At 46.1% G+C, this 72,089-nt stretch overlaps 1 protein-coding gene across 1 annotated transcript; it reads right to left on the bottom strand.

Annotated features, from left to right (window-relative positions):
• Positions 1-3,369: 3,369 nt before the first annotated feature.
• Positions 3,370-46,937, bottom strand: LOC144140011 (glucoside xylosyltransferase 1-like). Its single transcript, XM_077672225.1, has 5 exons — positions 46,792-46,937; positions 36,602-36,724; positions 34,638-34,830; positions 16,908-17,221; positions 3,370-3,558 (listed from the first exon to the last, which is right to left on the bottom strand). The coding sequence occupies exons 1-5, from the start codon at positions 46,930-46,932 to the stop codon at positions 3,370-3,372; spliced, it is 960 nt and encodes a 319-aa protein (XP_077528351.1). The 5' UTR covers positions 46,933-46,937.
• Between the last annotated feature and the right edge of the window lie 25,152 nt (positions 46,938-72,089).

Consider the following 72,089-nt stretch of genomic DNA (forward strand, 5'->3'; position numbering starts at 1 on the left):
ACTACGATGCCGGTGTTTGCTTGCGCTATCTCCACTGCGTCTTTTTGGTTGTTTCCATCGCTAGCGCAGTCTGGACGGCGTCGTCAAAAGTAAAATTTGCTTTTTTCAGCAGCCTTGTTTGTATCTCCGCATTATTGACGCTGCACACAGTACGGTCGTGGAGCATCTTTTCGAGTTCAGCACCGCAGTCGCAGTGCTTGAATAGGCTTTTTAGAGACGCGATGAAATTGCATACAGATTTTCCTTCCGCGAAACGCGATAATTGAAACGGAAACGCTGCGCGATCGCACACGTCTTCGGACAGAGCTGGTTTCAAGTAAATTGAAGAATTTCCCCGAGCAGCTCGTCATTCGGCTTTGTGGGCTTGGCAAAGTTGCGCAGCAGCGCATACATTTCTTGGCCGAGCAGCTAAAGATTACGGCTGTTCCCTTGTCTGGGGCGACATCATTCGCCAAGAAGAGTGCTTCGAGCCGGTTCACGTAACAGGGCCAGTCCTATTCGCCCCCCTCAAAGGGCTCCAGATTGCCGAAATTTGACGTGCTAGACAAAATTTTGTCGGAACCGCTCACTTGGCTCACTTGAAAACCTCTTTCACCTCATCGCCAGTTCTTATAAATCTTGATGGTCGGCCGGTAATATCAGGATGATTGAGCAGAATCAGGACGGTCGATCAAACTGAGGATGGCTGACCGGAGATCACCGAGTACAAAAGACAAATAGACCTACGAAGAAGGCCAGCAGGCCGACGACGGAAGAAGGAGGGAACACATACTTTCCGAGCCTAATATGGCATCTCTCGAGATTTACGGGCTTCATCTAACACTCTTCTTTATTAGCGAGCGCTGTCAAAACAGTGACTAAGCCAGGAGTTTCAATGTTTAAAGAGGGGATCCTTGAATCTGCTGTTTCCTAAAGCTTTATTTCCACGTTACGTTGCGTGAGCACAAGCGGCACACTGTACCATCCTAAAAACCGGCATCCGTTTGTGAAACCATCCCTGGTGTCTGATTGTATCCGGGGGCATTTTATTTTACGCACGGAGAAACGAAGTGTTCCTATTGATGAAAATACCACCAGGATGGCTTGGTGGGCTAGTTGGTGTAGCATCATAAAGGGTTAACAGCGCACAAAGAAGGCGACACACAAGGAAGCGAAGACAGGACAAGCGCTTATCCTGTCTTCACTTCCTTGTGTGTCGTCGTATTTGCGCTCTGTTAACCCTTTATTAAAATACCACCGCAACGTTTAAAACCTTTCGCTTGCATTGCGAAAGTTTGGTGGAATCCGGCAGAACCAGTTAAAGGCAGCCTAAAAATATTTTTGTGGTAGTGGGGTGGGGGGGGGTGTAAACTCTGGTAGAAACAAATCTGCAGAAATGCAGAGAATTGTGTAGTAATGCGTAGTATTCTTGTGCTGCTTTGTATATTTTATATAGTGCGCGTTCTTTGAAGCCTGGTATGACTGAGTAGCGAAAGAGGTTGGGGTATTTTATTCTTTATCAGTTTCCTTTTGTTTTGGTTTTCCCAAATTATATAAATAATGCAATTATAGCGACGAAGTCCCTTTACTTCGTTAATAATGTTTTCTTTTTCCGAAGAGGCAAAGTCTACAGTCAAACCCGGTTATGGTAAACTGGAATATGCACCGCAATTAGTTCGATATATCCAATAGTTAGATATAGCCGAACCCGTCTATACCGAAATTTTTTGTTCCGAGTTGGCAATACGCGGGACCTCCCTGCCATTCCCACGTAGAGAAACATACGCATAAATATTGTCATTAACTTTCACAAAACAATCAATTTATTGCATGCACTAAAGCTACTTTCCGCCTTAACTGCCTATTGAACAACAGGGCGGTGATTTTTGTTTCCCCTTTCGTGTTTGCGGTGACGACTTTTGCGCCAGTTCAAGTCCGTGTCTTTCAATATCGAAACAATATTGGCAGAGCACATCGACTGGCAAAAGCGCTTTATTAACCATCATAAAGCACGGAAGAGACTGAGGATCAGCCTTGTAACATTTACAGTCTCTTCGGTGCTTTGAGCTGCACCAGCTGCCATGAAATGATGCTGTCTCTGCCTGAGGAGCTCACAGTGACGGCAAAGTCATCGTTGACATGCAGGACATCTTCATTGGACACTCCTTTAAGAAGCATCTGGAACGTTGGCGAGCTCTTCGCGCCATTCACCGACGATGCCGTCTCAATCCGGACTGGCTGACTGGATGAGCTCCGTCGTGAATCCCGTGCGTCGGAAACAGTTACAGAAGGTGTCAAGCGTCACGTCGCTCCATGCGAGGCTTAACGTCTCAATTGTGGCCAATCAACATTTCAATCACCGCTCCGAGATCATGCAATTCGGTGGCAATTGTAGGCACGCCGAGTTCAATATATCCGATGTGAACTTCGTTATAGGGAATATGTTTCTCATGCATTTTCGTAACAATTTTGCTTTTGTTCTATAGATAGCATAATTCAGTCTATCCGGTTTTTTTATAGTCGGGTTTGACTGTAGTACAAGGTTGGACCGTTTTTGTTTGTTTTATCCGTATTTTCAACGTTCTTCTGCGGAATGTTTTTGTTTATTTTGTTTATCACGACTGCTATTCTGCAATGATTTCTGCTTTTAGAAAAAGAGACTTCGATGCAGTTATTTTGATACACTGAAACAATGTAGCGTTCAAAAATATCGCGTTGCATTAGAACTTATGCGCGTTCAGGAAACAGTAACGAAGCAAACACAGCAGGCTTTATGTCAATATGGTGCTTACCTCTTCTTTTAAAACGTTACACAGCATGACACTTGGCGAACGACGACACAGAAGATCAGTGTGGTGTGGTCCCTAACAGGGAACCTATTTTCATCATCAAATGCACAGAAGATACACGAGAATTAAAAATAAACCAAAAAGATCGAAAACGCCAAAACAATTCGTTAGAACGACGTAATATCACAGACACACAAATTCATAAATTTTTATGAGAATAAATACATCTCTGTAGATACAGTGCGAGGACGATTGAAAAGTTCGTTTGTTTTAGATGAGTTGTGATCTACACGCTATACAAAAACATTTTGGTATAGTTTTGCAGGAGTGTAACGTAACGATATTCGCTATTGTCAATAAAACTGGGTTAACGAACTTCGACACCAACGTAAAAGCATCGGTTGCTTCCCGCCAACCAGGCAGAAGACCATAAACAGTGAAAGCTCGCAAGATGCCGTGTCGTTTGTGTATCGGCAAAATACAAAATTTTCCTCCTAAGATAGTTTCTCGAGACAATAGATTAGCAAGTACTTGACACTCAAAAACAAAAAAATTGGTGTTTTGATAACCTGTATATGTCAAGAATTCCTGTACAGTCACTTCAAAGTGAGGGCTTGTGGTGAACGAGGTATATAATTCTCTTCGAGTTGGCATCCACATGGCTGGCCGTTCGGCGCCACAGATCCAGCTGCTGCGTAAACTCTTTGACGCATCCCGTTTGTGTTGACTTCGCTAAACGGGCGTTCAATGGACTGATGAAGTTGTGTACCAGGCTTTCGCTGAAGTTGTACTGAAACGGACGCAATTTGGCTATAAGATAGCAGAAGTTCTCAAATAATGGTATCCTGCAAAAGTTTACCAGTTTTCACAAAACATGTTGAACTGCTTCATTGTACCTTCAAAATAAATGGCATATTTCTGGTACACCTGATTCTCACCGATTCTAGAAAGTCCATAGGAAATTATTGTTCTATTTATAGTTACAACATTGGTTATAAGAGCCGTCGATAACCAAACAGGTTTCAAGGCATAAAATACTCTACCACGATTAAAACATTACACGCAATAAACCAAACCTCCATTATACACTAAGATGTGCACGCACATGGAGCCACTCTCCTGTCAATAGAAAGCTATGTTTCAAAAATCAAAAAAGTTTATCTTGCAATTATATTTCTAAACAACGCAGCAGGCCGGCTTATTTGAAACAACGTTGTACCTTCCTGAGTTAACTGAAAATATATAAACTAGCTCACACATGCAGCGGGTAACCATGATGTCACATAACCGGATAATTTGACAGGTTTTAAATTACGAGCTGGTAATTTCAGAGCAAACATGCTAAAACAAAATTATTTTGGCAAATCCAATGTAGCGGTACCCCGTCCAAAGAATTAAGAACAGGGGCTTAGAATTAACCGAATTCGTCGCCTACGAAAGCCCTGCGTATCGATCTATGAGCGCAGAGGATTTTTAATCAAATTTAAGAATTTGTTTTAATTTTTTAGTTCAGCTGGTAACCAAATATATAAAACATCCGGTTATATTCTTCAGCGTTTCGTACAAAATGTTTCATGACATACGTACATATAGACACTCGCTGCCCTAGTACCTTGCAAAAACTTTTAATGCCGTCTAAAATGCGTTATTCGTCGAGCATTTTTTCGTATCATATGAAAGTACTCCGCACCACATTTGTGAGGAAGTTTTTTCCAACTAGACAAAGACCTTTGTTCGTTTATTTTCGTAATTCAGCAATAAAGCACACATGGCGATTATCTCCTAAATTTAAAATGGAATTTGCTGTTAACGCAATAGAAATCTATTTGACTCATTGCGAGGGTTGTACACCTGTACAAACAAGCGAATAATAAAATTGCACACGCAAGGTACCACCGAGCCACCGCTCAAAGCTGTTGTGTGAAGCGTACAAATAAAATTGAGGATAATGATGATTATGAAGGTTTTGTACCTCTACACTGCCTGAGTGATGCGGATTCGTGAATTTCTGCACTCATGGCATCATTTCCACTTCAATGTGTGATTTCGCTTTTGAATTCAAACTTAGATACGGTTGCGGATAAAATATTTGTTCCAGAAATTGGCTCTTGGTTGTTAGTGCTTGTAATTACCAATTTAACAATTACGAAGTATACCTCAAGAATTTCCAACTTCGCCAAATATTGTTACCAAATTACTAAATTTACAAAATTCACCATATTTACTCTACCAAATTACCATATTTACCAAGTACTCGTAATTACCAAGTACTTAGTAATTATCAGCTAGCCCAGCCTGAAGCTTTACGATGTTTACGAAAACTATGTTTTCCCAGCTGTCATTTTGGTCGGTTAAGGTTTTTGTACTTTCATGTAACATAAAATGCTGCAGTAATTAATGGGGTTTTCTGAATCACGTAGAGCTATTACGAAAGGAAGGTTTAAAAAATATTGTTACGTGGCAAAAACACGTATATTTGAAGCTATTCATAAGTGATAATAAGCTGGGAAGCGCTGGATTAAGCAGCAGCGTAAGTCTGGGGCCAAGCGTCGTCGTTCTCGTCGTCTTCCATCAGCGGCGCAGCGCCCACCGCATTTTTGGCTCGAACAGGGATTGCTCCGTCACATGGCCCCCGGGTGGTAGAGGCACCATCTCGGTGCTGTCTAAAGAGAACCGGTTGGAGCCTGATGTGGCTTGAGGCGGGCGACGTGGACAATACTGGTAGGCGGAACAGTAGAGGACGAGGCCCCAGTAGAGATGGTAGAAGGCTGTCGGCGTCTTTATGCAAGCGACCTAACTTAAAGGCGAAGGAAAACGTATATCCCTGCAGACGTAATGCCCAGCGACCAAGCCGTCCGATTGGGTCTTTCAAGTTGGTAAGCCAGTACAGTGCATGGTGGTCTGTGATGACTGTAAAATGTCTCCCGTAAAACTAGGGGCGACATTTTGCGAGGGCCCAGACAAGAGCAAGGCATTCACGCTCTGTAATTGAATAATTGCTCTCGGTCTTTGAGAGCAAAGGGCTGGCGTACGAATCACGCTGTTTTGACCGCCTTGCGATTGGGCCAATACAGCACCGATACCATGGCCGCTTGTGTCGGTACGCACTTCGGTGGGAGCGGAAGCGTCGAAGTGACCCAAAATTGGCGATGAAATCAGGAGGGAAGACAGAGTTCTGAATGCTTGGGCTTGATCGGGACCCCACTGTCTGGTTCGGTGGGACAATAATAATTACAAGAGAAGAACTTTGGAAACGAGACTAGGTTTTATAATACCCGGAACTCACATAAGGACACACATAACAAACAGAGACCACTAAAGAATAAGAGGGAACAAACCAAAGCTAGAGAACAAGGTAGAAATTAGCGAGAATGCGGCATAGCAAACGGGAAAGAGTTCAAGAAGCGCGAAACAGTCAAGGTCCGGGAATGCAGGGCGAGCGCACAGTAATGTTTCGCTGCGGGGACGGGGTTCTCCTACCTCACGTCCCAGTAGTGGTGTTGCGGTTTTGAAACGTCCAGGTGATGTCGTGGCGGCGGTAGTAAAGCGCACTCCCAGCTCCCGTCACCGTTGTGGCGAACGCAGCAGTCTTGGGTCGCTGTCTCCCACCGACGCACGGGGAGACACCTTCCTGGCGGAGAAGAAGTCTTGGTGGCTGCAGTGGTGGACGACCTCCTGGGGCACGGCACGGGTCCGGTCGCCCGACCGCCGCGCATCCCTGTCACGCCGCACTCCCGGTGTTCCTCTTCGGCCGCTTCTCCCCCCAGCTGCTGTCGTTGGCCGCTTCCGATTGGCTGGCCCGTGAAAGCGGGATAGCTGTCCCCGGAAGACGATGATGATGGCGCCGTCGGGATGTTTGGAACGTACCCCGTATAGCACATCGTCGTTATCGTCATCATTTTGCAGTTCACTTCGTGACACCCACCTAAAGGTGGCACCGTTCTTCAAAAGGTCCTTGAGAGGACGAGCTACGTGGGCAAACTTTTCTATCAAACAGAAAAAATAGGAGCAAAGTCCGACAAAACTGTGGACATCGTGAGTGGAGCGTGGCACGGGGAACTCAGTGACGGCTCGAACTTTTTTGGGGTCGGGATGAACTCCAGAGGCGTCGACAAGGTGCCTAAGAATTGTTATCTGGCGGTGGCCAAAGTGACACTTCTTTGAATTTAGTTGGAGGCCAGCGCGCCGAAACATTTTAAGGATATCCGACCGGTGCTCCACGTGTGTATCAACTGTGGGTGAGAAGACGATGACGTCGGCTAGATAACAAAAGCGTGTGCTCCACTTAAAACCGCGCAAAAGAACGTACATCATTCTCTCAAATGTGGCTGGAGCATTTAAGAGGCGAAACGGCATACCCATGATTTGGGAAAGGGCATCAGTGGTCACGAATGCAGTCTTTTCGCGGTCTTTCTCATCAACGGCTATCTGCCAGTAACCAGATCTGATGTCAATCGACTACAAGCATCTTGCACCATGCAGGCAGTCGAGAGCGCCGTAAGTGCGCAGAAAGGGAGAGACATCTTTTCTTGTGATCTTGTTTAAATGACAATAATCATTGTAAAAACCCCACGTACCATCTTTCTCTTGACGAAAACAACAGGAGATGCCCACGGTGTAGAAGGCGGTTAAATGATTTCCTTGCTGATCATTTTCTCGACCTCTTGTTTGATTGCGAGGCGTTCAGCATGAGATACGCGATATGGCCATCTGAGTACAGGTGCTGCATCACCAGTGATTACGCAGTATGTCAGAGCGTGTTGTACTCAGTGGACGGTTGCCTTTAAAAAAGATGTCTTTATAGGATGTCCAGAGATAGCGAAGAGCGTCGGCGTCCACTTGCGGAAGATCGGGTGTGGTCATCGCTGCGACTTCATTCGCTGGGAGTGATGACTGCACGGTGGAACACAAACAAGGAGTCACGGCCTCCAATGGGGTAGTTTCCAAAGTGCACAGCGTTGAAAGTGCCATTCCTTTTGTAAAACTTCAGAGAAGGAACCGAAGTTAAGGAGCGGGAGACAGGTCTTGTTGTCAACAATAGTTCCTATATTATGAGGCATAGTGACATTCCGTTTCAAAAGTACATCCAGAATAGGTGAAACGACGTAGTCGCCGTTCGCAACCGGGGAGAACGGGGATAAGGAGATGTAGCTAACCGCTTTTGGTGGCAAACGAACGTGTTCGGTGTTGCAACAGCGCAGCTGGGGTGCGTGGGAAGAAGGACAAAAAGGAAATTGGAGGCGGAGGAGTCCAGTAGAACAGTCGATGAGAGCGGCATGCTCAGACAGAAAATCATAGCCCAGAATGAGATCATGAGGACAGTGTTCGAGTACGGTAAACATAACAACTGTTTCTTGGCCAGCGATCCGTATGCGAGCTGTGCACATTCCGACGACCGGAGGCGTGCTGTCGTCGGCGACTCGAACTACACGTAACGCGGGCGGCGTAAGGACTTTGTGGAGACGGCGGCGAAGGCTCAAACTTATGAAGGAAATCTGGGCACCGGTGTCAATAATTGCGCTTACTACAACTCCATCTACAAAGACTTCAAGTAAATTGTCCATAGTCGGCAAAGTCAGTAGACGATTTCCGGGCCGGGTCGTTGATGCAGCGTCACCTCGTTGAGCTGCATGACCGAAGAGGGTCGAGAGTATTCGGCCATGGGGGTACGGCGGCGAGGCTGCGATCGGTACTGGTGGCGTTGCGGCGAGGGCGATCGGCTGAATCTGGTGCTGGGACTGTTAAAGTTGGGTTGGTTTAGGTCCGTGCTGGAAGAGACGCAGTTCTGCAGGTCATTGGAGTAGCCAGATGGTGGTCGGGCACTGCAGTTGGCGTAGCCGTTGCGGAAGGACGGGATAGTGTGGTTGCTACAGTACCGGTCAATGTGGCCGGCTCCAGAGCAACTGCAACAAATCGGTTTGTCGTCCGGGGTACGCCACTCAGCAGGGTTCCGGCGGGGGTAGCGTGGAGGAGGATAGTCGATGTGGGGACCTGGAGACCTAAGATGTTGTCGGAACGTAGAGCCAATCACGCACACAGGGTGAAGCCCCAGGTGTGCAATTTCGTCGCGTAAAATGGCTTTCATGACGGAAACGGTGTGGAGCTCGTTCCGATCTAGCACGTATGGCACCGCTGGAGTAGGGGCCATAGCCTCGAGTTCCCGGCGCACAATTTTCGTTATATCAGCTGACGGCGGAACGGGATCTTGTAGGCGGGAAAGACGGGCTGATGGACTTCCATTTTCACGAGGAAGATGTGGCTGCTATGTGCGGAAGTCTTGTGAAGTTGTGGGCGATAAGTCGTGATTTTGCCTCTTCAAATCGGCAACATTCCTTAATGATGAACTGCACAGTGGCACAGTCTTCGCACATAAAAAGGTGGAATGAGTAATCCACAATATCCTTCAGTATGTGGCCTACTTTATCCGACTCCGCCATGGTGCTGTCAGCCTTCAAGCAAAGTGCCAAGACATCCTGGGTTTAGGCGACGTAAGATTCGGTCGACGTCTGGGCGCGCTATGCGAGCTCCTTTCGGGCAGCAAGCTGATGGCCAAGCGGCTTTCCCAATACCTCTCGCAGCTTCGTTTTGAACACCGCCAAACTGGTCATTTCCGCCTCGTGCGTCTCAAACCACTTGCGTGCGGGACTTTCCTCTTTCAAAGTATAAGATCGCATTCCCCAGCATGATGTTGTGAGCGCTGACATGCTCAAACAGACTGAGCCAGTCGTCAACATCAACGTCGTCTGTCCCGGTAAACAGGCCAGGCTCCCGGGGATGACACGATGAAGAGGGGTGTCGTCGGCGCGGTCGCCCCATCGGTAGGCATGGTTACACAACACAAAGAACGGAGCGTCTACTACGAAGCTCCGTGGTGGATGGAGCCCGCCCGGGCGAAGGTGCGGGATGAGGTGTTGACTCAACTCCGCAACCTCTACCAAGGGTGTTACGTGGCAAAAACACGTATATTTGCAGCTATTTACAAGTGAGAATAGGATTTGAAGTGCTAGATTAAGCAAAAGCGTGAGCCCTTGCCAAGTGTCGTCGTTCTCGTCGTCTTCCATCAGCGGCGCAGCGCACACCACATGGTTTGTCTCCAACAAGGATTGCACCGTCACAATATATTTTCGCACTCTGCGAACGCAACCAACGGCGTTGCTTATGAGCTTCTTCTGGCACTTGTGGCATCACTGCTAACTTGTATGGTGTGAGCAACACATTAACATCAATTTTGCTATCCCGCTAGGTCAACTGAACCCGCTGGCCCACAAAAGACTTCCTTTGGCTAAAATTTGAACCTGAGGAACTGAGCAAATCGTACGCAGGAATGCTCGTCGAGTTTTCATGGGTGAAGTTGTTAAAGGCTCTCGTAGCGAGATGGACAGAGGGAGTTTTTTTTTAACCAACATCGGTTCAGACTAACGAACTACAGATCGTCTCTCCTATATGATATACTCTGATGTAGTGTATTTTTAATGTGTCCTCGAAAGAGGAGGTAAAAGTCAGCAGGTTTGGTGAATGGGAAATACCAGCTGCATGGATGTCCGTAAGTCAGGTACTCTGGGTATATTCTAAGGACATATCATTAGGACATGTTGCTGGATGGGATATCCACCACAGTGTGTCCACGTTGATGGTTCACGGTTTTTTCTATTCAGAGGAGATGCGGTCTAAATGGGGTGCGTGTAGTGTGAGACAGCGGGTAAAGAGGCAATGAATAAAGCCGTACGCTTTGTCAAGCTACCTCAGGCAATGAAAGTCTGCAATAAATACGTCGTCAACTCCGTTCTGGTTTTCCGATTTATTAGGTTTTTTACACTTCTAAGTGTTGAAAGCTGTTATTATTCTCGCTGTATCCTTCACGCCACTTTGCTGACCTCGGTCATGACAATTTTTTTGCGGTCCGACCTGCCTAAATTAGTATATGGCTAACAGGATAACATTGCAGATTGAAAGAACCCTTCAAAGAGCTTGCGAAACAGGGTGACGTAAATACGATAGTGGCTGTCGTCGCTGCAAACAACGTAATAAAGGCAAAAATCTAATCCACACACAACCGACAAGACGAGCTAGTCTTGTCGGCTAAACGTACAGCCAAGTACCTTCCTAGAAGACTTCTGATTTCATTCAGCTGGGTAAGGAACACAATTCCTTGTTTATGTTTAGTGAAATTCTAGAATTTTGAGCCATCTGCAAAAAACAGCACAAAATAAATCAAAGGCTCCAGTCGGTGCCTCCACACCAACTACAGTAAAGACCTGACAAGTGCACAATGTATTTTATCCTGGGTCAGCGTTCGAAATCACAATCCTAACCCATTCCTCAAACGTAATCTTCTGTTTATTCCCGCACCGTCTTTACATCGTAAACACACTAGCCGTTCACTAAGTTTAGCATTCCGGAACTGGCAGTGAGGCGGGATAGTCGCCATCAGTTAATAGGTTGCGAAGATGGTAAGGGAGAAACGACCCCTTTAAAGGGACACTAAAGTGATTTGTGAACATTGCGGGATTACTAGCGCACATTGTAGGCCGGAGTCCATAGGCCGTGTCTCGACCACTCTGGGTGCGTTTACGCGAATTTATTTAGTAGAAAAAGTCATTCGAAAATGCTGTCCTCCTCTCTGCGTCCTCGTTCATTTTCTGTGGCATTTTCGTGTGACGTCAGGAGGAGATGACTTGGCTTGACTGCGCTACTGCACGGCTCGCCTGCCTTCCGACAGAGTCGGTTGACCCAGCGTTTAGTCCGCCGGCCGCCGACGAGTCATTCCAATTTGTTCGCTCAGTTGAAACTAAGCCACGATATGTTTGTGAATGCAAGAATGTGCCTCTGTTTACTTTGTTAGTTTGTACACTGTATCAGGCTCCAAGTAAAGGCCGCTCCACACAAGCGCTGCAAAAGTGCACACGCGACGTTTCGTTTGACTGGTAGGCTAGTAGAAAATCTAAGGCCACTTGAAGGCAGGAGAATAGTCAGCGAGGTGAATATAAGTACTACGGAAATAAAATAACTGAAACTTTTACCGTACAGCTCAAAATCAGGCAGTAGGAAGCAATTTCTTGCGCTGGGTGAACAAGCACAGTGGTCAGCAGCACGACCACATATCTCCGAACGCTTTACCACATAATAAATGCAATTGCTAGACGTTAGATATTGCGGAACCTCGGGGGTAGCTTATTGCACGAGCGCTATACAACAAATAGTCCCCCAAGCTGCTTGAAATGCTATAACTAAATAAAAGTGTAAACTGGTTTTACATTATATACCTTATATTTCCAGTGCTGGCAGCGCTGGCTCGTGGCCGAGTGGTCTGGACCGCTGGGTACGTTATTTTGCAAGTCCAAGGTTCGAATACCCGAGGGCACATGCTTTTTTTTGTAAGTTGACTTTTTCGTTTCCGGCCGATGTTTTCTATGCTGAGTTCACCGTTTTTGGGCCGTAACGTTCACTGCTCCACGAACTAGTTCACAGAAAGCGCGCAGGCTGACACTGACGCGCTAGCGAGTTCTCGTTGGCGCGCTGTTGCCATAAGCACCGACTGCTTGCGGGCAGTGGGCACAGGCCAGGATCAACAGACCCTTGGCATGGTGCGAACACGCTTTTTACAATACAGGCATGAGTGAGGCAAGCTCCCAATATGCGGGAAAAGCGGATGGCATTGAGCGTCTACAGTGACGCGGAGGGCGTTCACCCACTGAGTAGGCTTCTCCTAGTGATTGATACGATTCCAAGCCGTTCTGGAAGGCTTATCTTAGCCTTTTACAGCCGACAACATGACAAAAGCGTGGTATGGCGATTATTGAGATATCAAGAATGCCCATCCAACCATAACGTCGCATGTCAAGCATCTTGTTTTACAGAACCAAAACCGAAACTTGTTTAAATGCTCATATTGGACATGGTCAAATCACGGTGCATCTCCTCCCGTCTTCACAGCCTTTAGTTGGTGCGGCCGCCGCAGAACGCGCAAGGTAGTTTTTCTTCTTCCGCGCTTTATAAAATAATTTCGGACTTATGAACCGGATGAACGATGAAAAGTGTGTTATTTGTGCCAGTCAACGCAGTGCAAGCAAAAACGGGAGCTTAACAAATTCACTTCAGTGTCCCTTTAAAAGGCCTGTAGATGACAACAAATGATCTAGAACGTTGACTACGCATCAGCTAATTCGGTTAGATAATTAGTGTTTTGAACACGCTGAAGTGTCCTGCTAAGCACGTTCTTCTGATGCAAGAAAAAGCAGCCCCATAGCACCAAAACACTGTAAGCACCAAGGGAAGAGTCCCAGCATCGGTTCTGTCTCCTTTCTTGACCATGTTCCTAGTTCGCGCTTCAGTTTCCGTGATGCGTGGAACTTGAGTGGAACTGCTCTATTTTTTGAATAGCAGAAATATCTGTACTAAGAAAACGTTCACGGAACATCTAAATAATCTCCGACAATCGCCAAAACAGAGCAGTCCACGAAACTTTTCAGCGTAGCAGTCAGCAAACGCCACAGTTCATCTGCTTCCCGCAGTATTGATGGCAGACTTTTTACGCTCTTCGAGGCAGGTATATCTTAATCTTAATGTTAGCAAGTAAAATTAGCCAACTGTTTACGATGACACCTGTGAATCGGGCAAGTTAAATTACGCAAAGTTAAGGATTTGCATAGTCGAAAAGATTCTTTCAAAATAATGAAGGTTAGCCGCATATATTTTATTAGAAAAGTCTTTTTGTTTATTATAAATATGCGCTGATGGGGTTAAAACTACGAAATGTTGCAATGCGTGGCAATTATTTATTCATTTATTTCAATTATTTCAATTCAATTATTTATATTATATCTAAGACGTAGGCTCCCTGGTTTGCAGGACGGTTGTGGTTTTCGTTCTCTCCAGGAGCACGGTATGCGAGTTGTTCAAGTACTTTTTGGTCTGATGCCTCTTTCCCTTCCATTCAATGGTAGGGGGTTTCCATGTCATGTAGTGAACTTTGTTCACTGTGGGAGTTGCAATTGTTTCCAATGCGTGTAGGTATTCTGTCTGCAACCAGCAGTTCACTGGCCTATTGAGTGTCTGTGATCATGTTTATGTTTTTATTTGACAGACCGGCTAAACAAATTCCAAAAAATGGCTCTAATTCACACTCTTTTCATTCATGTGTGCGGCAGGCTCATGCAGTCAAAGAAATGCCTGTGTAGCTGAGAGCGACATTTGTTCCTTTTGTACTTTTATACATGTGTGCGTCCGTGCACACGGTGTTTTCATGGTATGCACACTCTCTCCGAAGAAGTTGATCCTGGCTTTTCGCCTCAGCAGGCTGATGCAGTCACATAACTGCCCGTGTAGCTCAGAGCGACAGTGGGTCCTTTTGTACTTTTGTACACTTCTGCGTCGGTGCACACTGTGGTTTCATGATTTGGAAACTCTCATCTGAAGAAGTTGATCCTGGCTTTTCCCCTGTGTTTTTGTAGGTTTGAATGCATGTCAGTTGGTTGGAGAGAGACCTTACGGGGCGTCACTGGATCGGCGATATGTAAACCATGGCGTCCAGTCGTTTCTATTCCCGGGAGCTGCCTATCTTACCTACGATGGCCCGTGCTATTTGTTTCTTCCAGCCGCCTCCTTCGCGCGAGGAGAGTGGCTTCTCTGGTTTCTTCAACCGCGTTATAAACAGTACATTTGAGAATCATTTAGGTGACCGTGTAAATTGGGATCATAAAGATTGCCTTATGCGCTGCCCTGATTGCGGTGTTTAGTTAGTTTGTTTCAGCATGGGTAAGTTTTTTGGTGCGGCTGGATGTACGATATCCAGGTCATAATCAGTGCTTGCATCAGCCTTATCATTTCTTCTTTCATTCTATTTTATTGGTTAGTTTTACCAATGTAAGCCAATTATATAAAGCATTTCTGTTTTTTGGCGGTTGCGAAATCGGCTGTGCCGCTTCTCAGTAGGGCCATGCCAAAGCATTGTCACGTGACGGTTCTCTAGGATGAATTCCTTACATATCTGCGGGTGATGTTTTACTTCACCATGTGGGACCATCCATCATTTGTAGAAGGAGCTTGCGGTAAAACAGAGCCATTGGAAACACGAGAAGAAAATTGAATATCATTGTAGATAAAGCGCTATATAGTCTTTCTTTTGTTTATTAGGACACAACTTAGATCCTTTCTGCTCGCACTCTAGGCCTTCATTGGTGTTGCAGAGACTGACGTTAATCTTTCACACTTCTTGGGTTACTTGACACCATGTGGGTGCCGGCACCGTGCCTACAATGGCCAGCGTCAGTACCAGGCACGGCTGGCAACCCTGTCTGGCAATCATGGCACCACCGACCGGATTTATATCCAACTCTATTCCACAGACGCGGCGCTTGCTTAAATCACGTATCCCACCTTTCGCATCCACCGTATTATCATTGTGCCTTTTGTAGTCTCCAAGTGCCGCTGCGCAATATTCCAGATTCAGGCATGCCCTGGTATCCGGCTTCCTGAGTTATAGCTTAGGTTGGCAGCCATGACGTATTTCCGAGGGCGCTTGATGAGCAAGGCCCATAAAAGTCGGCTGGCACCCACGGAAAAATCGAAAATCAGCCTAATACCGTGATCGGGTAAATGTCCTACGCCATTCTACTCGGGCATCTCGTAGGTGATGAGACATAATATACCAGTTGCTGCCACACAGAACACCGTGATAAGATACCGCGCTGACACAGTGACAAAGAGCATGGGCAGCCAAGTCAATCCAACCAAAGCGGCGAGGTGTCCTATTCCACTGCTGTGCAGCACTGCGGAAGCCATTTAAAAAAAAAGTACTAGGAATTTGAAAAACTTGCATAAAAATTTTTACTTGACTACAAGCGATAAGTATTTGCAGACACTCATTTATCAACCCAGTATACCTCATCGCCGTTTACTACACTTCAAAATATCTCATAAATAACTTGAGCTTCGAAAATCTAAGAATTGGCTAAATTTACTGCGCCACCTAATACGCAATGTTTACCGCAACTGCGAATGCTTAGTGAGTAGAAAAAATGCCCAGTTCAGTGATTTAGGGGCAAAATAGAAGACCACCTGGAATTTGCCGATTTCTTTATTGGGCGAAATGTTTGATAAATGATTTTTTCGTCAACATCCGAAGTGCCCGCCGCTAGTTCAGCCAGGACTCCCCATGACCACGTATGCGGCTGTCATCACAGCTTGCCGGGTTTTCATGAGCTGTCGACAATTCGCAGTTTCCTTTCAGTGTTATAATTTACTAAATATGCAAAGAAGCTCTAACAGCGCACTGAAATGATGTATCCAGGGTACTCTTTGTGGTTAAATGGTGCATTTCGACCCTTGCGATGCGATGAGATTAGTTAGCGGAAGTCTCAAGAGAGTTTTTTTCGTAACAGGCCGCAGAACCGTAAACGCTTGCGCACGTCAAGTTGCCGCTTCACAATATGTTTATATTTTTTAAGGGACATATCGATTGATCATTGTTAACGCACAAGTTGTACCAGTTAAACTTTCTAGGAAAAAAAGCGCGCAACTTAACCCACTCGACATCAAAGTGTGCCTTCACTCGCGACATCAGAACAAAAGCCTGCAAGCTGCTGGGAACAAAACTGGAATTTTCAAGGCAATTTTTTCCGTAATATGACAGGTACACCTGCGCGAAGGATAACACTATGGACCTCGCATGCTCTACTTTAGTATGGCATGGTCACTAGCATTTGCAACTGCGTTTAATTTCACCAAAACTTTATTTCGAATTCTCCCTTTCTTGTCTCTTTAGAACAATGTAGCTAAACATACTACATAATTCATATCCAGTTTTCGTTTTAGCAAATCCTGGCATTTGTTATTTCCAACCAATAGTATGAGGTACTGGGGGTCGTCGCAAACGATTACGACATGCCTTGCTGTCAACACGAACAGGAACTCGCACTACTGAACGAGAACTCAAAACTTATGAAACATGCCCGACGTAGACCGATCATTACAGTTCGTTAAGTGTCATTTTTGTCGAAATACTAAAAACGAACTAAGAAACGACGAGGTATTGGTTATGCCAGAAGTCCTATGTTGAAAAACTGTACTGAGAAGTTCCAATAGACAGCTGCCAGACAATATCGGCCCTGTAAAACTTCTGCATCGGTTTTATGTCCTCACCTTTCTCATGGCTGCGTGTAACGCAGAAAATGCTGGCTCCAAATGTTTGATGAACATTCTGCGTGTGCCATGCACAGCAGCCACGGGTCCATCAGTGCACAGAGCAGTGCCGTTGCAGTGCTCGGCACGGTAATTCCATCGGCAGGTGAAGGTGAATATTCCTTCCGGATGGCGGGTGAAGAGGATGTTGAGCAGGTCCTGGTCAGCCAAAGGTATTTGTCCCTCGAACTCTCTCTTCAGCTTCACCAGGCGCCGCTCGATGCCGAAGGCGCGCATGCGTGTCAGATTCATCATCAGAAGGCCAGCGTTCAATCCTGCGAGGATGAGATTATAAATTCAGTTCCTTGAGACCTTCACTCTATTTCGTCTTCTGAAGGTAAAAAACTTCTAGGGAGTCAGAATACACGATGACTAAAAAGAAAACGCTGGGGGAAAGGAAGTTGTCTGAAAGATGTCGAGCGCGCAACGCTAATTGACGTTTTCGTTTCAACAGCGGAGCTGTTTAGACTTGGGCTATTTCCCTGCTGATTGTTACAGAGAACTATAATCATCAGAGAAGTGGAGAAGAAGAAAATGTTAGGCTAAGAAGTGTGAGGCAAAGTGGCGAGGAGGTGAGGAGCACACAAGCAGGTGCTGGAAATGCGCGCCTCAAAAAAATGTGGTTAGGGAGGTCCCCGGAGTCGAACCCGGGGGCTCTACGTCCTGAAACTGGCCACCAAACTACTCCGCCACCCCAAGGGCATCGGGATGGTGCAGTGGGTGGCGCTACGGCGGGGAACAATATGGAAAAAGAAAAGTTGCGTTGTCACGCAGTGCGCTACACCTACAAGAAAAAAACGCGTGATAGAAATTTGCAGAAATATTACAGCCAAATATGTTTATTTTGAAGCACAAAAAATAAATAAACCTAACAACAAATTAGGCGCACATAGCGTTCAAAAGTCGTTCCATCTCGCTTTCCCAGGTTGCCTCATTATAAGACGGGAAGGCAAATGCACACACGGTTTGCGAAATTTGGACAGAAATAATAAAAGAACCGATAAAGCGATATCGTAACACCCCCACATAAGCATAACAGAAAACAATTAAAATACTGCCGCCACAAGAAATAAAAGATAAAAGATTCGGCCACTTCCGCTATAGGGATGCGAAGCAGCGGAGCAGGTGTTTGTGTGGTGGTGGTGGTGCACGTGACTTTTTTTCGGTCTCCCCTTAAGAAAAAGATGGATAAAAAGCTAGGATTTTCGAATGCAAACTAAGTTAAATCAAAGTCCACAGTCCACCCTCTTCAGTCCCAAGTAGAAACTGCCAAAGTCTAAATCCAAAGCTCGAAGCCAACGCCTGTGCTACGAACCCCAAAAAAATGCTGCGCTCCCCTAATTTGATGATAGCGCAATAGGATAGACGCTGGTTTTATTACTTCAACTCAGCCGAACCAAACCCAACGCTCGCGCTGCGAACCCGAAGAAAATGCTTTGCGGCACGACTGCAAAGATAGCTAGCGCAATCGTATAATTTGCGGCTTCATAATGCGTGAGACGCAGGTTTGATTCCTGCCACTGGAAGTGTTTTCTTGGGGCGCCACCCCCCCACACCTGCTTGGGGACTTCTTTCCTTCTCGCCGCTTCTCTCCCGCTTCTTGACTTACCGTGTCCCCCTCTCCACAAACCCGATGATGATAGTTTTCTGTTAAAGATCGCGACGGGCAGAGCTAGAGCTGAAACAGCTCCGCTGCTAAAACTAGAGAGAAAAACGCTTCCTGTGGCCGGTATAGATCCTGGGTCCCTCGCCTTATGAAGCCAGTGTCTGTCCCATTGCGCTATCGTTGCATTCAAATTCGAGACGCACATCATTTTCTTGTGGGTTCGTAGCACAGGGGCTGGCTTCGAAATTTGGCAGTTTGAATTTTGTTCAATTTTGGACATTAGGACAGTGGATTGCTGACTGTGATTTGAGTCAGTTTTGCTGAAGAAGGTTTCGCGTTTTAGCCACGTTTCTCTTAAGAAAGGGGCGGAACTAAGAAAATCCAAGCGAAAGGTAGTGAATACCACCAGCTCCGCTGTTGCCTCAGTATTTGCATCTCAATTACGAATGTGCCCGAATTCTTTTTAAGGCTTATCATCATGAAACATATCAACTCATCAAAAAATGTAGCACTCAGTCCTGTTAGTGTAAAAGAAACTTTCACGGGAAATATTTCAAGAAAGCTTAGCTGAAATTCACTTAAACTGTGTGGGCATGGGTGCAAAGCTCCTGGCTTCTGATCTCAACGACAGCCACCGAACACTTTACGGCAGCGAGTATGGTTATATTTATATTTACTGTACTAAAGATTCAGTAAAAAAGAGCAAGTTTTCATCCATCCCAACATCATCACTCCGGAGTTCTGAACGACCGACACCGGATAACTGATTAGCTCAATGTTGCTCCACCAAAGCCCTACATTTTCACTCACGCAAGGGAATTTTGGTTGGCGCTAAAAACCGGGCAATTTCACTTGGGTACAGCGACATTTTAGAGATCGCTTCTATTACTAAAATTGAGTCACCAAACCTACTATGCTAAAGGAACATTTCATGGTCCTATGATAACTTGCGTTTTTTTAGAGAACTACAGTAACAGCAGCCAAGAGCATGCATAAATGTACTGATTTCTTTGAGTCATTGACATTCACACATTTACATATTCCACGTATAACTTGCTGTAAGGTGTCACCTGAAGCACGAATGATGTAGGTGTTAGAATGGCGCTCAAATTTTATTCTAACTGATAAATGGACTTCAGTTCAATCTCGAGGCCGAGCTCGAGAAAACGCTGTATTGCTTGCACAGAAGTACAGTGATGTTGTTTTGATGTTTTCTCATCCAAACGTGTACAAATGTTTCTATGTATTAACAACTCGGCTACAACCCCTTTCATTGGGGTTAGCAGTATTACTAAATAAAAAAAATAAATATTTATTATATCTGAAAGTGGTGAAAGTAAAAGAAAACTTTTTTATGTGGCGCACAAGCATTTCACCATACAAACCAATTTTCGACCTTTTGCTTGCTGGTTAAAGTTGCCTAAACCACATAAAAAATTCTCGTATCTTTCATTGATCATTTGCACTAAACTCGGAAGAGTACCATAGGCAGTGAAGTCGTCCCAAAGTGCGCATACAGACAATTGTAGCATACGCCTACGGTGGCAAACGGAAGAGTCGATGGCTCAGGTAACATATTGCCGCGAACCATACATTGGGTTTGTTTATTTGTGTTTTGCTTTTACCGCCCGGCTGCGCCGGTCTGTGTTATCTCTGCGCCAAGGGAAGCGCGTGTTCCATTCTTTCTTTCTGTGCCGCATGTGTTATCTGTTGTGATAGGGAGAACATTCCGATCTAACGTGAACAGCCCAGAATAATCTTCTTGGATCTACTATGTTCTCGATGCGAATCGACGTTTCGAGAACCACGCGCGCCGAAAGATAAAAAGCCTGCAGTACGGACGCCGGGGCATTCGATTCTGCGACGCTCGCTGACGCAAGTCACTTTGTTGACCGCTGCTTCGCCGCCTCTGTATTCTTTTGAGTTGTTAGGGGAGCACAAGTTCGCTCCAATAAACTTGTTTCTCCTGCAAGACAACTGCGTCGTCCTTGGCTTCGTGACATCTGGTGGAGGTGCTGGGTACGCACCCTTCATGCCCACTACAACCTCGAGAAGCCGCCAAGCCAGTCCAACAAGAGCCAGCCCCCGCCTGCAAGATTTACCACCCGAGTTCGGTTTGATGCCAGAAGGACCCAAGAGAAGGAACGCTGCAACCAACACCATGGTACAAGAAACAACGTCGCCAATCATGCTGCAGCAGCCCCGGGAACCGCCATCGTTCCGGGGAGCCCCCGCTGAAGACCCAGAGGAATGGTTGGAGAAGCTGGAGCGCGTGCGGATCTTCAACAGGTGGGACGATGAAGAAACCTTCCGGCATGTTTTCTTTTACTTGGAGGATGCAGCTCGAACTTGGTTTGAAAACCACGAGAGCGCCTTGACCGACTGGACGCAATTCAAAAGCGAGTTCCTTAAGACCTTCACGACCGTGGTGAGAAAAGAACGAGCTGCGATTTTACTGGAAACTCGAACGCAACACCCGAACGAAGGAGTCGTAATCTTCGTCGAGGAAATGAAGCGACTTTTTCGCCGTGCGGACCCAGGAATGACGGAGGAAAAGAAACTACGGTTTCTGATGCGAGGTGTGAAGCAAGAGCTCTTCGCGTGCCTTGTTCGCAACCCCCCCAAGACCGTGTCCGAATTCGCGTCTGAGGCCGCCGCGATGGAGAAGACGCTCGAAATCCGAACGAGGCAATACGACCGCCCAATCAATGCGCTGGTTTCGGAGACGATTGGTGCCAGCGCTATTAACTCCGGCTCACTACGCGACACTATCCGCGCAGTGGTAAGGGAGGAGCTGCGGAAACTTTTCCCGATGACGACACCAGAACCTCAAGTCACTTCACTGACCGACGTGATCCGGGAAGAAGTACAGCAGGCTTTGGAAACTTCTGTGCCGTCCGAAGCACCCCGCGAGCCCGAGGCTATGACCTACTCTGCGGCTGTTCGTCGACCCCGCCCTGCCCTAACACGCCGTCAAGAGGCCCCGCCGTACCGCCGCCCACTGTCACCCGCCCGACCCCCGGTAGCCCGAAACCAGACGCCGAGGAAGACGGACGTATGGCGAACTCCCGATAATCGTCCTCTGTGCTACCACTGCGGAGAGGCCGACCACATCTACCGTCGCTGCCCATACAAGAGACTCAGACTGCGTGGTTTCTCCGTCGACGCACCTCGCCCTCTCCCTGGCCAACGACCACGTGAGATCGACGAGTATCTATCTGAAACCAGCCGTGGCCCATCCCGTTTCAACCGCTCGCCATCGCCCTACCCGTACCAATCGCCGAACCACCGTAGCAATGCTGACTTCTCACGTGGATGGTCCCCCAGCCCACGCGGGGGAAACTAAAAGCAGCAACTTCGGGAGGTAAAGTTGCACAACGGCGGAAAAATGAAAACCCTCCAACGACGCAGCGACTCGCTGAAGACCATCATTCACGACATGCCCTCATCCCGACGACCCGACCCAGCCCTAACGAGACTCCTGAACACGACGACAGCTACACGGCGCGACGCGTACCCGACCTGACCGAGACGTCCGTTGAGAAGACGACGACAACGACGATGCACACTGCCCGACCGTCAACACGTACAAGCAGAGATACGACGCCCCGACGAACCCGAAACTCGAGGAAGACTGCTTCTGACGTCAAGGTGTCCATCGACGGCTTTGACGTAGTCGCCCTCGTAGACACGGGAGCTGACTATTCGGTAATGAGCGGACCATTTGCGTCTAAACTGACGAAAGTTATGACCAGATGGGACGGTCCGCACATACGCACAGCAGGAGGCCACCTCGTGACGCCAAGCGGAACGTGCACATCGCGCGTCACCATAGACGGCACAACGTACCCTGCGGCGTTCGTCATTCTGCCTAACTGCTCCCGCGACGTAATTCTTGGGATGGACTTTTTGATGGACAACGGTGCAATAATCGATCTGCAGACCAAGTCAATAACTTTTTCCCCCAATCACTCCATGACGCCGGAACCGAACCCCGAACGACGTGCTGCTGTAAGGATTGCCGATGATCATGTCACCCTGCCACCCCGCGCAAGCTTGATGGTCGCAGTCTACTGTGAAGATGCTGCTCCTGACGTCGACGCTATCGTAGACACTGATCAAAGGGTGCTTCTCGACCGTGGTGTGTCGGTCGCAAGAGGCATTGCGCGCTTCAAGGAACACCAATCCCACATTCTGGTTACTAATTTCACCGAGGAGTACCAGCATTTAAACAAGGGCGCGGCAATTGCATTCCTCGAAGAAGCGCAAGAAGCAAGTGACGTGATCGCGGTCGCCGACTTTGAACGCACACCCGTAGAAACCTTCAAGCTCCCGCAGCCCTTGCACGTGAATCCGGCGCTACCGCAAGAACAACGGAACAAATTATTGGCTTTGCTGCGCCGCTATAGCGAATGTTTTTCGTCGAGCGCAAAACTACGTCAGACCCCTCTAGCGAAGCACCGAATAATAACCGAAGATGGAGCCCGACCTACCCGACAGTCACCGTACCGCGTCTCTTCACACGAACGGGAAGCCATCCGGACTCAAGTCGACGACATGCTCAGCGACGACATTATACAGCCATCGAAAAGCCCCTGGGCTGCGCCCGTCGTACTCGTAAAGAAAAAAGACGGCACATTAAGGTTTTGTGTTGACTACCGGCGACTGAACAAAATCACGAAAAAGGACGTGTACCCCCTCCCCCGAATCGACGACGCCCTCGACCACCTCTGCCACGCGAAGTACTTCTCATCGATGGACCTGAAGACCGGCTACTGGCAAATTGAAGTGGACGAGAGAGACCGAGAGAAGACTGCATTTATAACCCCAGACGGCCTATACGAGTTCAAGGTGATGCCGTTTGGGCTGTGCACAGCACCAGCGACGTTTCAAAGAGTCATGGACACTGTGCTAGCTGGCCTTAAGTGGCACACCTGCCTCGTATACCTCGACGACGTAGTGGTATTCGCCCGGACTTTCGACGAACACCTTGCAAGGTTGGAGTCTGTACTCGAGGCAATTCGTACGTCGGGGTTGACGCTGAAGCCTGAAAAGTGCCGTTTCGCATACGAGGAACTCAAGTTCTTGGGCCACGTCGTCAACGCCGCGGGAGTCCTACCTGACCCGGCAAAAACTTCAGCTATCGCGAACTTCCCTAGGCCGAAAGACAAGAAGGGCGTGCGAAGATTTCTCGGGCTGTGCGCATACTACCGGCGCTTCGTCGCAAACTTCGCACGCATTGCAGAGCCACTCACGCGCTTGACGAAAGACAGCACCCCTTTCAGCTGGGAAAACGACCAAGAAAAAGCATTCTGCGATCTGCAAAAACACCTGCAAAGCCCGCCCGTGCTCGCTCATTTCGACGAAAATGCCGAAACGGAAATGCACACGGACGCCAGTGATATAGGCTTGGGTGCCGTCCTTGTCCAAAAGCAAAGCGGCTGCGAAAGGGTAATCGCCTATGCCAGCCGTGGTCTGTCGAAGGAGGAGAAAAACTATTCTGCCTCTGAGAAAGAGTGCCTGGCTATTATATGGGCGATTTCAAAATTTCGCCCATACGTGTATGGAAGGCCATTCAAGGTTGTAACAGACCACCATGCGCTGTGTTGGCTCGCCAATTTGAAGGACCCCTCTGGCCGTCTTGGGCGGTGGAGCTTGCGCCTGCAGGAGTTCGACGTTACAGTCGTTTATAAATCCGGCAGGAAACACTCCGACGCCGACTGCCTGTCCCGCGCCCCCGTCGACCCACCACCACAAGACTCTGATGAAGACAGCGCGTTCTTCGGGATCGTGACGGAGAGCGACCTAGCCGCCCAGCAGCGTGCCGACCCCGACTTACGCGTCATAATCGAGTACCTCGAGGGATGCAACGTTGCCGTTCCTAGAACCTTCAAACGCAGCTTACCAGCATTCAGCCTGAGAAACTCCGTCCTCGTGAAGAAGAATTTCAGCCCCGGAACAAGAGCGAATTACCTTCTCGTCATCCCCGCGGACCTTCGTGACGAAATTTTGGAAGCGTGCCACGACGACCCGTCTTCCGGACATCTCGGCACAGCCCGCACTATTGGAAAAATCAAGGCGAGGTACTACTGGCCCGGCCTTACCTCTGACGTCACCCACTACGTCCGGAGCTGCCGTGACTGCCAGCGACGAAAAACGCCGCCGACAAGACCCGCCGGACTTCTACAACCGATCGCCGTCCCATCGAGACCATTTCAACAGATTGGAATGGACCTTTTAGGCCCGTTCCCTACGTCACGATCACAGAACAGGTGGATTGTCGTAGCGACAGACTACATGACGCGCTACGCCGAGACCGCCGCTCTTCCGAGGGGGACTGCACAAGAAGTGGCAAAGTTCTTTATAAGCCAAGTGGTGCTGCGACATGGAGCCCCGGAAGTACTAATCACAGACCGCGGAACGGCATTTACTGCGGAGCTGATGCAAGGAGTATTACGCTACAGCAACACGGATCACCGAAGAACGACGGCGTACCACCCCCAAACGAACGGACTAACAGAACGTCTGAACAAGACAATCGCAGATATGCTGTCAATGTACGTTGCCGTTGAACACAAGACTTGGGACGAAGTGCTCCCGTATGTCACGTTTGCGTACAACACGGCTATCCAGGAGACGACGCAGCTGACGCCGTTCGAGCTTGTCTACGGTAGAAGGCCGACTACGATGCTCGACGCCATGCTTCCGCAAGTAGAAGACGACGACCTCAACGCCGACGTCCACGGATATCTTCAACGTGCGGAAGAGGCCCGCCAGCTCGCTCGAGTTCGTATAACGGACCAGCAGCTGTTGGATGCGGGCCGCTACAACCTCCGACGCCGAGACGCCGAGTACCAACCAGGGGATCGTGTGTGGGTTTGGACTCCCATCCGACGACGCGGACTCAGTGAGAAGCTCCTGCGACGCTATTTCGGACCCTACCAGATTCTACGACGTGTTGGCCAACTTACCTACGAAGTGATCCCTGATGGTGACTCCGGCACATCACGACAACGCAGGCGGCCTGAAGTCGTCCACGTGGTTCCCCTAAAACCTTTTTACGGATGATGACGAACTTTTATTTTCATTTGTTCGGACTGTCGCTTATGTTAGCATCGGGTCGATGCACTCTTAGAGGGGGGGTAATGCCGCGAACCATACATTGGGTTTGTTTATTTGTGTTTTGCTTTTACCGCCCGGCTGCGCCGGTCTGTGTTATCTCTGCGCCAAGGGAAGCGCGTGTTCCATTCTTTCTTTCTGTGCCGCATGTGTTATCTTTTGTGATAGGGAGAACATTCCGATCTAACGTGAACAGCCCAGAATAATCTTCTTGGATCTACTATGTTCTCGATGCGAATCGACGTTTCGAGAACCACGCGCGCCGAAAGATAAAAAGCCTGCAGTGCGGACGCCGGGGCATTCGATTCTGCGACGCTCGCTGACGCAAGTCACTTTGTTGACCGCTGCTTCGCCGCCTCTGTATTCTTTTGAGTTGTTAGGGGAGCACAAGTTCGCTCCAATAAACTTGTTTCTCCTGCAAGACAACTGCGTCGTCCTTGGCTTCGTGACAATATTTCTTACCGGAACCCTTAACGTCCACTAAACGTGCATGGAATTAAACATCCTTTTCGCGGTAAACTGAGAATGAGTACAAACGTGTTAAAGCTTCACTTCTTGTTTAATTTATCATAACTTACTCAAATGTAAAAAAATTCACGCACGTCCACGGAGTGAATCATGACGAGTGGGAGAAGCACAGGGGATCGTTCTTGCTTTAAATCACCCGTGAGAGTGCTTACTGCTGCTAAAACGATTTCCAATACAATCCAATCAAATACAATTTAATTTATTTGAATCCAATCCAATATATTTCATTCCAATCCAAATCCAAATCCAAATTCAATCCAATCAAGCCAATCCAATGCTCCAAGCGCATGCGCAGCAGGGCTCTCCAGGAGCACTCTCTCTCCCTCTCTCTCTCTCTCTCTCTAATCTTTTGTGAACGTTTTATGTTGTTCTTTTAATCTTTTGCAAATCTTTTTGTTCACAGGTGTTTCGATTTACACCGTGCTGTGCGTCTCTCTCTCTCTCTCTCTCTCTCTCTCTCTCTCTCTCTCTCTGTAACCTTCTGTGAACCTTTTATTTTATTCTAGTTAGCCTTTTGGGAACTTTTTTTTCACAAATGTTTCGATTTCACGTTACTGTGCCATGAGCACGGTCGTCGGACGCCGGACAAGCCTCGGCATTAAGGTGCTTCGCCCCTAAAAGACAAACGAATTGTTCATCAGCAACTTGAGATAAGAGCCTAATCGTTCTGTAACTATGCTGAACCAGTCCGACTGAAGAGCAAAACTTTACTAAAATTTGTATTTTTGTGCGAGCATGTAAGCAAATTGGGAAGGAATTGCAACAATCATAAACACCCTGCGTTCACATGCATCAGAAAATAGGGAGAACATAGAAACATTTTAAGGAGACAGGATATTTCATAACACTCCGGTTCTTGATAGACTCAAAGTCTTGCCACCGCATCCTAACCTGTGGAGTTTTGCACACAACGACGCTAACGCTGTTCGTGTCAGAAATCCCTTACAATTGGCAGAAACAACGGCGATACAATACTGGCGCAAACAGAGGCGACGTGCTTATTTGAAAACAATGATAGCATGAAGCGGTCAGAGCTTTGCGAGAGTTTCCTATCTCAAATTTCCGGGTGGCCAACAAAAAGAAAAAAAACTTCACAGTTGGTGTTAGTGTCATTGAGCTTGAACACCGTATCTAAAAGTCCCCTAAATAGGCTTAAGGAAAGCATTGCTGGCCCAACTCATCAGCAGCATACCAGGATCGCCACAAATTTATGGAATTTATTTTTAATGACATTGATTTTAATTCCGATACCCAAACTCGAAAATTCTCCGTCTATGTGTATGTTTGTCTGTCAGTGTGAAAAGAAAAATTTGTTATGAAACAACCCTGGTATCAATAATAAAAAGTGACCAACAGAAACAATGAAACAAGTGCAGTGCCTTTTGTGACACAACAGAGCCGAAGGCTAGCAGTTCCAGACGCTTACAGAAACGGACAAATTAAAATTGGTTAAAAGAAAAGATTAACACAGAGAGCAGTTAGAGGAAGTTACCAACTGAAGGGTTAATACCACCGTAATGAGGGTACAAAAGCATTCGAGAGAGAGAGAGAGAACGTTTTAAAACCATTCACTAGAAGATTTCAACAATATATGATACAAGCGTGCTGTACATGCTACTACAAAAACTGTGGCTCATTATTAACCAATAATAACAGCAAATTAACCAAGTGTAACGACACCTATCTTTAAGGACAGAAGTCGGGAAAACTAGCATGTATAATAACCTTTTTGTCCCTCGATTCAGCCGCCGGACCAGATGTTAAAACTAATTCCTGAGTAAGACGTCAATAAGAAAAATATTTTCAATCTCATCAATCCACAAAGATGCCCAATATTTGTCAAAACTGACAAAAAAGTTATTAGGCCTACTTGCGAAAAGATGTCAATGCATAACAGCTGTTTGCACTTTTACATTAATTAAAAATAAACGTGGGCTTGATTTTTGCGAGAGCGAATTTGAAAAAACGCATTGGAAAAAATATTTCAACTATGAAATTCAATTAGGGCTGCCGCGCTCATCTCGCGCTGTGGCTCGAACACTGAGTCCCAGCATTCCCAACCGACGTCACAGCACTGCAAACGCGGCAGAACTGAACTAAGCAAGCCTCTAATGCGTGGAGCCGGGCAGGAGAGGAGAGCAGCGTGAGACGTAGGCGGATGAGGCACCAAAGGGCGTTACAAGCAAAGGCAGGCAGTTACGATATTTGCAGCGACGCGAGCAGATGCGCAGCCATTTTTTTTCAGCATGAATGACCATGCTGATGGCAGTATATTGGTACGAGCCGAGGATGCCGTAGAAAAATGTATTTGCAAATGTATTTGCAATATTCAAGACGCAAGAGGCTGGGTGCCGCTAGTACACACTGACGGATGCGCAACCATCACACTTCATCCTCTTCTTCCACGAAACCTCGTCACACAATCCCTGTTCGTTTAACCTGTGGCCAATCCCCCCATAACCACATAGTTTGTTATTCGCCTGTCGGTGCCTTGTGTCATTACTCGCCGGCGGAACGAGCGCCCTCGCGGCGCCATGGGGTTACAGCGTCCGGTGGAAAATATGGCTTCAATCGTGCAACATGTACAATGTCTGTAGAAGTAGCGTGACTCGACGGTGTCGACGCCACAGGGCAGATGTCGTACGTCACGTCGTAAACTTGGCCCAAGACGCGAAATGGACCATGGTAGCGGGGCAGACGTTTTTTAGAAAGGCCGATACGGCGGGTAGCTTTCCAGAGGAGGAAAAGGGATCCCGGAGCGAAGTGCGCCACCCGATGTCTTCAGTCATAAATCGTTTTCTGATCAGCTTGGGAGGAACGAAGCCGGTTTCGGGCTATCTGCCTAGCATGGTCAGCGCGAGCAATTGCGTCCCAGGCGTGCTCCGATCGCACTGAGGGTTGGTCCGTCGACCGAAGCATGAGAGTGTACAGCGGTAGGTTGAGCTCACGGCCATAAAAAAGGTAGAATGGTGAATATCTAGCCGTATCATGCCGTGACGAATTATAGGCAAATATCACATAAGGCAGCAAGGCAACCCAGTCGCGGTGATCCGCGGAAACGTAGCAGGAAAGCTTATCGGTCAGGGTAAGATTAAAGCGTTCGGTAAGTCTTGATAGTCTGGGGATGGTACGCTGTAGTTATCTTATGTTTAGTAGTACAGGATTGGAGGATGTCGTCAACGACTTGTGAGAGAAAGCAACGGCCATGGTCGGTGAGCAACTGACGTGGAGCCCCATGCTCGAAAATGACATCGCGAAGAAGGAAATCTGCACGTCAGTAACACAGCTAGTCGGCAAATCACGCGTGATGGCGGAGTGTCTGGCGTAATCCTTGGCGACACCGATTCACTTGTATCCCGATGTCGACTGGGGAAAAGGACCAAGCAAGTCCAGGCCAACCCGGAAAAAAGGTTATACCGTGATGTCGAGTGGCTGTTGTTTCCCCGCAGGAAGCGATGTTGGTGTCTTGCGGCACTGACACTGATCACAAGAACTGACGTAGCGGCGAACAAAATGGTACAGGCCGGGCTGGAAAAAACGCTGGCCTACGCGTTCATACGTGCGAGAAATGCCGAGGTGACATGCAGTAGGCATGTCATGAAGCTGCTGCAAGACATTGGAGCACATGTGCGCTGGGAGTGCGAGCAAAAGTTCAGGACCGTCAGGACGGGTATTGTAATGTAATGTTTATTTTCATGTTTTGAAATATACAAATCAACATCGGGTCAGCCCAAGCCATGCAAGGCTTGTCGGGCCGTACCCGGCAGTCAGCCCAGGCAATAAATTGTATTAGTTAGAGGTAGACAAAACAGAAAAATTTTTGCTCAGATACGTTCTTAGGCCACGCAGAGAACAAATAGAAAATATCTCATCGGGTTTAAAATGTTTGAGACATAGTGAGGTCTAACAAAGGATCCAAAACGTGTGTAGCAACGTGGTATAACAAATCGAGGACTATGTTTGAACGCTCGCACCGGCACATGAGGGGACAAAAAAGGGCTGCACCCGACGTTTTTTAAAATATTCGTTTGAAAAAACAGGGCATCAAATATAGGCAGACTGAAATAAGTGAAGCAATCAACTTTAACGGGGATATCTACATTGTAGGCAACGCTGAGGACAATGTTTTTAATATACAGTTTACTTTGGAACGCCAAGTGAAAATGCAGTGATAAAATAAACATATCCCATATCTGAGAATGATGTGAGCGAGCGAGTGCGCAATAAGTTTGCGCGTTCGGACTGGCAAGAAGGAACGAATATTATATAAAACACAAGATACTCCCCGAAGCTTGTTACAAACGTAGTTCATCTGGGTGTTCAACGTCATGTCGCTATCAAAATATACACTTTGGTACTTCACGCTTGTCGATAAGGGAAGAGGAATACAATGGCAATCTTTACACCTTGAGTTATGGAGTAGAATCGGCGTACAGTCAATTTTTTTGTGAAGATTACGGAAACACACACATCTTGTTTCTGTGTTAATACAAATACCGTTGTAGGAATATCAATCCATAACCGCAATTGCATCTGTTTGAAGAGAGTGAATCGCTGAACTGTAAAGAGAGTGAGTAGACGGAAGAACAGTGTCGTCTGCATACTGATACAGGCGACTCTTTGTTGTGACAGAACCCAAATCATTAACGTGCACGTTAAACAACAATGCCGATAAAATAGACCCGTGTGGCACTCCTAATTGCAAAAAAAAGTTTGGAACTCGAGAAACCGTTTATCCGCACAATTTGAGCCCGGTTGTGGAAGTAGTTTGTTAAATGTTTAAGAAAAGGACCCCGAAAACCTACAAGTTCAAGCTTTTGAAGCAATAATGAATGAGAAACAGTGTCAAATGCTTTGGTGGCATCCAGAAAAAGAGCACAGGAGACCTCATTATTATCGAAGACGGAATAAATATGATCACAGAACTCTCCTAAAATCGTTGTAGTACTCTTCCCTGCCCTAAATCCAAACTGAGAATCTGAAAGAAGGTTATTATTTTCGAGAAAAAGGCTCATTGTACGAAAAAGATGCTTTTCTACGATTTGTGCGATACAAGGTAGGATAGATAGCGGTCTGTAATTCTCAATCGTTTGAAAGCTTCCTCCTTTATGGAGCGGCTTGACCAGGGCGATCTTAAGCTCATCAGGGAGAAAACCATGTTCCATAAAATAATTGAGCATAAAGATTAATACATCGCATAATACGCTCAAGTTTCGCTGAAGTTCAATCATGCAAACACCGTCTATTCCTGGTGATTTTTTACACTTGAAACTAAATATTATGTCATGCAAGTCAGCGCGAGTTACGGGAGGCAAGTATGCCGAAGTGACGTTGCTATTGAAGGAACTCAGCGCATCACCGGGGAAACCTGTGACCGATTTGAAGGTTTCGAAAAGTGGTTATTAAAGTCATGCACGGAGTGACCAAGATTACGGAAGTGTTTTGAAATTGTTAATTCGATCGACAGTTGTGTTTTTTGACCCAGTAACTGGTTAATGGTTGTCCAAGTTTTCCTGGGGCAGAATCGATTCTCATAGAAGGATTTGTTAAAGTACGAACGTTTCGCCGATCTCAACAAAGCTGTAACTTTATTTCGCATAGATCTAAACAACATCCTCAGCTCGGGATTAGAAGAGCGCTTACAGCGCGTCCAAAGCGCGTCCTTTTCTTTTATAGCTTGCAAAATCTCTTTTGTTATCCAAGGGCTTTTCACACTGCGTTTCTTTATTAGCACGGTTTTTGGTGCCTTTTGTTTAAGTTGTTTCCATATTTCTAAGAATTCCTGTTACACGTCTTGAAAAGTAACCCTCTGTAAAAAATCTTCCCAATCAAAATCAGCTACGGATTTATCAAATTACACTATGTCAAGGATAACCAGCTTCTGCGCAGTAAGTTGTGTCCTGTTCGACTCCAGAAAGAAAAGATTCCCATTTTGCCAAAGTATTAAGATAATCGCGCACAATCGGCCTCGAGGGCGACAAAGTGTCGAGATTGAAATCTCCGACTAAACAAAGAATAGAATTCACAGAAACTGGTTGGATAAAGCTTTCAAGTTCAGATAAAGAACCTTGGCATTTTGTGCCGGAGGTCTGTACACTGCTAAAAGCGTAATGTCGAGCGCAGCCGAAGCAATGTTTAAGCCAATGCATTCCGCTGCGCTAAACACGGGCTGCAGAAAGACCACCGGCCTGTCTTTGCGTACATAAACGAGTACCCCTCCGCCCCTAGCTAGTGGACGTGTAACAGAATCTGAAGAATAATTATTCATTTCGAAGAGTGAAAGAATCTCTGAGTGTATATTTATTTCTGTTGGCACTATTACATCTAGGACACAGCGTGAATTTTCCACAATCGTCAAAAATTCGTCCCAGTGCTGCCTGATACCACGAATGTTGTTTACATGCAAAACAAAAAATGGGTATCCACCGGTTTTAGTTGACAAACTGCAAAACTCTCAACGTTAGTGCACTGAAAGAAAGAGCTATTCATATTTAAATAAGGCGGTCTAGATCGAGGCTACTGTAGATACGAAAGGCGGCGAAGGTTTCGGATTTCTTCACGAAAATTTTTCCTTGCTTCACCCAGACATACTTGTAGTTTTTTTTCCTTTTCTCTTTGCCGAGCTTCCCAAAAAAGCTTCTTGTTCCGGCTGGTCAAGTTGTCGTTTAGAAAACTCAAGGGAATAACCTCTTGTTCGGCAAGTGATCGGGTTTTTTTGCGGCAAGACATACATTTTTCCTTAAGCGCTAACGATGCGAAACGAACAAGAACAGTCGGAATGACGTCACGCTTCGCCGGAAGCCGGTGGATAGATTCGACATCATCGTCACTGTGTTTAATTCCCGATACAAAATGTTACAAAATGTTACAATGGCGATACAAAATGTTATCGCGAAGCACAAATATTACCCTCGACGCGTCAGGTGAGGCATAGCTGATTTTGTCAATGATCGATCGTAATGCTGGGTCACAATGCTGTTCTTGCTGAATGGGAGGGAGTACAGATATAGATTACAGAGAGACTGCGTCGTCATCGTCACCAATACTTTATTTTGTAACATCAGTCTACTGAAAATGGACATTCCAAACTGCGAAGCTGCACACTGCCAATGCGATGCATCCTTGCAAATGGATAATTCTACCAAACGGTGTTCCAAACCAGACCACGCTTACAGGCATTTGTGGTAGGCCTAATGATATTGCCGCGAGACATGCATTGGGTTTGTTTATTTGTGTTTTGCTTTTACCGCCCGGCTGCGCCGGTCTGTATTTTTTTTTTTGTGCCAAGGGAAGCGCGTGTTTCATTCTTTCTTTCTGTGCCGCATGTGTTATCTCTTCGGATAGGGAGAGCATTCCGATCTAACATGAACAGCCCAGAATAATCTGTATGGATCTACACTGTTCTAGATGTGAATTCATGGATCGAGAACCACGCGCGCCGAAAGATAAAAAGCCTGCAGAGCAGACGCCGGGGTATTCGCGGAGGTGCTGGGTATAACCCCCCCCCCCCCCTCTAAGAGTGCATGAACCCGATGATAACAGAAGCGACAATCCGAACAAATAAAAATAAAAGTTTGTCATCGTCCGTAGAAAGGTTTTAAGCGAACCACGTGGACGACTTCGGGCCGCGTGTGTCGTAGTGATCACTTCGTAGGTAAGTTAGATGTCATGGAGCCAAAGATGAGGCAGTCGTCTGGAAGGAAAAGAACGTTTATTGGAGCGAACTTGTGCTCCCCTAACAACTCAAAGAATACACAAGCGGTGAAGCGGCAGTCAACAAAGTGTCCTGTGTAGGCGAGCGTAATCGAGTCGAATACCCCGGCGTCTGCTGTGCAGGCTTTTTATCTTTCGGCGCGCGTGGTTCTCGAACCGTCGATTCACATCTAGAACATTGTAGATCCAATAAGATTATTCTGGGCCGTTCACGTTAGATGGGAATGCTCCCCCTATCAAAATATATAACACTTGCGGCACAAAAAAAAGAATAGAACACGCGCTTGCCTAGGCACAGAGATAACACAGACCGGCGCAGCCCGGCGGTAAAAGCAAAACACAAATAAACAAACCCAAATGCATTGTTCGCGGCATTATTGCTGTGCAGCTTGTGTGATGTATCTTGTTACACCAGGCCAAACGACGCGCTCGAAAGTTAATGCTTTTCTGCATAAAGCATATCTCGTACCTCAACAACATACTTTTCAAGAAAGAGGCTCCCCGAAATGCTTCCACTGCCTAATTTTACAAATTGTGTAGCATATATGGGCAATTCATTGCTTAGTTTTGCGGTAGACAATAGGCGTGCTTTCGTATTTTAGGTGTTTTCGGTTCCCTTACATATTTTAATCAAGTGACTGACACACTGCTAGACTTATGATTGCCGGATTAACTGGTTGCTTGATTGAAAGTGATCAATTTCTGGCTGTTTGTGGAACACTTACCGAAAGGAGGAAGAAAGGGGTGGGTTGCCTCAGTGAGATACCAATTTGTAGCGTAGCTCTCCGTCTCAGGGGCCATAGCTGCCATTTGCCGACCATTCATTGCAGCGAACAGCCTCCAAAGGTCCTCCACGGGATGTAGAAACACAACGTCTGTGTCCACGTATATCACAGCGTCCTCACTGGGGAGCATGCTCTGCAAAAATTTACTGATTATGCTCGGCTGGAAAAAATTTGTTTTTTTCACAACATTAAACAGCGAGCAGCGAAACTAATTAAAATTCGTCTCAAGTGTACAGACGAAGTACCTAAATTTATGTTGTGTAACATTCGTTCCTACAGAAAATTGTAATCAACATCAATGTCCTAATTTGCATTGTTGACCTAATGCAACCAACTCCACAGAAGTGATTGCTTCAGTTTAGAAGCCGGACAACAAACAACTACAAATACGAACACAGCATTCCACCGCCGAGTAAAGAGCTTTACGGCATACTGTGAAATATGCGGACAAAGAATTAAAGAGCATAATCTCTAAAAAAGAATTGCACAGAAGTGATTGCTTGAATTTCGAAGCTGGGTAACGAACAACCACAAATTCGGACAACACAGCATTCCACACCCAGTAAAGAGTTTTACTGACTTACTGCGAAATACGCGGATAAAAAATGAATAAGAACAATCTCTGGAAAAGAATTATTGCATAGTTTGAAAAATGCTGCGTACCTGGGCATTTGAATAAATGGAGGGACAGACTCCAATTGAAAAAGTCGCTATGTAAATATAGTGCAGGAACTTCAGGCATCACGAAGGGAAATCTTTACCGTTATTTCCAATGGCAGTGTGTGGCTTTGGGAGGCTAGAGCAGCTTGTTTGCGAACCAAGAGCTTTGTAGGAAATCATAAAGCATGCGCAAAGTGTTTTGGTGTGGAAGACGACCACCAAGAGGAATGTCGCCTAGGACGCTAGAACCTGTAATGGGCCAAATGTAATTTAGGCACGCCGTTATTGCGAGTGCTAAAATTAAACACAGATGAACTCTGCGGTGAGGTTGCAAACGTCATCAATGCTCTACGAAGGCGATACTACTAACAATCAATCAACCAATGCGCAAAGTTTACCGCAATTTCTTTCACAAAATACATTTAAAAGGCATTTTTATTTTATCATTCTTTATGTCACCTTAATTTAATAATGAATTTTTGTTTTGCTAGACGGGAAAATTTCATCCAGTAGTACAGAAATTAGTGCATTTTCCCGTTGTGGTGGGCATCACTACTATGAAAGATGTGGAAAGTAAAACACATTGGCCGGATTTTAAGTTCGGAATCTAACCCTGACCTGGAAAGTTCCAAAGCGAAGCCTACGGTTTTTCAAGCAAGGGTACCTGGTATGATATATCATCAAGAAAAGGAGCAAAAACGTCGTCATCAGTTGCAGAGTGACACGAAATAACATCTCGTTGCTGCAGAAAGCGAATATTGGCCCAATGTCCCCGGTGCGCGTTTGCAAGCCAAGCATACTAATTTAGGAAGATTGTCCAAGATTGGCAAAGAACCTCCGGCGTTCGTAGTAATCGTGGCAACACTTGCTCGGAACGATAAATACTTCGAAGTTCGCCGCAATTGTAGCAACACTTGCTCAGAACGAGAAAGGCACGCCATAGCGTACGCCCCTCCAACGTTATTTCCAATGAATATGAGTTCCACAAAAATGAAGGATGCTCACACTTCAAATAACAATGATGGAGTGAAATTCGTTCAGGTCTTCAAGTCTTACGCGTTAGCATGAGCTTGCTTCATTTTTTTATTACTTGCTCAATATATTGTTGTAAAGTTGTCCAATCATATCTGAGCGAGTATGCTTTCAGTCTACTCTTCCTCTAGAAAAACAAGCGAAGTCAAGTTCATGTGCCAGCCACATCTGCCCTAACCAAAGTGCGAATAAACGGCTCTGATTCTACTTACCGGAAGGAATAGTCTTTGCGTGGCACAGGGCTCGAACATTCTCCACCATTCGTTGCTTGGAAACCAAGTTGGCTGGACGCCAACTTGAACCCGCTGTTTTATGCTCTCGGGCCACGAGGCGACCTTAGAAAGGAAGACAATCATGTGAACGCCAAGTGAACGCCAAATACAAAGGGTGAACGCCATGAAAGGCATTATAGTGACACATCATTTTCTTTAAGGTTCATTCACCCGTCTACTCCCGTTTTGGCTCGTGCCGACTATGCAGGTAAAATTAAACCAATATTTTCGCGCACCAAGAAGCACCAGTTCTCAAGACTTTCTTTGAGTATAAATTTGTGGAATGTTCCACCCGCAAACATCGCTGCCCACGCCGATTTGTCATGTTCCCAATCTGCTTTGCATTCTTATTTAGAATCCGCTGAATATTTTAGCCAATCCTGCTAGTCAAATGTGTTATGTGCATTGAATATGTGTGGTTTCCTCTCTTCAAGTGTGCTACATGTCGCTGACTGAATACTTTGTGAGTGGTATTCTTCCATTACCGAAGTACTGCTGGCACTAAAGTAGCAGTGTTATGTATCCCCCTTATGCTATTCCCCCTGGGCTCCTAAGGTATATAAAACCTAAATAAATAAAATGAAGAGAACGTTTGATGGCGTAAACGAAGAAAAGAAAGAAGATTACAATCCCCCTCTGAGGGTCGCGGCAATACTCTCAGAATTGAAAAAGAAAAAAGAAAACGAATGAGACTGAGAAACCGGCGCAAATAGAACCACATCATGGCGATGGTAATCAACGCACTCTATCACACTATCGGAGACGAACACGAGCAATTTGAGCACGGCAATTACACAACGAGAATCAGCCATGCCCGTTTCAACTAACGGTGTATATAGGGTGACTAAGTAAGGTGACTGGCCGAGCAAATCAGTCCCAGAAACAACAAAAAAAAACGCGACGCAGTCAGGATTTCAATCCCCATTTCTCCATGCGCGTACGCTCCACACAGTTCAAAGTTATTGTAATGGTAATGAGAAGATCAATCGCAATGAATTTGGGGCACGCAAAAAGAGATCTGCATAATCGTATTGAAGCTTATCTCTCTGGTACAGGTCGCTTGAATTGCTAGAGAATACGTAATTACTGGGCAATCATAATCATAGCGAACTTAAATTTTATGAAAGTTTTCCTGGAAACAAAGGAAAATTTTGAAATCCTACAAATTTACGATCAGTGATTAATTCTGACTAATCCCCCCTCAAGGGTACATTCCACAAACATTGACAAAATCATCATCATCATTTATCCACACTTTCCTATTGGGGTCCGGTGTTTTATTACCGCAATAGACTCTACCCATCTACCTTAGCGGTAGCAGTGACGCGTGGCCGCCCGCGGAAATCTGCCTCTAAAAGAAATGCGGGGCAACCCATTCATGCTGCACGACCATCAAGGAGGCAGTTTGAAAACAAAAATGCTTTCGCTTTCCTACACTGCAGTGGTGTTATGTATGTCTGAATTTTTTAGCCCTCGGTGTTTTGAAGGGACACTAAAGTGAAAATACACATTACTGCAGATCGATCAATCAGCTCACCGAGAACACAAATATACCACAATTCTGCTTGGCTTTTTTTAGACAAAGTAGAGAATATGGAAAGCGTGAAGACAGATGCCGCCGCCACTGGCTATACCACGCAACGGTTAAAATGTCTGGCGTGAGCAGTGTCTTCCCTGGCTGCCCCTGGATGGCGCTACTCATCTATACTTGGTAGAGTTCCTGTATATAGCTCCCTATAGGGGAGCAGAGTTGCGCTTCCATCCGCCATCTTGAGTTCCAGTCGTGCGGGAAAGCCACCCGTCTAGCATGTAGGAGCTGCCGCCGATCCGCCGCGCCAGCGTCACTGGCGAATAGGAGTGGCAAGGAGCGGCGCGCACAAAAACTGGCGCACGATAGCCGGCTGGTCGGCTGCTTATCAGCGGCCGCCACCTCCTCGCAACAACCGATGCTCAATTGAGCCGAACTGACTGAATACGGGGTCTTGTGCGCAGCACTGAAAGAGGGCTTTCCTGTCGAACTGTAACGAGCCGCATGTGGCAATCAGACGCGCAACTCTTGCGCTACGCGATATACAGGAACTCTAATACTTGGGCAGCGGCACTGTTTTTCGGGGAAGCGTGCGCGCTTCGCACGAGCGGTTGGTTCGAGGCCAACGTTTGCAGGGTTTCAAAATGACAACGTGTTTTTATTACACAACGCGTCCATACTGATCACGAGCCCCATGAAGGAATATTTTTCTTAGTGGTTCGGAACTGCAAAGAGCGTTGGAGTTCAGGAAAGTACGGCTGATTTGACCGAAAGTGACCACACCCATCCGTACATGGTAACGTTATATTCGGTTGGTTCAGTGCCGCTGTACATCACCATTGTGTCGCCTCCTTCCGGTTTATGGTGACGCAAACAGTGGCGGCAGTCGCTGGTATAGTCACGTTTATTCAGCGTTTCGCTAGCGATTTCTTAGCAATTAGGGCATCTTTCGGCACCCAATCAAGGCTAAACCAACTTGCTGGTAGCCTTCAGTGTTTCTATAAAAGTGAATCTTTATGCGGCCAGGCGAAACAAAACTCCAATGGCCCTGTGTGCCAAGAAAGCTCCCCTGGAGGAAGCCCATGTGCATGCCTAAGAAACAGGTTAGAAAGGTGAGGGTATGGCTAGGTTTATAGATGATGTAGATAGACTCTCGCATCAACCCACGCCGGTAATTGGGAACGGCGCATCGAGGGAAGCGAAAACGAGTCGCTCTCGCAGTAGAGCGAGAACAGCGACAACAACGGGCAAGCGAGAACAACGGGCAAGGGCGGTGGGGGCTGGCGGAGCAGCGCAACGTGGTGTTGCAAACATGGGCTGCACGCTACAGCTTTGGTAGTTTACGATCTGTACGCAGTACATGGGCGTATTCTTCAAATGTAAGTAGATACCAGTGTTGCGGAATTTGCGTCACCATTCCATTCCAATTCCATTCCGGGGAATTACAAGTTGCCTAAATTCCATTCCTTTCAATTCCTCGGAATGCCGGAACATGGCCCATTCCCACTCCGGGAATTGCCGGGAAGTTCAATTCTATTCCTCTAATTCCTCGATGTTTTATCGGGTGATTATCAAGTTACCAATGAACCCACCATTAAGCTGATGTTATTACACGCGTTAAGAACTGCTAAAATACGCAAAACACGTAACCAAGGTCGAGGGATAATGGCTTTGTGGCATATCTCGTTCAGTGCAATCACCCTACTAATTCCCACAGGGGCAGTTCTCCATGTAGTATTATAGTATTTGCATGGTCAGCACGTCTTTACGAGTTGTGATACTTTAATATTGTTTAAGTGTGAATGTGTTAATGCTAACGTGACGACATGTTCTATTTTTATGCTGACAAAAGTATGGTTGAAGAAGACATTATATTCATTAAAGCAGTTGACACGCGTATGGAGCGGTCGTGAGCATGGTTTCATTTCATTTCATTTATTAGTTCCTTAAGGGCCCGAAGGCATTACATAAGGGGGGGGGGCAAATACATATAGGTAAGACAACAAAAAAGAAAGAAAAAAATAGTGACTGACATACATCAGTCAGCACAACTAACAACAACAACAAAAAAAAAGCAGATCACAGAAAACTAATACCAAATTACCAAATACACATGTTCAGTTATAAGACATAAAAGCACAGAAAAAGAAAAGACAAGCAAGAGAAATTGTGCAGGTTCCAAGTAGTAAGGATCAATGTTATGAATCAGCATTGATGTTCGGAGTGGTGATAATGGTCGTCCAATTTTTTTCGAAAAGATGCGTGGTCAGTGCATGATACTATATTGTCGGGTAGCGAATTCCAAAGGGAGTTTGCATTGGGAAAGAATGAACTTGTGCATGCCGATGTTCGACCGGGTAAGTGTGCTATTGGTTGTGTGTGATTTAGGCGCGCTGACGTGCGGTGGGCTGGTTTTAACAATTCATGCCTGGATTTTAGATGATAGTAGGCCCCATGAAGTAGGCATAAACGTGCGATATGACGGCGCGATACAAGTGACGGAAGGGAAATGGACTGTTTTAAAGATGTGACGCTGGTACCGGAGGAGTATTGGGAGGTGATAAAGCGAGCTGCGCGATTTTGTATGGATTCTAGGTTAGTGGTCAGATATGCTTGGGATGGATGCCAGATTGATGACGCGTATTCAAGTTTTGGTCTCACGAATGTTAGATAAGCAAGTTTTTTTATTTCTATGGCCGCGGATTTTAGATTCCGTTGGAGGTAACCAAGAGTCCTTGATGCTTCGGAACAGATTGTGTCGATGTGTAATTCCCATGATAATAATGGTGACATGTGAACGCCTAAGTATTTATACGATGTTACAGAGCATAAGCGAACAGCATTAATATTGTAACTGTGGTGGGTGATGGAGCGTTTACGAGAGAATGAGATTAGTTTGCATTTCGATAAGTTAAGGGGCATGAGCCAATTATTGCACCATAATGCGATAGTGTTAAGGTCATCTTGCAGGGTGCTGTTATCGTCGGGGCTTTTAATTGCAGAGTAGAGGACACAATCGTCGGCAAAAAGTCTTAGTTTACTTTTTATGTTAGTTGGCAGATTATTTATATAAATTAGAAATAAAAGTGGGGACAGACTGGCGCCCTGTGGTACCCCCGATGTAACAGCTGTAAGCGGTGATTGGTTGTTATTGGCGAACGTGAATTGCATGCGGCCTGTAAAGAAGTCCTGAATCCAATTTATTATGTTTGTAGGTAAACCGAGGCAAGTTAATTTTGAGAGTAGTTGGATATGTGGGACGCGATCAAATGCCTTTGCAAAGTCTAAGAAAATGGCGTCCGTTTGAAGGTTGTTATCCATGTTAACTAGAATGTCGTGCGCAAACTCAGCGAGATGTGTTTCGCACGAGTAAAATTTCCGAAATCCATGTTGGTATGGGAAAAAGAAATTCATGCTTTCCAGATGACTCATGACATGAGATGCTATTATGTGTTCGAGAAGCTTGGACGATATGCACGTAAGAGAAATAGGGCGGTAATTAGCTGGTGAAGAGCGATTGCCTGATTTAAAGACGGGGGTTATTTTTGCTTTTTTCCAGTCGTCTGGGACTTGGCCTCTGCGTACGGATTGATCAAATATTAGACATAGGATTTCACTTGAGACGAGGATAGTATTTTTTAGTAACTTACTGGTAATCTCGTCGCAACCGGCAGATGATGTTAGCTTCAGTGTACTGATTAATTCGGCTATACCTTTAGGACTAAATTGAATGTCGGGATGTGCACTGGATGGTGTGTATGTTCGAGCTGTGATGGATGCGTTGTTAACAGGAGTGAACACAGATGTGAAGTAGTCGTTGAGAAATGTAGCACATTTGTCACTGTCTATAAGTTGACCATCCGTGTTTGTGAGTTCAAGTTGATTAGTCTTCGACTTCGGGGACAGTAAGCGCCAGAACTTATTGGGATTAGTTTTCAGTATGGATAGTAGGTCCGTTGAAAAGAATTTATTTTTTGCATCTGCTACTTCTTTTACGTATTGAGTCGCACATGACTGGTAACGGTCCCACGCTAGTGGTTCATTTTTTGCTTTGGCTGTTCGGTAGAGGCGTTTTTTTCTATTACGAAGGCGTTTTAGGCAGTTATTAAACCATGGGCTATTGGAATCAGATTTCACAAGTAGGCAAGGAATAAATTTATTTTTTAAGTTTATTAGTTCATTTTTGTACAATTCCCAGTTAGCATTAGGAGTGCGTGTTTCGTAGGTTTTACAGAAGGAAGAATAAAATCGCATAGGTTCATTGTTAATGGCGTCGTAATTACCACGCTTGTAGTCTGTAATCAATTTGGTGCTAGGGGATCTTCTTGCACACGGAAGGGCAATGGTGATGTCGAGCAGACTGTGGTCACTAATGCCGGGCCAAACGTTTACACTTTTAATGTCATCAGGGCAGGTGGTTAGTAACAGATCGAGTGTGTTGTTGCCCCGTGTTGGGCATGATATAACTTGTTGAAGGTTAAAGTCTAAAGCAAGATTAAAAAATTGGTTGGCTTCATTAGTAGTGGTTCTATAACTATAATTTTGTTAACGAGGAACAGAACCTCCCGATCTGGTGGTATCAGTTGGAAGAATTACCGCTCGAGCACCTTGTCCTGCCTTTGCACCAAATACGGATCACGGGCCGCACAGGTCGTCAGCACTAACGCATGTCAAGTGCGCGTTGAAAGCACGGATAGGTTCAGAACCTTCTGTGTTTGCGTGTGCGCAGGTATGCAATGTCGCCCTTGCCGAAAAGCTTAGTTACTTGCGTCAGGTATCATCTACTGCGCACGAGCGAAAGTTCAGGCTGTGCTTAGAGTATGCGCGACCTTTGTATGGGTGTTTCGATGAGAACCAATACGCAGAGAGAATTCTTTTTTCTCTCGTTAGTGTATACTAAGATAGTGCATTGGTTCGTATACTAATCTGCGTCTTGTTTTTTCTTTCTTTTAGAAATTGGAAGATTGTTCATACTTTAGCACCATGCAACCTTTGGCTCTAGCTAACTGAAGAAGGACTTAGAGAACTGAAGAGGACTTAGAGAGAAAGTGAGTCCAAGCCCTGCGTAACTAATTGTATAACTGAGGCCTGTATAACTAATTTGAGGAGTTGCATGCAGTGGAGTAGCAATGAAGGTTTCCCCAAGTGTCCTCTGGTCTGGGCGATCAACCGAAACAAAAGATGTAAAGAAAAATGATAACGATAATAATAGAAGGACACGTTCGGCAACCGGTCTATCTAGTGTTGTGGAAATCCCTACGCCAGAAAAAAGTGCGTATGTGTCCTCGTTGATATATTGTAGGGTTTAACGCGCCGACGCAACGCAGGCAATGAGGCGCGCCATAGTGGAGGGCTCCGGAATTATTTTGACCCCCTTTTGCCGAAATCTCGTACACACGGGCATTTTTGCTTTTCGCCTCCATCAGGAAAGCGGCCGCCGCGGCCGGGAATCGAACCGCGACCTCGTGCTCAGCAGCCCAATTAGGTGTCCTCGTAAATTTTATATGCTGCAATAAAGCTCTCAAGCTGCCGTGAAAGGTTGAAAAAAAGTTTATTTTGGTTTTATTTATCAAAATACCCAAAACAAAATTGTGTGAGCCAAATTGGCTCTTCGCTGTTCAGTTCTGAAAACATGAAGTTTAAATGACGGCTGCTTCAACGAACAGTTCTAAAAACAAAAAAAGTAAACTTATACAGTTGCCTTCTGCCTGTGTGTTGCGCTTGACGAACGAGCTGCTTAAAAGAGGTGTTTGAGAGCCGGTTTCGCTTCGCTGTCTGTTATTAAAAGAGATGCCGTGGAAAACACGCGTTCCACGTCAGCTGACGTCACATTTACAACGGAAACTGCTCTTGCGAGTCAGGAAAGCAAGGGAAAGTGGCTAGCGTTCGCTTTCCGTTAGGTCGGAACCGTTTAGGAACAAAGCTTGCCGCGTGCAGCTTGCAGGCGCAGGCGTGACCGCAGTTCCTATCACATGGGCTCTCCTGTTTCGGGTGAATTCTCGAACCAATATTTTAGGCCTCCGTAGACGCTGCTTCGGGCAAAGGCGTCCGAGTGTCTAGACATGAGGGCCAGTATTGCTAAACGTCCTGGGGGAGGAGCGGGAGCGCGAAGGGAGATGGGGCGTAAGCTGATATGCGAAATTTCGCAGTGAACACAAGCACCGCGCCAGCGTCCCGATGAGGGCGAGGTGGGATGCAATCACGACGGTTCCGGACGCAAAAAACAAAAGTGAAGCGTGGGGAGACAGCTCACAGCCGGGGCGAAGGCGTCGCCTAGGTAAAAAGTCACAAGGCGTAGTTCGTGGGAGAGATAGGGGGGGGGGGGTGCCACTGCGGTAGTTCCCCACGACGGATACCAACGGCTTACAGCCACGGTTATTAGGCGGAGAATCGCGATGAACTTCGTAGCAGAGCTGTATTTAATGACATAATCGTAGTAAAATCGCAGCTTATAAATATACCGTGCTTGTAATCAGCCAATCGATTTTAACAGTACTGAGTTATTGTTAAATTCAAGGTTCCGGGTTGCTAATGTTTGAACTTGGGCTGGTTGGATCTTTTACGTATTTTTGCATATTTTGACAAATAACAGCGCGTAGAAGGAAAAGTGGGCTTTATTTTGGGAAAAATGCATGTAATTCCATTCCCATTCCATTCCGTGCAAAAGGCGCTTAATTCCATTCCCATTCCATTCCTTCAAGTATTGTCGCCATTCCATTCCCATTCCATTCCGGGGTCGCGAAAATGTGGAATGATTCCGGATTCTTTCCTATTCCGGACTGGTAACTCCGCAACACTGGTAGCTACCAAGGGCAGCTGAGGCCAGGATGACAACAGCTCGACCATAATTGCGGTACGTTTTTGTGTGTCAACAAGCTACCCACTGGGTTATGTACACGGTGGCACATCGATAAATGGACCTTTTTAAAAAAATTGTCAATGAACCTCTACTCAGTTCACGCTCAAGCTTTACAGGAATTTCGCATTTTGTGGCCTATTTTTTTTTAAAACCGAGGGCAATAACGGTGCTTCCCTGCCTTTTCAGAAAACAAATAAAAATGTTTTGATTTTCGCCTATCCAAAACCTGGGTGCCATCGTGGCAATTTTTATCGCACTTCTAGTATGCCGCTGCCTCGCGTACTCAGCACGAAACACCCGATGCCATTTCTCGGCAGGTTCACGGAGCATCTGGTGTTTTCGGCTGAATACACCAGGTGGCCCACAGTACAAGTGCGGTGAAAATTTCCAAAATTGCGTCCAGGTTATTCATAGGCGAAGTTCGACTTTATTTGTTTTTTTTAATAAGTAGTAAGCTCCCTTCTTGTTCTTAGTGTTAAAGAAAATATACAAAAAATTACGACCTTCGTGTAAAGATTCAACGGCAACGCAGTAGCGGTTCGTTCAATACATCCATTTATTGCCGTACCAACAAATATCTGTTTTATTATATTCTATTTTAATATATCTCTGCTCCCACTGCAGACCGAACAAACCCTGTTAGCTTTCATTTTGTAGGTTTAACTGGGCTACCTGCCCTTCCTGATACAATATTCTGTGGACAGTCGAATTACTTCAGAAGGACAGCAACTGTCGTGAATCTGCACTTAAGACAACTACCGCAAACGTCTGCACCGTGTAGGCCATGCAGAGACGGTACTGTGAACCAATGGAAAGTACGTCCAGGAAACTTTTATCACTCACCCACGAGGAATTTCCGAAGGCGATTCCCTGAGTAGCAGCGAAAGACGCTCTGTGGCCCTGCCCTTACCACCCTGGCCCAGAGACTGATTTGCCCGGTGCCTAGCAGCCCCTCAGGCTCCCCAGCACAAGCCTTGAGGCCCTCGTGTTCCCCTACGCCCCCTTCTTCAGCCAACCGGGAGGCCGTCCGCCATTCTTGTCTTCGCAGACGAAAGAAAACTGATCCAGGTCTGTAGTGGGATATACTAAAGGCTGTGGAGCGGAGTACTGTGTAATGTCCAACACCCGTGTTGTAACTATGTGGGCTGTGCAGTCTAGGACTCAGGTGTTCGGTGCTTTGGCGTGTGAGACGCTCTTTCCCGTCTGCAAGTGACGACTCCCGCTACAGTGGCAATACAGACTTCCTATCACCCCTCGATACTCTTCCCTACTTTATCCTATCCTCTCCCTCTCAATTTCTTTTCCCCGCACTGTGTTGCATGCAGGTGTACCATGTGACTCGGTACAATAAAATCCGCAGCGTCCTTCCATTCCCTTTTTTCAAATCATCAACACTCAAGCGGTTGGAATGCTCCGGACAAACAAGTTGATAACAACACTAATAATACCAAGCGCCACCTAAGCAGGTGTGGAAAAGTGGTGAGTAATTCTATTCGAAACGGCATGCGCAACTGTACCGCTTTACATTACTGTAAACCACACCATTCTATGAAAGCCGGAATAATTTGCCACATGTGAAGACCAAATAAAAGAACAGGAAAACACAGTTTGGAAAGAACAGAGGTCTAGGAGCTTTGTCAAGAGGAGCCTGTGACGAGCAGTTCTACGAATGACCATATTTTGCCTTTTTCTACGGAAGCTCGATACGTAAACCAAAACAGAAAAATAAAATTCTCACCTCACCTCTTTTGTAACGTTGACAATGTTTGCTTTGTCTGCGATGATGATGATGTGCAGTGGAGATGTAGAGTACGCGACTGCAGACTTGATCGCAAACATACCAAGGTCGAAGTGGCTCTCGCATATTACGTAGACCAGTGTCATGCCGCTACGGGAATAAACGACGTGCCAAAAAGCTGAAAACTGTATTTTATGAACATGAATATAGAGAACTATTTGGACAGAAAACTCGACCTATTCAACAAATTGTCCTTTTCGTGACATTTCAACTGGTAACATAACCAGATAATTTTACAGATACATATTTTACGTGATGACAACATTATTTCAAGGGCTGATATCAGTGGTGAAGAAGAATGGCTCAATAGTCGAGGAAAATTGAAAATGAAAACAAAATTATTCACTGGGCACAGACTTCAGATAAACTGTGCATATTTATCCCCCGTTTCCTGGCTCAGCCTTGAATGAAGCCATGCAAGTTGTAAAAGGAAGCGCACAAGCGCCAGAATGTTATTTTACAGCTGGAAAGAATTAATATATCTTGCGAACGTTGTCGCTACTCTCTTGTAAGCAACTGAATTTGGAAATCTCGAGTCGTTCTTGGCTCTACCTCTAGTTGGACAAGACCTCTAAAGTACATTTAATAGGATCCGTGTTTTCAATAATTTTTGCCCAGGGTAGCATCAACAGCCCTGTAATAACAACTGCCCTGAACACGATTGCATTCGGTACTGTCCTATAGCGAAGTTTACTCAAACCCGCACATCTATGTTTCACCAAGTTGGGGGGATGCCCTAGAATCCTAGATAATTCATATTTTTATTGCGTGAATAGGAAATACGAAACGCCCAGTATGGAAAAGCATTTGTCTTTTGAACACAGGCGGGTGTATACGCATCTTCCCAACGACTTCAAAAAAATATTTGCCCCTCGGCATACCTTTCTAAATTATAAGTTGGTGCGCCACCTACACGGCCAGCTGTGCTCCAGACTTGGCTAGATCTTTCCTTCACTTGTGCAGACGAGGTTATATCTACCGTGAAACAACTTAGCTTGTTTATTAGCAGACATCCAAACGCTGCCCATGAGCACACACAAAGTAGGCACAGCATCAGCCTTGCATTCGCCATCGCGTACGGCCCTGTGTAGTGCCTGAAAAAATACACAAAATATACGAGGCACTTTTTTTCGAAATGAGCCAAATCCAGAAACCGAAACTGAGTCGAATAAAACTGCAGTTACAAGAAAAACTCGGCAACTTTTCCCTAAAACAGGAGTGGCTAGAAAATAGTTTATATAACACCCTGAAAACCTGCATGAAGATCATCGTTCAAATAAACGTGAGCCAGATCCTGGTGTTTCAAGGGTCAAAATGAGCCAAAATACATTTGCCCAATCGGAGTTTGCTTTTGCTTGAGTGTTCAGTCTGTTTCGCGGATGTCCTCGGAATTTTTTTTTGGCTTTTGGAGCTGGCATATTATGAACACAGATGGCAAGTAGCACATTGGTGAAAGATCTGTCCGCAGATGTCAACGACGAAGTGGACGGAAGAAGTGAACGAAATGATATTGAGAGATGTGAAAAATGATTTATTTCACCTAATCTGTCCCTACAAAGTAACCCTGGTTATATTTATTTTTTCGCTCCTTTATTTACAATTATATCATTTAACTAAATAGCCGCTGCTTACTAGCCCTGGCAAATCCCCTCTCCCCCCCTCTGAGAGCACGACCACTTCATCGAGGTTAGAAATAAGATATGAGTAGCCTTCTTGTGAAGCATTTTGGAAATTCCTGGCAAAGCAATGACGAGCTGGCTTACTTCGTGAGTGGCTTCACGCATGACCAAGAAACTTATCCTACGGAAGAATTCGAAAAGAGCTGCGAATGGTGCTGAGAGTACTCACCTATTCGCCAGGTACTGTTCTACTGTTCTTGAAGCCCTGTTGCATATTTTAATGCCTTTTTAGCCCAAACGTAAACTCACCCTGATTGAAAGTCAATTTAAATAAAGTTTTCGTAAAAATGCCGCATCAACTTGAGTGTTTTATTTCAATATGAGCCAAATATAAACTTATCACCAGAATATTGCTCAAATTCAGGGCCTAATTTTAAATTACTTGTGACCATAAACTTGCCCTAGCTGACATGCAAAATGTATCATATATTGGCTTCGACGGAGCTGCATTTAGGTCCGGTAACAACCTTTCGCTTGTTTCTGCAATTCGCGTTAGGAGGATCTTGCTCATGTCGAAAAAAACTCCTCATGTTTTAGGTTTCGTAACAGGTGCGTGGGTGCAGTCCCATCATATTTAACCCACCCTACCAATATGTGGAAACCCTAGGGTTCCCTACTATAATTTACTTGCCATCACGACGCATATGCCTTATGGGTGACGGCATGAGGATTAGACGCGTGATTGCAAGACCTATGATTGCAGGCCTGGCTATGTCAAAGTGTAGGCTGCGGACACCAAAGATCCCACCAATCTGTGTAACACTGTGACGCCAGGAAGAAATAAACGTCGCTAACAACCATCACAGATTATGAAATCAGTGGCGGTCGAGGTCTTGTGCATTTCGACGGATGCGCAGTTCGTGTCTCGTGAACGGCAGCTGGCATCAACGGCACGGGTGGACGAAAACAGATCCGGACTTGGACCAGGATGTGCGCCACGGTGAAGCCGCGGCGGCTCACAGATCGACATGGGATGGCGTGGGTACGCTGCGGCACGAAGTCCGTCGGGGCGAGGTGGTGGCATACGGCGGCAATAACGTGCGACATGGCCCGGTATGCGACAACCGAAGCAAATAGCCCGGTTGTCAGGCGTTCGCCAATAAGTGGCGACTGGCGGCATCATTTGAAAAGGATGCGGCGATAGGGTTGGGCCGACACGACGAAATGTGGAGAACTGCCTTGGAGCTCGGGCCGCGGATTGAGCGTACGTGAGCCGTGCGGCGACCTGAGCAGAAAGTTGAGTTTCCGGAAGCCCTTCGGCGATTTGCTTTTAAGTGCGAATGCACTTCTTAAGCGACCCTGAATCACGCGTCCACCGCCGTCCGTCCATCCGCACCACATACCCACTTAGGGCGATTGGCCAAGAAGAGTTCCTAATTTCTTTAGCACATACCCACTTAGGGCGATTGGCCACGAAGAATTCTTTCGCATCACCCGTGCATTCCCACTTCCCCATCGACGACTGCTGCTTCGCCAGGAGCGGAAGTCGGGGCGAGTACTGCGTCGTCTACCTCGTCGGTGACGTCTACGCGAACCTCGTGTCGCACGCTGTGTCCACCTCGCCGGTCAGGGACGAGTCGCCGTACAGTGCCGTCTACACCGACGCGTACTCGGGCGACGGAATCGTGGTCGTCACCCTCTACCTCGCGCCAAACATCTCGCGCGACGACGTCGTCGAATACGTGGACGCGGCGATGGAGAGTGTGGCCAGGCGCGTAAAGCCCTGGGACCCGGTCGTGGTTGTTGGGGACTTTAACGTGGACGTGCGAAAGGGCGGCGAGTGGTTGATGGAATACATGCTCGCCAACCACTCCATGACGTGCCTACCGCTAGAGGCTCCCACCACCATCAACGGCAGCTACATCGACCTGGCCTTTGCGAGGAACTGTCTGATACGCGCGGTCTTGCAACAACTCTTGATCGTACATTTCAGTGACCACAAGGCGGTCATAATGACCGTCAACTACAACGACAACACCAACAAGTGCTGAATAAAGAATACTGTCGTTTCACTTTACTTGCGTGTGTGTGTGATCTCCTCGAACATACACTTTAATTCACCAAGATTTCCAGAGAACGACTAACGGGGTGTGTGAATCCCCACTTGATCACGCGGGGGTGTTAAATGCAACTAACGGGCGAATGCCAACACAGTTCAACATAACTCCCCCTCATAGCATCACCCGTGCATTCGCACTTCCCCATGCTCCCCTTCGGGGAAATGCGGGTGAATTTTTTAATGACAGTTTGAAGAGCAAGAGCTAAAGATGCGGACGCCTCCTCAACGTTGGGCACGCAAAAAATTTGGTGCGCCAGCTCTTCGTGACCAAAATCTTGTATTTTTTTCCAAAGGGAGGGGCTTTCCGACGGTAGAGCAAGGCCAGACACGGTATGCACCGGTCCCAAAGATTGACGGGCCACGACCTGGTGCCTGTGCAGTTCGTTGTAGCGCTAGCACAGACTTACAACTTGGCTCACCGTCGTTGGAACTTTCGCAATGAGCATCTGAATAGCACTGTCGTCTTTGCTTTTCAAGATGTGTCGGATCTGCTCAGCGTCAATCATTGCGGGGTCGACCCCCCTACACAAGTCCACGACGTCTTCGATGTAGCTGGTGACATTTTTCCCAGCTGGTGCGCTCGTCCGCAAAGGCGCTGTTCGGTGCGAAGTTTACGCGCGGCAGGGCGATCGAAGACTTCTGACAAGCGCGTTTTTAAGTGCGTCCAGGTACAAATGCGTGTCGCGTTGTTATACCTGCGACCTCCGCGAGAATTAGAATTAGAATTGGAATGGGCAATGAGGGGCTCGTTCAATGAAGACAAAAATAAGGGTAGGCAGTCAAGAACGCCAAGGAAACCAAAGGGGATAATGTGGTATGAGGGATATATTTTTTGAAAGAAAGAAAGGAAGTGGGGAAAAAACGCCCGCCGGGTGGGATCCAAACCACGACCTCCTGAACACGCGTCTGGTGCGATGACCGCTACTCTGGCGCTGGCTACCACCGCGAAGCATAGGAAGAATTTACCTTAAGATAAATCATGCTTCGTCCCCCTTCGTAATTCGTCCCCCTAGTTACTTAGCAAGGCAACGTCATCAGCAAATCTGAGGTTACTAAGGTATTCTCCATTAATTTTACGCCCACCTGTTCTCAATGCAATGTTTTGTATACCTCTTGTGAACATGCTGTTAATAACATTGGAGAGGTTGTGTCTCCTTGTCCCCGTAAATGTTAACTCTAAGTACCGAGCGAGACTATGAAATATCTCCTCAAAACCCCTTGTTGTGTCAACATATATGGACGTTAATGGGTTCCATTCAGCGAATTCTCCCGAAACTTCAAAGTAAATTGTTTTCCACGTCTAGTTCTATAGAAAAAACCTTACAAAATATATAATCACTGACCAAATTTCAGACCAAATAACCGCCCTGCCAACCTGACCACCATTTCATCACTGATTCGAAACAGTTCACCGAGGAAATTGTAGTGCTGATAATCCCACTTCCCACTAACACCATCCCCCCCGTCCTTTTGAAATGAGAAAGCACCACCTTCCTATCTAGTGATAAAGTGATGTAGCACCTTTTCCTTATGATACTGACATTGAAACGAGAAAGCACCGCCTTTTTCTCTACTGAGAAAGTGATGTAGACCTTCTCCTTATGATACTGACGAGCTAGGACAGATTGAGGAGAAGTGCACTTGACAGTAGAAAAATGCAGTGGTGTTCGCACCGCACCTTACGAGTGTTATTCCACGAGCACTCCAGAAATTTAACTACTCTTTCTATAATGAGAGACTCTCCTAAATGGAGGAGCAGTGCAGATAAACTTAATTGCTGACGGCGGTCACTGCGGATGACACCAGATATACAAGGAAGACGACTTCATTAGTGTTGCTGTAAAACCAGGAAATTTGCAATATCTCTTCAGCAAGAACTAACGAAAGATTCCCGGCGCCATGCATGACCACATCATTTATGAACACCAGTTCCCGCCCCTGTCACCACTTGACATGTCCACGCAGTCTATGTTACACGTTCATAAATTTGGCCACAACCACAAAGGGACAGTAGAGAATAAAGTGATAGGTCGACCGGCCAACCTTAAATGTATTGGTTTGCGAAGGCGAACATTGTATTGATTGGGTAGGTAGGTTACACAGTAAGCATAGCTACAGGTGCAATATTATCGTACCCAGTATGAATATTGAGTGTTTATCGCACAATGTCTGACACTTTATGTTGTCCTGGGGCCCTATTCTTGACTGGGCAGATTCGCAGGGAATTCACCATGTTTTTTTGCGTAAGAACAACGGAAGCAATCAGTGACGTGACGCACGTATAGAACTGACAACAGGCAGGGTAATTTGACGCTTCACTCATAAAGATCACAACTAAGGTATCAAATCTTGACCATAAAAGATATAAAAACCATTGGCATGTATTAGAAACATTTACACGGTAGCCGAAGTTGGCGAGGCAAACACCTTGCTGCAGGTCGAAATTGGCGTCAACACCACAAGGTGATCGAATAAAGTTGATCCAAAGGCGAGCGAAAGCGGGGTGTTGAGCTAAAGAACATCGCAGAATCTTTTTTTACCGTATCTATTTATTTTTTCCAATTGCGTTTAGTAACATAGTTGAGCTCTCTGCTTCAGTGCAAGCTTTGTAACATTATCACCTTCCCGGCCACCACTACCGCCACGCTATCGTCCGCTGCCATGTTACAAGTTAATGGCGTGAATTCAGAAAAAGACGGTCGCAACCGTGGTCGCGACCATCGCTTGCAAGACGCATAAGGGTAGCAAAGCGTTACGCCTGATAACCATGGAGCATACCGATGTCGCCGATTCACTCATTCGTCAAGTTTGATTTCAATCAGCGCAGCAATGCAAAAAACAGTCCCTTTTCCTTATTTCTTTCTTGAGTTCAATCATGTGACCCAGCAGCTTACTAGGAGGGGTGTGAACAAATGCCATGAATTGGGTTCTCTATCATGGAGAGGCTTTCACTTCCCTCTTATCTTGCTGTTACGCTAAACAAATGCTTTCTTTTTGTTGTCAAACATAAGAGCAAGCTACGACACGTTATTTGTATGCTTCGTGATCGCTGACTTGGAAACAATCAAAAGTGCTATTTCTTTCGGTAGAAACATGCTTTAAACAGCCCGTCATGCGCAACTGCGCCTGCTGCAAATTCACGGGCATTTCTCAGCGCCAAATGTCGGTGAAAGTTTTGCCCTATTTCGAAAACAAAGCAGCCGCTATTTGCAACCTGTTTCGTATTACCCCGTCATGTTTACGCAGAAAAAAGTTGCCAATGTGTGACGTATATAACCTACTCAATTGTTTACGTTACTTTTCAGCCAATCACATAAAGGGCGTGACCTGCAAGCCGTAATGTTGTTGAATTGCAAAGACAGGCCTACGTTGTCATGCCCGCTGCATTTCGTCTAGTTTTTTCCCTGCCGGGCAAGAATTGTGCACTTCACGTAGAGAGAAATAAGGTAAACTTTCGAAATGTTGAGAGTGAACGTCATGAAACGTCAAAATGACGAAAGCACACACAACCGCTTTGTCAACCGGAAGCACGTGACCAAAATTGAAAGCCAATTAGAAAAGACTTCTGGCAATTCACAGTCTCCTGGTAATTTGTGAAGTCGGAATAGGGCCCCTGTTTTTCGCTCCTTTACAATTTTCTCGAACGGTTTCACTACAGCGTGAAAGTGTGCTGGAATTGATCAAAAGATCTCTTCTTGCAACAAACCATTACACTGTGCGTGTATGCTGGTGTCTATCCGCCAACTGTGTTCACTCAGCAGCAAACCACTCAAGAACGTAGGTACCTGTCACTTGCGCTTGCTTTAGGACTAAACAAACAGGTCTAATCACACAGTACTGCAGCAGCCAGATTTACCAAAATATATACAATTAACTAGCCAAAGTCTTAGCCTTGCTGAAATAAATGTATGCTGCGGCAAACAGAGAAATATTCGCAACTAAAACTCACGTTTCGAAGACTTCGAGTAAAAATAATGGCAGATTGTCTTCCGTGCAGGAGCGCGACGGACAACAGTGACGCAGATGCGGAAACTTGTGTACAAGCGCATACGCAGTTTCTGTCATTTTCACAGCTACCACTTTCCGGATGCTGCACGCAGCAGAACAGTACACAACCCGCGCTACGCGATTCAAACACCTGTGACACAATCTCTAAAAGTAGCGGAGCGGTGTATCCATCTACCGGCCAGCATATAGAGGACGTGATGATGCCGACAATGCTTCGTGAACAGCTGCAAACAGGCGGAACAAGCCGACGCGGAAATCTAGAGCGGCGCCCGCATTCTCACCACTCAACAAGCGAAGTTGGTTTTCACTTGCAGTCCGCTTTCCCAGAGCCCGAATTGAAGAGCGAGGAAGGTTTCACTGCAAATTTTCACAGATTCTTGCAATGAAATATCTGAAAGAAGCAAGAACCGGCCACTTTCTTGTGGGGCCCCCTACCACGCTACGGAGGTTTGCAATGCCAATAAAATGCCGTAAAAATGCTTGGATTTGCGTTCACATTCTTACATCTATCAATGATTGGTCTGTGAGCTGTAGAGGGTGCAGGGATGGTGGTATTCTAAGCCTCACCATACACTGATAATTCCTCTGAACAAGTAAGAAATGCTCTAAAATCATAATTCTGAGCACTCTGTTTTTCTCTATATGCATAAAAGACAAGCGGAAGGATGCAGAGACGAGGTGTCCTTGCGGTATAGAATCAGTAACACATCTTTTTTTGTATGTTTCTAAAAGAAGACAGCGCGTTTAGAAGCTGTCTTGTCAAGAATATGCCCTACTGTTGCCCATAACTGGCATTTAGATGTTGTTACAGATTTTCCTTAGTCTTCCTTCCTCCACTCGCCGGCCTTCCTGGGAGCACACGATTCTCAACGCGATGCTTAAAAGCGTAAGATTGCCTGTTTTCGTACATGTGGAGCAATGCAATGCTGTTGGTAGGCTTGCACTTATTTGTATAAAACGGTACAGCAATAAAATATAAAGTATAATGGCGTTGCATTGTTTCAAATCAGGCTACTGTGGAAGAGTCCACATTAGAAATGCATGAAGTTAATAGCATTACAAGTATTCAATGTCCACGGTAACGACAAAAAAGGCAACGACAGCTTTTCTTCTTGATGTGTTGCACGCAGCTTTTCAAATTCAGTACAGCGAAGCTGTTAGCCTGTTTTTGGTCAGAACATGTTGTGTCGTAAACAAACACCCCAGGCAGGAACCAGCAGCTCCCGCTTAAGACGCCCAGCGCATACAGCATAGAGCTTTGTATTCATAAAAAATTAGCCCCATCTTCCTGAAGGGAACGCTGAGTAGATGCGGAGCATCTCAGGGTTCCATTGTGTTTCCGTTGTGTTCGTAGAACTTCATCGGAAGAACGGAGTGAAGTAGAGTCAACCGCAGCAAGCGCTGAACTGAACGCGCGCAGCGCGCTACCCGATTTACATTCAAGGTTGAAGGAGAGGAGACGAGAAGAGGAGAGATGCGCAAGCGCCGAGCATTCGCGCCGACGAAGCTCAGGGTCCGCCGCTCGCTTCAAGCGTTTGCGCTCAGCGTCGCGTGCTTTTCGCTGCGCAGCTTTGTCTTCAGTGGACGTAGCGTTGCTGTTAGTTTGTGGGGTGGTGTCAAGGAGGTTAAAAAAATGCAATTTTTTTAACCTCCTTGGGTGGTGCTGACGCTTGCTTGCGCCAACCCACTAACTGACGGGAATGTTGCTTCCATCACACTTCATCGGAAGAACGGAGTGAAGTGGAGCCAACCGCAGCAAGCGCTGAACTGAACGCCCGCAGCGCGCTACCCGATTTACATTCAAGGTTGAAGGAGAGGAGACGAGAGGAGGAGAGATGCACAAGCGCCGAGCATGCGCCACGAAAGCAGAAGCGAGAACGCGGGAGAAGCGAAAGAGAAGTGCACGCAGCTGGTACGAGAGAAGTGGCGGGAGTATCGGGCAGCTGTGGGAGAGAGGGAAGGAGGAGAGTTGCGCATGCGCAGTGTGAGTGTGAACGCCGATGCGGGACATGCCCATGCTATAATATGCTCCGCATCTAAAAACCACAAACAAGCCTCCAAACTGCATTATAGATGACTAGCGGCAGTACCCGGTGATTCCCGGGTGTGCCATTGTACTAATGACAATAATGGGTATATTACGTGTTAAGTTATTAATGACGATAATCCTTCTTGGGCTACTTCAACGCAGAAGACCCGCCGCGGTGGCTCAGTTGCTGAGGGGTTTCCGTGCTGAGCACAAGGTCGCGGGTTCAATTCCCGGCCGCGGCGGCCGCTTTTCTGATGAAGGTGAAAAGCAAAAACTCCCGTTTGCACGAGATTTCGCCGCACTTTAAAGATCCCCAGGTGGTAAAAAATAATACGGAGCCCTGCACTACGGCGCGCATCATCGCTTGCGTTGCGTCGGTGCGTAAAACCCCCGATCGATCAATTAAACGCAGAAGTTTTGGTCTGTCTGTCTGTCTGTCTGTCTATCTGTCTGTTGGTGACTCGATTCAGCCAGCCGGCAAAAGTGAAACGGAAGCTGCACAAAAGGTTTATATACCCACAGCGAAATGTACACGTCCAAGTCCAGTGTCAATGTTCATATTTGTCGACATTGTTGAACATGAACAATGCTCTACGAATGTATGAGGCAGATAATAAGTGATATTTGAAGTGTTCCTTTACGAAAAATTAACGGATGCCTGATTTTTCCTATATGAAATTGTACAAACAGTGCAGAAAACTAAAATTCACTCCGTCGCCTGCTTTCACCCGCGTTACTATAGCTCCTGGCGGAATGTCAAGAAATGAAACAGCAACAGCAACGAAACGTTCTACTAGATAGGTTCCACGTTCCGCTAAGAACGTACGTGGAGAAGGGCAACGTGGTTCTATAAACGTTGAAGTATGTGCCTCGATCCACGCGCTTCTCCGCCGTACGGCAGCGCTGGCATCGAGGCACCCGGCCTGGTGTGGTGGCACACGATAACTTTGAATTGACTTTCGCAAACCTCCAGTGTGTTTACCTTGGGAGGAGCGCGATGGGTAAGGGACAGCATGAGAAGTGAGTGGGAAAGTGATAGAAGACATTTAATTGGCAAAAGGGGGTATTTATTTTAAAGACTATCCCCTTTCGGCGACTTCTGCGACAAAAGACACGAAAGCAGATTCTATACCGATTTAATTGTTGTTTGCAAAAATTGGCTTGTTCATCGTGAAGTACTACAGAATTATGAACTCTTGTCTGCTGTCAGTACATGGGCTGGAACCAGAGGCGTGTCGTGGCAATGAAAATTGTCTGGGACTCACGTCGTACCACAACACTCCCTAAACAAATTGCTCCAAGTAGGTGAGCTCTAGTGAGTGAGTGTGTGAGTGAAAAACGTTTTATTGAGCCGGTGCAGTTGGAGTGGTTCTCTATTCCAGCCAGGCATGCGATGAGCGGCCAGCCTTCGCTCTGGAGGCCAGACGTTTCCGGACATGCAGATCGCTGCTAGTCACCAGGTTCTCCTACAGCTCAGGAGTTAGAATGGGGGATGGAAGAGGGGGGAGGTGAGGTAGGGGTTTTGATTGCACTCTAGTATGATGTAAGGATGAGTGCCGGGTTGTAAACTGAACTTGCGTTCCGCAGGAGATTGCGTTGGGAACATACGATGGGGGCGGACTGGGTGAGGGAAGGTATTCTTAGCCATGCGAAGTGTCATCTCAGCAGGAATGAACGATGCTCATGGGTCACAGTTTTGTGATAAGTAACATGGGCTTCTACGGGATGCACGGGTTTGTACGAAGTCCCAACAGATGGCAAGGGCTAGGCGAACGCTGGGATATTGAATTGAATTCCACGTCCACAGAGGTGTAACTTAAACAATCCCGCTCGCCTCTTGATATGCCTTCTAGGACAAAATACTGAAAATAGTTTTGGACACATTTACGGGCAGCATTTTCAAGCAAAAAACGAAGTGGATATATCAAAGGGCAGTATAGTTATGGGGGAAACTGAAAAAACACACAGCTTACCCTAAATCTTCATTTTCTCTATTACAAAGGGGGGAGGGGGGGAATGTTGTACAACGTTGTCATAATATCTGTATAGGTTTCCCATATCGACAATAAGCAGTTCACTATCAGAATTGGCCGGGTATAAAAATACAACGTGAAAAATTATTTCAGAACTTCTCGCTCACTCCATATTGTACCTTTTTCATTTTTAGCAGTTTCGAGATCCTCCACCATAAGTTCAATGTAATGACAAGATGTGAAGCCGCTTGATTCAGAAGTTTGGTAAGGACTTAACATCACCTGATAGACCTTTCTGGCTCGTCTGGCGTGTCATTTAAAAGAGCACTGACACGCAAATTTGGTTGCTTTTATATTGATTTCATCGGAGCTTAATGGCCTGGCGAACCCGAAACAGCTTTTTAAATACTTGAGCGCGCGATACTTAATTACATTGAACAGCCTTAAAATCGCCCGTTTTGGTTTCCCGCGCTTCCAACTCGGAGGGTTCATATGACAGAATAACTGTGTCAACTCGCCGTTTTGTACGGACCTCACAACATCGTAAATGCCGGCGGAAACGTTGTTACGAGCGCCCCGCAGCCGCAGCTCAGTGTATGAGCTGCCTGAAGGTGTCAGGCGTAGCACTGCGGCAGAAATTTGATGACTGCTTTCAATAAAAGCTCTGATGGTGACTTCTATTGCGATTCTGGGCGTTATTATCGGCTCCCCTTCGTCAGTACCCCTTTTAAATAATGATTTTTACCTATTACCTATGTCACAGGGCAAAATCCCTAAAATCTGTTTTGTGCATTTGTATGAGCAAATTTATTAAAAAAACCAATTACATAAATGAATAAGTAAAACATTTATTGGAGAATTTTTACAAATACCCATTTTGTTCGGAATGTAGAATCACCCGAATAGTGTTGGAAAGGGCGAAACCATAGAACTACTTTCCAAATATACGTTAGGGCTACACACATCAACAAAATACACTTACAAATTTGAACGGACGAGCGAGATAATGACGAACTTACGAAAACACAATTTCCCCGTTTTCCTTTGTTAGGATCATAATTTCCAACAATCTCGCCGCAGTGAGCACCTGCGGTATGACAGAAACCTCCTGCGGAAATTTCAGCTGTCTAGCAGTTTCATTGATTGTAGGGTTTAACGCGCCTACGCTACACAGGCAACGAGGCGCGCCGTAGTGGAGGGCGCCGGAATGATTTTGGCCACCTGGGGATTCTTAACGTGCTCCGAAATCTCAAACGCACGGGTGTTTTCGCTTTTCGCCTCCACCAGAAAAGCAGCCTCGGCGGCCGGAAATCGAACCCGCTTCCTTGGACTTGGCTTAACAACGCCAAGTCTAATAGTTGTAACTGGGCCTAATGAATCAGTCCTGTCAGTCGCTCACTCAGTCAGTCAGTCAGTCAGTCAGTCAGTCAGTCAGTCAATCAGTCGTGCACTTTTCTTTATAGCCATAGATAAAGGTAGTATCCGCGGATGGCCGGGTAGGGCAATATACTAATGGGTATAATTCATGTTGAATTTATTTATTTTTACTTTTGGAGGTTTATCGTTTGTTTTAAAAATAGGGCAATTACATGTATTTACGCTAGTATGAGAATGAAATGTGTCATTTCAGGCAATTATGGCCTATTGTACCTATGGCGGGCGTTCTACGGTTGGTGCCGTGAGATACTTAGGAAAAAACGCCTACACCGTGAAAGAGATAAATTATTACAATTTAATATCGACAAGAAATATCACCATCATAGGATTATATGTACTTCGTCGAACAAATACGTAAGAGCATAGAATTGAATTGCACGAGATCGTTTCCGTGGCATCGCCACAGGTGTTCCAAAAAACGAAAGAAAGCAAACACCGGCGCACATACATCACGAATCTGTGTCATGATTATTCATAGTTAAAAGGTTTGCCAGAAAGAGAGCAATACCTTTGTGCCTAAACAGTAGGTGCAGTCACTAAAACGCCAAAACACTTAGTGAATTGTTAACACCATCACATAAAAGACAACACCCAACATAACGCATGTAAGGCTTGTCTTATTGTATAACAACATGGGTAAAACGCATATTCACCAACGTTGGTAACTGTAAGCAGTGTAACAAAATTATACCGTGGAGTAATCCGTGGAAACCAAAAGGCAAATTCCACTTGAAAAGTAATTTTTCGGTCTCAGGTACTACAAAGGATGTGGAATAATTATGTATGGTATGGCTTAGTCGCCATGGTGACTTCTGCACTTTTTTGTACACCACGTTTACAGTTTTCCCTTCGGGTGCGAGTATCACAAGGCTGCTGGGTGAGCTCACTCGGGTGCAAGCCACTTATAACTGCCCATGAGAGAAGCAGTCGTCGGTTAAGTCAATACCTTCTACCTTGAGAGACTGCCCTGGGATTTGTTGTTGGCCATAACCAAGCAGAGCTTTACTGGGAACTGCAACCTCTTAAACTGAAGGGGTACACCGATGCTTTAAGCGGTATGCGTGGTATGAACACGAACTCCCGTCGAGCACATCCGGTGAACACTGTGGCCTCGATTACGTTACTGTAGAGGTCCGTCACTTGCAGCATTGTACCATTGCACAGTTTAGAAGGGTTAAGGTTTCGTAGCAGCATGACTGGAGCTCCAACTTTGAGAAAGAGCCTGTGGTCAGAGTTCGCAGAAGAAAAAAGCATGCTCAGGAACTCTACGGGGTAGTGAACCGCATCTTGTATTTGGATCACAGAATCCACAGATCTAAACTCCATTCGTGGCACTGCGAAGAACTTTAGCAAGGTATCAATAATGAGCGCAGTCCTGTTGTTCTTGGTGGTAACAATTACGCGCTCGCACCGCCATTCCATAGATTTCCTCGTTGTGTCTGCGAAATCCGGTTATATCTTGGCCGTGAGCTGTGCTACGGTCGTCACTACTGAGACGAGACCTCCAGAAATTTGAACCTTACCACCGTATTCGGGGTACTTGCCGTCCCCTACCTATTCTGAGTAGGAGTTTGGAAAATTCATCTGCGGAGGCACCCCTGCTCAAGTGGACCCGCATATTTTTCTTGAGAGACAGTTTGCAAATGAGGGGTCATAGATAGGATTTCCTTATACATGCCGTCACCTTGTCCGCTCGAGTACCTCTTGACACTACAGGAAGAGTCTGGCGAAAGTCTCCAGCCATCGGCATATTCACTCCACCCATCACTCTTCATTGTCTCTGGTGTCTTTGAGGGTTCTTCTTGGAACTTGAAAAACCCCCCTATGCGCCATTGTGTTCTCATCCCAGACAATTAGCTTGCAATCTCGTAGAACTTGGCTCATGCTGCTCTGTTTTGATATCTAGCATAGAGGAATTTCTACTTTGGTGAGGTCGAATGGGTGTTTGAATGCCGAATAGGCCGTCTTGCCGCCTTTCAGCAGTGTAGAAGCTAAGCCGGGCGATGCGACAGCCAATGCGATTCCACCACCACTCTGTACCTTCGGCAGGAGCAAGTTGATGAGGAAGGTCTTCCCAGTGCCACCAGGAGCATCCAAAAAAAACACCTGCCCAGCAGCTGAGGGTTCCCTAGACAGCATCTCTCGGTAGACAGAGAGCTGCTCGTTCGTCAGTAAACGTTCGTTGCTTGACACTACTAGAGCCAAAGCATTTGTGTCGGAGCTTGTTTCCCTGAGGTACTCTTTGTTTTTAAGAAGTCTTCACACCTTGTTGGATTAGGCAAGCCGTAAAGTAGCAGGTCTGTCCTCCAAATTCCAGGACTGCATCCTCGATGAGCCCAAGGCACCGGTTGTACACATCGTCCATCATCTGCCTTGCCCTGCGTTGCACGTCCTTCTGCACCTTGGCTTGGTACTTTTGCAAAGACTGAGAGGATCGGAGAGCTAGCAGAATACCAACATCACAGTGAGCAGCTCTCTCAACTTGAAAGGTGAGTCACAAAGGGCAGCTTCCTGTAAATTCGAGTCCCAATAAAACCGGCTTTAGCCAAATTAGTTGAGTCCCTCGGTGAGTCCGGCTTAGGTTCAGGAAATGTCTCCCGTGGTTGTGGTGCTTCCTGGAGAAGTTGTCTGGGGTTGAGTAGTGGCTGTGGTGATAAGTACATGAAGTGTAATACTAAGATTGGGTGTACAGGTAAATATGCACACATGCGCAAGCACACACATATATTTAAAATTGTAATGATGCTTCTTGGGCGGACCAACCGTCCCACGATGGTCGTGATGGATTCAGCATTTGGGTTGGACAGCCTGTCGTTAGAAAGAAGACAGATGGGAAAGGCAGGGAAGGGTCGACACCGTAGGATGTTCCATACAACGTGCACGACGTCCGGGAACAATGCCCAATATATGAGCCCAGCTTTTTTCGGGTTTTGAGTAATGGTAGACGATATGTGGTGTCGTTAAAGAACTCGTCTTTACCTGAAGTAGAAGTGCCGTTTGACCCTTCGGAAGGCGCGTCTGAAACTGTGGTTTATATTGCGGCAACGGTCGTGCTTACCGAAGAAGTTGTCTCGGCTTGAACAGTGCCTGTTTAGAAAAGTACACAAAATTTAACACTGAATGTGTGTGAACGCGTACCCTTGTACTCGTCCATTTGCACCTAAAAGAACTTTTCACGATATTACTATATTCATTGTACTTTCAACGGTTCCATGCAGGGTGTTGCATAAAAGCAGTACAAGTACAAATTTCAATGATAGGTGCTGGTTGATGGTGGGGCTATTATCGCGAGACAGGCTCCCAATCAAATAACAGCAACTAGGCAAATACATACACACATGAAAGGCCTGTAACCGTTATAAAACTAACAACTCGAATCATACTGGATTAATTACTTGAATGCTAATAAGTTGCGTTTGCTGAAAGAGGTTCCGGGCACGTTATTTCAATCTTTAACGGTTGTAGGTAAAGAGGATTGTTCTCCCATGGAAACGCTGTAACCGTAACGCGTTGAAGAGGCGAAGCAATGAACGGGATGTGCCTCGTAGAAAAGTGCTGTGTTGTAACGGGAAATTATACTGCGTAATATGTCAAAAAGGGAGAGTCAAGAAACCTTTCTGCGGATTTCGTGGGAGGGACATTAAGAGATAATTTAAAAGTACTAACTGAGCGTTGGTTGTATAGTGACGATGTTACTCTAGCGGCACGATTCTAGCTATGAACGCGTATTTTAGTGCTAACGCAGTAGTCCTACCCTTACATTGACACTCCGGGATATTGTGTCATCGTACCGAAAATGTGGACTACGCATCCACGTTCACCACGACAGCTAAATTGTTCTAGCTAACTAACTATGAACCCTGTGAATGCACTTTGGCGTTCTACTAAGAAACGTGGCCTATAAACATGTAGTGAGGTTTACGGCAGTAGTTTAAGCATGTTACTGAGCGAAGCAAAGATCAGGGGAATAGGACACTACGTGTTCACGGAATGTCGTCTTTGCTGGAAGAAGTAAGCGCGGATGCATGTCTGCCGTGCGATAGGCCAAACGTCACGATTCGAGCGGTAATCTAATCTAATCGTACCCGCAGCTTCGCGGTCAATGAATTGCACAAAGCTTCGCACATCCGACGAGCCTACATTGTATTGTCACGATGCCAAACACGGTGCAGTTGTTTTCAAGGAAAACAAGTTTATTGGAGGGAACTCGTGCTCCCCTAACAACTCAAAGAATACACAGGCGGCGAAGCATCAGTCAGCAAAGTGACGTACGCAAGCGAGCGTCAGCGATCGGAATACCGCGGCGTCTGCTCTGCAGGCTTTTATCTTTCGGCGCGAGTGTTTCTCGAACCGTCGATTTACATCTAGAGCATTGTAGATCAAAAAAGATTATTCGAGGCTAGTGAAGTTAGGACGAAACGCTTTCCGCATCAGAATGAGATAACCCGTGCGGCATAAAAATACAGAATGGAACACGCGCTTCGCTTGCGACACATATAACGCAGCCCGGCGCAGCCTGGAACTAAAAACAAAACATAAACAAACAAACCCAATGCCTGGTTCGCGGCAATATTTAGGTAACGGTATACCTACATTTTGGCAAAGAAATGCGAAAGGCCGAGGCTTGTAGTCATACCAGCTTGATGGTGGAGAGAAAACAGGGAAAGGAAAATTATGACGATGATTATAAGAGGAACCGCGATTTATTCTTGTGCCACATACAACTTTGCAATCAATCACCTGCCTCATGGATCGGTACGGCAGTCATCAGAGATCTCAAGGGCTATGGCAACGACCACAATACGTGAATATTACAATGGCTGTGATATAAAAATGTTTTTTTTACTTTATACTAACGAGGGCTTCGGTGTATTTGTAACTTTTAGTCCACGAGAATAGCTAGGAGAGAAAACGTGTTCGCCCTATGACGTACCGCACCTGCGCCCTAAAACAGAGTAAAAAAATAGGTGTGCGCAAAATTGTTTCGCTTCTGATCTTATATTTCCCAATGGCCAGGCGCTGCTTCATCTTTTTCGTGTTTCTTTGCAGGCCTTCCACCTTGACCAGTGTTGTTTCGTTTTATTTGCCACAATTCTTATACTGTGTTATGTGCGGTATTGAGCAAACTTTGAAGCTGGCTGTTAAAAAACAGAGTGAAGCTTTTTCAAAATATGAACTGGGCGGGAAACTAAATATTTAAAGGGTGCCAAACGACTTCTTATGGGTGTGAGTGCGAAAGCGTGAACGTGCAGTTGACACACTCAAGCAGGTTATTGATATGCTTGTTTGGCTGAGTTGACACTTTTATTGGCTGTTTTAACGCAAATGAGGATCATCGGTACCACGCGATATAAAAAAGGTATCTGCAGAGAAATACTAATTGGGTAAGGGAAGGCAATTATTCCCTTTTATGATTTAAATGTGCACTTCTGGATAAAATAAACGAGAAAAAATAAAACAATAACAAAACCCCATGTACAGCGTTATTGATAGCCAAGTCTGGCTATGATCAACTGACAATAAAGACAAGTGGCGTAAGAGTGTTTAAGCATTAGGAGACAATTGTCTGCATTTCTGCGTACTTTGAGGGCAGGGGCAGTTTAAATGTGATTGTTAAGCTTTGTTAATTATCAGTTGACATCTTGCGCCTCTCGCATCTACAATTTTTTGTGGTGGTCTACTTCAATTTTAGTGCAACGGAAGCACGCGTGAGGTAGCAGTTATTTTTTCATTGACAAATTCTTTCCAGACGCTTGTCTGGGGCATTCAGTGAGACGGGAAAAGAGACCTGAGTGACAGCTCTTGCTTGTAACACAAGTATGCCGAAAGGTACACATGAGGACGAAAAACTTCGCTAACATGGAAGCGAATCTAGATATATAAATCCGCATCCTACATCATTACAGAATTAAACCACAGTTCAGTGCACACAGAAGTTTGAAAACTGTACCGGAGAAGGAACAAAATTGGGCAGCATGAATTCGGAATAGTATACTGAGGGTGTCATCACATGCTTTACACAAAATCTGAACAGCTCGGGCTGGCGAGGCAAAACAAAAATAAATCACCAGAAAAACCGCAGTAAATATGATCTCCAAGATGTCTGACGGTACCACTGGGTAGAATTGACAATGCGAATAGGCGTTCGGCCCATGGCGTGCCTGATAAATGTGCCACATTTAGACCAGCACCAATGAAAACGTGTTCAAATTAGCCTGATAGATCACTTTCTCTGCCAAACTTGTGTTTGGAGACATCTATTTGCGACGCGAGCCATTCCACGTAGTGGTGTTTCATACAATTATTGGTATCGTGGAGCGACCCATTTCTATGTACAGCTGCGCCTCAACCGCCGATTTTTAGAATCATAGTAATTTAAATGATGCTGCCGTAACTCAAGAATTCGAAACTTATAAAATGGATTTGAAATTGTGTGTGCTGATCTTCCTATTATGACGTTGCTGAAGAAATAGACAAAAAAAGTTGTCGCTAAGATAACTCTATTCATATCGGCAAGAAAGAAGAATCGGCCAGCGGAATATCTCTGAAAAAATTTAGTACATCATAGTAAAGCTATTTGTCTGCATAATGGTCAATCGTGTTTTGATATTTTTATGATTCAATGAATGAAGCTTCGGATCAGAAGGTTTTGAGGCGAGAAGAAAATATGAATGCCGAGCCCGGTAGTTAGCGTCTCAAACTGCACAGGAAACCGTAGTAGAGCTGCCTTCGCAACGATGACTGACATTATGCCTGAACTATTGTAGAATGTATAGACCATTTCGAAATGGACGGACCATTACGAAAATATGGGAAGAACCATTGTCACAAGAATCACAGTGATGGCTCAATGTCTCTGGCAGATAATATATATTTTTTAAATGCGAATGCATTTCTTAGTCGGGGGTTGTCGTGCTCCGTCGGCGTGCGCGTAGCAACCGGCGGGGCGCGTGGTGTGCCTAGCAACCGGAGCAGGGGGTAGCTCGGGCGGGACTAGCGGAGGGCAAGGGGAGAGGAGGAGCGCACTCGGGCGTGTGAGGGCGCTCGCATCGCGGAGCTCGGGCGGAGTAGCGGAGAGTGAGCGGAGAGGAGGAGCGCGCTCGGGCGTGTGAGGGCGCTCGCATCGCGGAGATCGGCGGGCTCTCTCTCCTCTCCGCGTACCCTCTCTCCGCTCGCTGCGCTCGGAATCTATATAATGCAGTGGAGCGCGCGCCTGGCGCCTTGATAGCGATGGAAGTTGGTGAAGTCGAATCCCTCACGGCAACGATACCGCAAGCACGAAGTGTAACACAATGCAACCTGAGCATTACACCTCCCGCTGGCGGTGACGTCACTGCAGTTGCTTCAACGTCATCATCGGTTGGAGGACTCACACTCTCGTCTCTCTTCATTAAGTACGCCATTAATAATAATTACTCGCACCGCACTCATCCAGATTCTTGAAGAATAGTTTTGTTATTACTGCCTAACGTAGCTTTGTGCTGGTTTCTGCAGTCATCTTTATTTACCTGTCGTTTATGTGTAACACGTTGTAGGTCACACACCAAGTGTCAAACGTGGTATGCGTGACTTTAGTGGGAAACGTTTGGTAAAGTGACCTAGCACACGCTATGGCGATAATTAGTATGATCTGGCTTCAGTGCTAGATTTTCTCCCAGTCTAAAATTGCACCACGTAGAATTAAACTAACAGGCAATAAATTATAAGAGGAACTTTATTATTATCATTTTAGTCCAGCACGTTTAACTAGTTTGGTCTAAACATAGCCGCCAACGTGATCACTGCGTTGGAAATTATTTTGTAACAGGAATACAATAATCTTTTACCCGCACCACCAAACAATCTGATTAGCAACTTTTCGAAGAATGACATTCCTAGCCCAAAATACCGACTACTCTTGCGTTTTTTCTTTAGCCTTAAAGATACATTCGGCGATGCCGCGTTTGCTTTCATCACGCAGGGATTTTAGGAAACATGCCAGAAGTTTTATTAGTAAACTGTCATCTACTCTAAAACTTTGTTTTCATCTGACAAGTAATTATGTTTATGCAGCTTCCATAAATTACCAGCGGCGCAATAAAGGATAGGCCTGAAGCTTACTATGAAGGCAAACGGTTGAGAAATTCAGTCAGGAACCAGAAGTCACATTCGCTACGGCGTAGTAAAAACATGTAAACTTGTGTCCTACAGCACAACTGTTCGATTAGACAAAAAATTATGTTCGCGTTTGCAGCGGCTCTCTCAACGATGGCTGACTACAAAATACGTTCTTCCAATCTATCACCACCACTGCTCTCAAAGATGAGAGTTTGCTTCTACCCATGTTGTGTATCATCAAAACTACGCCGGTTAAAGTGTTGCGCTTACGCATTTCACGGGTAACACTGCAAATTATGCCAGAAGAGTCGTTTTGCTTCGACATCTTTGTCAGTGTTGGCTTTTGAAATGCATCAAGAAAACTTTCGATACGAATTATTTTGGGGCATGATTTCAAATCTCTTGCAGAGACGGCCGCACTAGCATGCGCTACAGCTGGCTGCAAGTAGGAGTGGGAACCCTTCACCGTAAACTCGGTGCGAGGAAATCGATATAAACTGCGCTTGCCGCTGGACTCCTGTGTTCTAGTAGGCGAGGGAAAGCATATCACGCAAGAAGCGGAGGCAAATTTTTCCCGAAAGTCGAAAGGCACATAGGGAGCGAAAGCCGATCACGTGCGGGAGACAAAATCGCTGAGAGCACCACAGAGTTTTACGAAAGATTGAAGTGCCAGCCGGGAAGCGGGTGCGGCGAAAGGGAAATCGCACCCACCGTAGGAGGGTTCTGAGAAAAGGCATTGGAGCCTGGGACGCTCTCGACGGGCTTTATACGTCACCACGTGGGCTCAGAGATTCATGCCACACCCCTGAAAGTGACCAGGCACCATTACTTTTTCCGGGGCGAGGTAAACCCGGAGACTACGACACGGCGGAGGGGGCTACAGCAGCTCGAAATGCCGCTCGTTCAAAGCCCGTCGGTAGGAAACGGATTGAGATCACGCTGTGCGAGATGCCCTACTACACCGATATGAGAGACCAACAAAAAGTTCAACACCAGTTTAAGTGACGCTCCCGCTATTTCCTTGCTTTCGCTTTATTAGACAGTTCAAAACATCCCGTGCATTTGTTCTTGTTTCGCTTGTTCGGTCACAAGTTGAACCATAAATGAATTTTATTTGTTTTTTAACAGAAAATCGGCTTCCGCAATGAGCATATGCGATTAGTTTCCGAAAAAAATGGTTTTGCCGCCTTTTGGCACGTGAACTCCCGAATGTAAAATAGCCACGGTTCGGCATGACGATCATTAAAAAGAACAAACTCACGCTGATCATTGTTTAAAAACCGATTTTAAAAAAATAGGGACCTAACTAAGTCTTAGCAGCGATGCTTTCCATAACTAGGCTTCTGTAGATTTTTTATGTTTATGAGCAAATCATAGAAAAGCACAACGTTTTGCGGTAAAGCCAATCTGCGAAAACTGTTCACAAGAAAACGCCCGTTGCTCTTATGGTTTTAGATTATTCAGAAAAATATAGGAAAATGGACCCCTTAATTACTATCATTGCTTCGTGTTCCTTTTATATGAAATAAATGTCTTCAAGAGAAGAAAAAAAAAGCAAAAATATCGCATAGTCCTGTATTCATCTACCATGGACGATGAAGAAAGTGTGTGGAGAATGCAACCTAGCTGGGAGCTGTCTTGGCCCCTGTAACTAGATTCATCGGTGATATCTTGCAAATACTTCGTTACACAATCCTCCAGGGTTCGCTTGACATTACTTCTGCCTGCCCGTAGAAATATTTCTTTCACAGCTAGGCTGTAAACTTACAGAGTTCCTGTTGACTGTCAATATACGTACATACACTGGAGCACGTACGTTAGTAAAGACGACGGTAATTCTTGCTTATTGCGATTTCCGCAACAAAAATGACCTTTCACGAGCCCCACGGACAACTGTGTTATAAACGTTTTTTTCCTTTACTTGTGGCAAGCAGTTTACGCTTAAACTGTGAACACTAAGGCGCTTCCTCGTCTCGTGGCAAGGCATGAGTTAATACGGGTGAGAAACGGGACACTCCTCTTTGTCTACTAGAATAGAACTCTCGTCCATCCAAGTTTTCATAAATCATTCCAAAGCCACAATGATACCAATTCCAGACTACAAGGAAAATAAATACGTGTGCATTGTCAAACTTGTGCGTATGTGTAATGGATACCGTCTTTGGTCATCCACCTCCACAGTGTCTAACGCTCCTAGTTTCTTTCACACTGAGCTTGCATTGACCAGCTAAATTAACATCCCCACTCAATAACTAGGCCAAACTAGGATATACGACACCTATGTCACTAACAAATATTTTCGGGCAAGGGACACGCATGTTCAGTGCGCAGTAAAAACTGAACAGTGCATGGAAGCTTGTAGGAACCATTTTGGAGATATTGTAGGCCCATTGGGTGTAATGAACCCGCAATATTTTGCGGAACGCCTGGAAGTTTAGGTTTGCTGAAATTACGCACAACGAATCTTGATTTCACAGCAACAGAAGTTCAGTAGTTTGTTACCAGCAGTCGTACCGCAGAGCACATAGCAGAACAAAATGGCTGAAAACATGGCTCTTACAGAAGGCATCATTTACAATTCTTTAATGAACGTGCCTCCGTTAAGGTCGGTGCAAATACGCACTGTTCAAGTTGAGTACTGATTTTTAGACCTATATATGCATTTCAAAAACGGGTGGCTCTCACCTGGAGGACTCCCCAGGGCGACAAGCAGTTAAGGACGAGCGTACATCGGACGGGGTTACGTCTGAGGACGGAGAATCTGCCTTTTTTGGAGACGGCGAAGTTGTGGCAGAGATGACTGATCTTGAAGACCAGGGCTTCGAGGTGGTGAGTCACCGCAAAAAGCGAACTGTTGGCATTCCTGTCATTATCCCTGCTGTTGACGGCGATCAGGACTTGAGGAAAGCAAACCCCATTGCTTCTTTTTCGGCACTCGAGACTTCACTGGGCAAGGCGCCACTACGCAGCCGTTTCACAGCAGAGGGAGCTTTACTTCTCGACGTGGGAACCGAATAAGAGGTGAATACTATTAAAATGCAATCGAATAGGAGGCATTGCTGTGGTTGCCCATTTGCCTCACTCGTACCTGCAGAACACTTGCATAATCAAAGGAGTCCCGACTTGGCATACCGGGGAGGAGCTACTTGCATACTTGAAGCCGCAAGGGGTTCCTCATGTAAGAAGAGTCCTCTGTCGTATCGACCGGGAGTCTAAAGAGTGGAAAACAAAGCCCCCAGACCGCGTGGTTTTGTCATTTGCCCCAAACTGTGAACGACCCGACAAGATAAATCTTGGGTTTACGAGGCATGAAGTTGTTGAATATACGGAATCGCCTTGTCGCTGCTTCAAGTGCCAACGTTTCGGCCACGTCGCAAGGGTTTGCAAAGGTGAACAGCGTTGCAAGCGATGTGCAGGTCCCCATGACTTTAATGGGTGCAAAGGAGACATCTTTTGCGATAATTGCCGTGGTGACCACCCTGCAAGCTTCAGTTGCTGTCTCTTCCGGATCAGTGCCCTACATCGCCCCCTTGTAACAACCACTTTCCACCATTAAATGACCAGGCGCCTGTTAATGAGGCAGACGACGCACAAACTACCAAGAGTCCTCGGATACCATACCAACGACGTGTCTTCAAGGGCAATTGTTCTTCGGCTGAACAGCTTCCATCGCCACCCTTGCAACGTCAGCGAAAACCCTACGCCGGTGCAGTGAAGGCCCAAAGCACACGAAACAAGGAACCCAATGATGTCCGGCAGGACAAGGTGGATGACTGCAAGGAGATCCTTCGAGTCTTTTTTGCTGACCTGCGGTCCCACGTTGCAACTACGCCCCCAAGCGTAAGCAAGACTGGGCTTGAAGCGATACTCGCCCTAGAATTTGTTGTGTTAAGTAGCCCAGAGCATCCATCGATGCAGTCAAATGACTTCTGAGAACAAAACTCGCTCCTCAAAAGTGCCC

This window comes from Haemaphysalis longicornis, unplaced genomic scaffold (genome assembly GCF_048455015.1).
Source record: "Haemaphysalis longicornis isolate Haplotype H1 unplaced genomic scaffold, Haemaphysalis longicornis Haplotype H1 scaffold_5, whole genome shotgun sequence".
NCBI lineage: Eukaryota > Metazoa > Arthropoda > Arachnida > Ixodida > Ixodidae > Haemaphysalis > Haemaphysalis longicornis.

What these genes read in the sequence shown, in the direction of transcription:
- LOC144140011 (XM_077672225.1), bottom strand. Translation starts at nt 46,932, where the DNA reads ATGACACTGGTCTACGTAATATGCGAGAGCCACTTCGACCTTGGTATG. An exon ending in TTGTCAACGTTACAAAAGAG is followed by an intron (nt 36,725 to 46,791) that starts GTGAGGTGAGAA and finishes TTCCTTTCTAAG; the next exon opens with GTCGCCTCGTGGCCCGAGAG. An exon ending in CCCCTTTCTTCCTCCTTTCG is followed by an intron (nt 17,222 to 34,637) that starts GTAAGTGTTCCA and finishes TCATCCTCGCAG; the next exon opens with GATTGAACGCTGGCCTTCTG.